Source organism: Zingiber officinale, chromosome 10B (genome assembly GCF_018446385.1).
Source record: "Zingiber officinale cultivar Zhangliang chromosome 10B, Zo_v1.1, whole genome shotgun sequence".
Taxonomy (NCBI): Eukaryota; Viridiplantae; Streptophyta; class Magnoliopsida; order Zingiberales; family Zingiberaceae; genus Zingiber; species Zingiber officinale.
In genome coordinates, this window is record NC_056005.1 from 81,124,038 (window position 1) to 81,196,126 (window position 72,089).

Consider the following 72,089-nt stretch of genomic DNA (forward strand, 5'->3'; position numbering starts at 1 on the left):
GTTACATCAGATGCAGGCCGCTCTAGAAGGTCCACTTATCAGCCAGGGCAGATTAGAAGCCCCTCCAGCTTTAGCGAATGCGAGGATCTACGCACTCACCAGAGAGGACGTAGCCAATGCCTCGACGGTTGTCACAGTCGATTAGCATTTTTCAAGGTATAGTGCTCTTTATTTGATCTTGGGGCAACCCATTCATATATAGCCGGATGTTCTCCGAAAAATTAGAGGTACCCTCAGAGATACTCGGTGGTCATTTTTGGCGCTACCTTCAGGAGAGATCATGGCGTCCACGCGGCTCGAGGCGGTCTGGTCATTATAGACAGGGAGCTCTTTTGCGATCCGATAGTGCTAGAAATGACCGACTATGACATTATCTTGAATGGACTTTCGGTCAAATCGGTGCCTCTATCGAGTCAGAAAGTCACGTTCAACAAGCGGAAGCACGATTGGTCGTCGGGAACCAAGGAGAAAGGCCAAGAGGTTTCTCTCAGCTATGAAGGCACGGAAGTTGATGGGATGCAGGATTCCTAGCACACGTAGTCGGCACCGGTCAGGACAGGGACCAACAGCTAGCAGAGGTCCGAGTCGTTTGTGACTACCCAGCTTCCCTGAAGAGCTACCGGGCTTAGCACCAGCAGGGAGATTGAATTTGAGATAGAGCTTATTCCGGCACAAATCCAATTTCCAAGGCACCGTACTGCATGGCTCCAGCAGAAGGAACTTCGGGAGCAACTCAGGAGCTTCTTGACAAAGGTTTCATACGCCCAGTCACTCACCATGGGGAGCGCTTGTGTTGTTCGTGAAGAAGAAGGATGGAAGCATGCGTCATAGACTACGGATCATGAACCAAGTCACAATCAAAAACAGTATCCTCTTCCCGGAATAGATGACCTATTCGATCAACTGAAGGGGCATCGGTGTTCTCTAAGGTAGATCTCAGATCAGGTTATCATCGGGTAAAGGTTAAAGAAGGGGATATACCAAGACAGCATTCGGAACCAGATACGAGTTCGTGGTCATGCCTTTTGGCGTGACCAATGCTCCAGCTACATTCATGGATCTCATGAACAGAGTATTCGGAGTATTTAGATAAGTTTGTTATTGTGTTTATCGATGACATTCTTATCTACTCAGAACTCAGGAAGAACATCAGAGCACCTGAAACTAGTATTGCGAGACACTTCAGGAGAACCAACTTTACGCCAAGTTCACGAAATGTGAATTTTGGCTAGATCAGTGTCTTTCCGGGTCACATCATCTCAAAGGATGGTGTTATGGTGGATCCCAAAGAAGATAAGCGATAAATGCAGAACGCCAAAGCCGGTGAAATCGGGAGCTTTACGGGATTAGCGAGGATATTCAGGAAGTTTGTAGAGATTTCTCGGTAGCCTCCCCAGCGGCTCTTACCGGAAAGAACAGGAAATTCCGGTGGACGGAGGTGTGAGAACGACTTGAGCTAAAAAGGAGATTGACCAGTGCTCCTATTTTGGCTCTACCAGACGACACCAGCAGCTTTGACATCTATAGTGATGCCTCTAAGTTGGGACTAGGAGCAGTACTGATGCAAAACGGCAAGGTGATTGCCTATGCCTCCAGACAACTCAAGGATTATGAGAAGAATTACCCTACTCATGACCTTGAGCTTGCAGCAGTAGTGTTCGCTCTCAAAATTTGGAGACATTACTTATATGGAGCTCAGTGCAGAGTGTATACAGATCATCAGAGTCTGAAGTACTTCTTCACTCAGAAGGATCTGAATATGCGACAGCGCAGATGGCTTGAGCTGGTCAAGGACTACGATATAGACATCCTCTACCACCCAGGGAAAGCCAATAAGGTAGCAGATGCACTTAGCAGGAAATCTAGTGCTACCTTATTAGCTCTTACAGCCATGTCACCGCCCCTACAGAAGGAGATCGTGGATTTCGGTCTCGAACTCATCGTGGGACAGCTCTCTACTATGACCCTAGAGTCTACCTTGCTTGGTGATATTCATCGGCTCGGGATCGGGACCACGAGATTCGGAGAATCAAGCAAGGGCTAGCGTAATCAGTAGAGAATTGAGTGTCCGAATGGCGGGTGTTGTATTTTGGCGACAGACGTGTTCCGGATCGGGAGGAGCTACGGAGGCAGATTTTAGGTGAGGCTCACAGGACTCCCTACGATGCATCCGAGCTCCACCAAAATGTATCAAGACATGAAGAAACACTTTTGGTGGTCCGGATGAAGCGAGACATCGCCAGATATGTTAGCATCCTCTCCTGTCGGAGGGTCAAGGCGGAACATCACCTGGAGGAGTTCTGCAGCCATTCAGATTCCAGAATGGAAGTGGGAGGATATCTCGATGGACTTCATAGTGGGGCTACCTGAACCACAAATGGTTTTGATGCCATCGGGTAATAGTTGACAGTTGACTAAATCGGCCCACTTCCTAGCTATCAAGATATCCTACTCCATGGAGAAGCTAGCTCGGTTGTATCTCCGGAGATCGTGAGACTACATGGAGTCCCACGAACCATCATTTGAGAGCAGAGATTTACATCACACTTGGAAGTGTGTTCGATTAACTATGGGCACCCGTTAAAATTCAACACGACTTTCCATCCTCGACGGATGGTCGACGGAGCGAGTAAATCGGTACTCGAAGATATGCTCCGAGCTTGTGCCCTAGATTTCAAGGAAGTTGGTGCAAATATCCGAGTCTAGCAGAATTTGCATACAACAACAGCTATCGTGCCACTATCGGCATGGCACCTTATGAGGCACTCTATGGGCGGAGGTGCGGATCACCAATCTGCTGGTATGAGAGTGGTGAGCAGAAGGAACTAGAACTTGAGCAGATCTAGTAGCGGCTACCACAGCCCATCGCGGAGGATAGAGGCAAGACAGGCGTCGGAAGAGCTATCCGATACAGCGCAGACCCTAGAGTTCTCGATTGGGGATACAGGTTTTCCTCGAGTAGCTCCCATGAAGGAGTCATGCGTTTGGGAAGAAGGGCAAGCTAGCTCCCAGATATGTGGGACCATACCTTATCACGAAGAGAGTGGGCAAGGTAGCATATGAGCTAGAGCTACCTCGGGAGATGTCAGCGGTCCACAACGTATTCCATGTCTCCATGCTGAAGAAGCATATTCCAGACGCCACCCAGGTGATTGAGCCCCAGTTGGTACAGGTCCGTGATGATCTCAGCTATGACAGTCGGCCTATTCAGATAATAGACCGAGCAGTAAAGAAATTACGGAACAAGGAAGTACCATTAGTTAAAGTCAGCTGGCAAAATCACACAGCAGCAGAGGCGACTTGGGAGACAGAGGCCAGCATGAGACAGAAGTACCCAGAAGTTCGGGGACGAACTTTTTATAAGGTATGGGGGATTGTAAAGCCCGAAAAAAATTCCCAAATTTATTTTAGAAATATTCTAGGATTTTTCTGGAATTTTTAGATATTTTTCCGGAATTTTCCGAGTAGCGGAAGTAGCAAAAAGAAATATAAGCGTAAAACGGCCTAGGCGGGGATTGAACCCGAGACCTATGATTTAGAGGGACAATGTCATAACCAGTTGACCCAGCAGGGCTGTGCTGAAAGAGGAGGGGAACGATTATATTTAAGTTGGGTTTAGCCGAATTAACCACTTAATATAAATAGAAGGTTTAAGTGGGTTTGGTTTATTTTGCTTGGTTCGGCAACCTTCTCCCTCTCCAAACCCTCAACGCCGACGCCACCCTCTCCTCTCCCTCACGCACGGCACACCAAGCCCCAAGGTCCCTAGGGCCATCTTCCGGCGACGACTCCTACACGAAAGAGGCTCTCCTCCGCGAGAGGAACGCGAAGACGTGATCGGATCATCGAGAGGATCATCTCCACCGGAACTCTAGCGAATAGAATCGTAAGAAATTACGATTAGAAGGTAAGAAACCCCTCACCTGCGGTATAATAGCTCCGTTCGTTTATATGCATTAGTTATTAGCTATATGTGTAGTTTCCGGCACCTAGGATGTGTTTTAACCCTTCTCGAAGATTAGGAATTTAGTTAGCACCTTTAGATGGGCCGGACACGTTTATTCTCCTTCAGTTGGAGATCATAGACGCGGTTGGGTGCCTAGAGGTGTCTTTCCTAATGCAGAGAGGGGTTGAAGCACACCAAGTGTTCGAAAAAGGGGTTAGTTTAGCTAATTACCCTTCAGTTATGTTTATTAGCCCAGTTAAATGCATTAGTAGCATTTAAATTAGTAACTTTGCTCACTACAACTATATGGGACTATGGTCCAATGGGTGGGCTCCCACAATCGCCTCTAGGTTCAGATAACCTAGCTCTAGGTTCGGATAACCTAGAATCGACATGTTATATCGGTTAGCTAAAGATATTAGTATTTTATTTTCAGTGTACTGGATTATATATCCATTGGGTTGGACTCCCACGGTCGTCCCTAGGTTCAGACAACCTAGTAAACCCCGCTAAATTCGGGACTTGCAACCCGGGTCTAGTAGGGATGCGTGTCGGGCCCTACAGCATGTTTATTATTTTCACTTATTATGTACTAGTTTTCAAACTCAAAATCAGTTATGTTAGTTGAGTTGATTTCAGCTTCAGTTTAGTTTAGTTTAGCTCAGTATTATGTTTCAGTTCAGTTCTCTATGTTAGCTTTATGATTAGTTGTATGCTATGCCATGACTTGTTCAGTATGCCATGTTTCTATGATTGTATGCCATGCCATGCTAGCCTGTTCAAAATATTTTCGAATAGCATGTTTTCAAATCATAACTGCATCGTATGCATGATTTTGTGAGGTAGATGGTTTCTTACTAAGCGTTAGCTTACAGGTACTACTTTTCTTATACTGTAGATACAGGTAAAAGAAAAGTGGATTAGCAGTGGAGGCTGGAGGTCAATGCAGATGAGGATGTGTGTGTGTGGAACTGGAATGAAAGATCTCAGGGATCTAACAAGTTTTAATTATGCATTAGAACTCGTTAGCATTTACGTTCAGCACTTTCAGCTTATTAGTTTTGATACTTTCATTTTCATGCAATTTAGATTTGGAACGCATTGAACTATGAAAGAATGTTTTAAAATGTCAGTAATCATGTTAGAATGTTATTACATGTTGTTAGAATAGTTTATTATGCAGTAGGTAGTCGTTAGATTGTATTTTGGCACGCCAAAGTGCTGAAGTCTGATTTTAAGGCGAATCGGACTCGATCGATCTCGGACCGATCGAGCTCGATCGTGCCGGATCGATCGCCGACCGATCGAGACGGATCTGATATCTCTGATCCTCCGGATCGGTCACCGACCGATCCGGTATATCTGATAACCGGAGAATTCCGGTTCTGGATCGGTGCCGACCGATCGAACATACTGGATCGGTCGACCGACCGATCCAGCCTCTGCTGGATCGTTCCGTAGATCGATCCGCAGCGACCGATCCAGACATACCTGGATCGATCTGCCGACCGATCCAGTTGAGAACGACAGTCCGATCGATCCGTGGATCGATCAGCAGCTAGCTGGGAAGTAAATTATGAGTCCCTAGCTAAGTTGGGATGTTTAGTTTCCCCTCTTTAGCACATGTACACCAGCAAAGGAGGTCTTTAGACCTTTCTTATCAGCTGTCTTAGTTATAGTAGAGTAAAATTTTAATTAGCCCAGCTTTCCGCACAGTATAGTTTAGCACAGTACAACTGTAGCGATTCACCTTATAGCCTAGTAGTAGAAGGCGGGTCGTTACAAAAACTAATGAGATCTAACCTGACTTGGTTGTGTTAGTGTAATTTACACTAACGATCTAACTTAGGTTTTAATGAATGACAAGTAAGTTAAGTTAGGTTCAACTGTGATATAACCACATGATTAAGTATACAGTACGAAGTCCAGATAGGTCCTAGCAGAAAATCTAGCTAGGTCAACGGGCTGACCGGATAGCTGGTATGAAGTCCAGATAGGTTGACGGACTGACCGGATATCTGGCGAGAATTCCAACTAGGTCATTGGGCCGACCGAATAGCTAGCATGAAATCTAGACAGGTTGACGGGTTGACCGGATGTCTGGTAAGTTGGTAAGTTAAGTTAAGTCACTGGAGGAGAGTGACCTTGTGAGGACACGCCCTATTAAGGGGACAGTAGGTGTCGGTTCAGGTTATGTAACAACCTAAATTTCCTCATTTTGAGCCCCAAAAATAATTCAAAAATATTTAGAAATGCTATAGAAATATTCTAGAGATTTTTAGAAATTTTTAGAGTTTAAGTGCAGAATTTTCCATCTTGTTCTTTAGTGGTGCAGTTTGGTTCTTCATTAAGTGTAGATTTAGTTTAGTTCTTTTGCAAAGGTTATTAAGCATGGACAACCGGCCTTCTCTTTTAGCTTTGCAGTTTTATTTCCTTTGCAAATCAGTGAGCTTGAATGGTCTATTTTAATGTATGCAAATCTTAGATTTCCTTGTTATTGGACAGCATGTATAATTAGATGCAATTCCTTATGTTCACAGCAAGTCTTATCGAATTGAACTTGTTTTATGCAACTTTAGAATCTATATGTACATATAGTATTCTACTTAATCCTTTTAGGGATTCATGAGAAGTTATAAGTAAAGTAAAGACCAAGGTCTGAAGAAGGAAAAGATAAATATTTTAAAGTATAAGAAGTATAAGTTTTATAGAGTTTCAAGTTCTAACCAGTTAGACTCTTTTGTTATCAATTGTTTAACATGCTATTAGATTCTTTGTTAGTGATCCTTTAACCTGCAGTTATAGTTTTAAGTTTAGCATGTTAGTTTCAGATTTCATGAAAACATTTCAGACTCTTTTATTCCAAGTATATAGTTAGATTTTTCTTTAAGTTTTTAGTTTCCCTTTGTTTTGCTATTAGGCAATGAACATGGAATGACTTGGATTAAGTATTGGTTTATTAGGCTAATTGGAGATTGATCCGGCAGTGATTTTAGTTTATTTTATGATGAAGTAGATAGTGTAATCTCTTTAGTGCAGAAGCGTGGATGAAGAGTGAAGATGAGCATATGTAATATGTTGTTTTGGTGAGTATATGTATTAAACTAAAGATGATTTAAATTGAGGTAATGAATTTAACAGGTGAGAAGTATGTGAGTAATTTAGATATGTAAGTAGTAAGTTAAGAGTAGAAGTTTAGTTTAGATATTAGAAGATAAATTAAAGGGATTTATATGTTGATCAATATAGATTTTATACTGAGGATTTCTTTCTGACCATAAGTTTAATGGCATAATTGATGTTCAGAATTAAAGTATTTAGATGTGGCAATATCAAGGATTCCATTTGGTCTCAGCCGGTTACTAGAATATGAAATTCTAGGTTTATAATTGCCATGTGAGAATTTTAGTGCAGATTTTTATTAAGCATTAGTGTGCAGATTTTTAGTTAACATTGAAATGCAGATTTCTGTTGCATTGCAGTACAGAATTTTGTTAAGCATTGTAGTGTAGGTTTGTTTTAAGTATTTAGTTTCTTTAGTAGTGCAGATTTGCTAATAGATAGTTTATGGATAGCATTATAGAACAAGGCTTTAGATTTTCCTTAAATATGCATGATTGTGTGTTACCTAGTTGATTTCACTTATAGATGCATATGGAAAAAATACCCTAACAGTATTTTGGGTTTAAGAAAAGTATAAGAAAGATAAAGAAAAGAAAGAAAAAGACCAATGTCTTAAATTGATCCTAAATTCCAGAAGTTTAGGATTAAAAGCACACTAAGTGTTTGAATAAATGGCAAGGCATTTTGTTATAAGAGAATTAAAGAATAACAAGTATAAGGAAGTTATAGTTAAAAAGAAAATAAGTATTTTACTTTTTAATGGCATGTACCGGACACAAGATCCATTGGGTGGGCTCCTAGATCGCCCCTAGGCACAAGATCGCCTAGAAGTACCTTAGTAGTGTCGGGATTAGCTACCTCGACTCATATTAAGGATGCGCGCAAATTGGTACAATGCCGGGCCCAAGAGAAGTTGATTATTATTTTGAAGTAATAAAGTATAAGTTTTAAAATAAATGAAACAAGCTTCATTTATGCTTAGAGTCAGAAAGTTTAGTTCTTTTGAATTTTAGCATGCAGTATTAGTTTTGTTTGTTTCCTGATTTGATATTTAGCATGATTAGCTTTATCTACCAGCATGTGGCTTTATCCTTGTATAGCATGATTAGCTATTAGAATTACATGAGTAGATTTCTTAGCTTTTCTTTGCTATTGGTTTGACATGAGCAGATATATTTATGCTTTACTTTCTTTTAGAGCATATAGTTTCTAGTTCATTTTATATACATGCATATTCGTGTTTTTGTGAGTTAGATAGCGCTTACTAAGCAAATTTTGCTTATAGACTGCACTTCCTCTTACTGCAGATACAGGAAAGGAAAAGATATAGAAAGGAAGGCGACAAGGAGGTGGTCGAAGGATGTGTGATGCCAAGACTATGGAAGCCTTGGGACTAAGAAAGAAGTTTTCTTTTAGTTTCTTTTGTCTTTTGCTATGTTAGAAGTATTTGAGATAGTACATGATATTTTGATGTGATTAGGACATAGTAGATGAATTGTGATATGGTGTGATGAGTTGTGGTATTGTTTTCTTTATTTTGGATTTATTATACTGCGTGGTTGATTGATATGTGTTCTGGCCGCTTGTGGCTGAGTATATATTGCATGTATTGTTGAATATGGTCATCGGTACAGGGGAGATTCTGCCGAAATTTTTCGGTAGGGTTTCTTTGTGATTTTTAATCATACCGGTTAAGTAGAGTTAGTAGTTAAGTAACGGTCATCCTTAGAGAGTAGTAGTAGTAAGAAGGGTGGTCGTTACAGGTTAGGTCCATTTTGGATCCCTAATCTGAGACCTTAACTAGTTCCTGGTCTTGGGAGGATAGGAACTAATTAATACTGCTCATTATTATTGTGCTAACATTTGTCTTGTAGGTTATCATATTTTATTATTTGGACTAACATTGTTTTGCAGGACAAAGGAGAAAATGTACCTTCGGATGAATAGTATCCGAAGACGCCTTGAAACAGTGAAGGCTCCTTTGTACTGTTTATAGAAGGCGCCTTCCATGGCTATGGAAGGCGCCTTCCCAGGGTAAAATTTGACTTGTTCGGCGATAAGCTCCAACAAAGTTCGAGATAGATTTTGACTCATTAGAGGCACCTTCTACACCTATGGAAGGCACCTTCCACAACCCATATAAGGCAGGCTCGACCAAGCAACCAAGAACAACATTCATATAAGCTAATACGCGTCCATTTGAAGTTTTGACTGCTCTGGGCTCCTACTACAACTCTGATGAGAAGCTACTGCACTATACGACTATTCCGAGAACTTCTGATCACGGCCAGTAGATCGACATTGATACACGAACAAGTCACTTCGATCCTAAGTGTCGGTAACATTTTTTTGTACTTAAATTCTGCAAACGAGAAGTGCAGTCTGTTACACTTCATCGATCTTCTTTGTACTCGATTCCCTCTTCCGGAGGTACCAGAAAAGGTTTTTAGTGGATTACCCATCGATAGATCCGTGGGTCCTAGGTCTTGGAGTAAGAGTCGCCGAAGGCTCCGAATCAAGTAAAACCTCTTGTGTTTTCTTGTGTTCTCATTCCGCTTTAATTTTCTCCTGCGTACTTAATTTTTGAAAAGTTTTTAAGACACGTGATTCACCCCCCTCTCTCACGTACTTAATTTTATTGTTTGTTTAAATAAGAAATTAACTAACTCTGAAAATTGCATAAATGAACTAACAAAAGAAAATTACAAACTTAATAAACAATTAAAATCAAGTTCGGCAATTGAGCCAATTTAAGCTGAAATCCTAATTCAAGTTGCAAAACTTGAGGAGGATAATCTCAGACTGAAAAATAAAATAATTGAACTAAAATAATTACTACAAAAATTCACAACTAGATCCAAGTATCTCGACATGATACTTGGATCACAAAGAGTTGTGTACAACAAGTTCGGAGTCGGATATAAGTTCAGTTCAACCAATAAATCATTTATATCATTAGTTAATTAAAATAAGACTCAAACTTAAACTTGAGTTCCAAAAGCATGTCTAACCACGTAAGTAGGAATCAACCAATATTATGTACCTAAAAATGAAATCCATTATATAAAATCAAATTCAACTAAAACCCTAAAGTCAAACTAAAACAAATCTTCAAAACTAAATTCTAAACTTAAAAACAAAATAAAATCAAACAAATCAAACTACCATCAAGTCTACTATAATTATAAAAGTAATCGACACAAACCCAAAACTTAAAAATCTAACTCAACAATTCAGGGGAAGGCTCCAAATTAGTTGGCACTTCCAAAATAATAACTTACACGACTGGGTAATTAAGACTAGCCAAAATAGGGACAACAGTTTAACTTGACAAATGTACTGGTGAAGTTTTGGATGATAGTAAGTCAAGAAAACTCTGTCTATGCATGTCTAGGAAGATATGACTTTGACCTGATATATTTGACTTAGTGAAACTAACTAAAGCTACCCCTTACAAATCCTAACTAGTTAGACCAAGGTTTTTACTAAGTTCAGTGGATAGGACTATTTGGAAAACCTTGAAGGCATGATTACTCTAATAATCTTTAGATGATTCACTATAACCCAAAAGTTTATACAAAGAATACATGTTTGTTGAACCCAAAGCTAAACTTGAATCTAATATAAAGTTAAAGCAAACCTTGAAATTAAACTTAACTCATCTCACAAAATTATAGGATTTCCTGATTGAAAACGTAGATTGGGTGAGATGACTAAGGACTTTAAAATTATATTTAAAATTAAAAATTAAACTAAAAATTTAAAAACTAAAAATTAAACTTAAAATTAAAAATTAAACTTAAAAAAAACTAAAATTAAAATTTTAAACTTAAAGTTAAACTTAACTTATTCATCCTAATCGAATTCCAAATCAAGTTTAATCTAAATTGGTCTTTAACTCCTACCTGTTGTAGAAAACCAAGTGAATATTGGATAGTGGTTGTTCCAAAAACATGTCTAGGGATCACATCAAATTCACTCAATTAACATGCAGAAGCTTAGGAACAGTTACCTTTGGAAACAACGACAAACTCAAGGTAATTGGGATATGTAATATTGAACTCAAAACTGATTTTACTATTAAGAAAGGATTACTTGTTAAAAATCTCAAATACAATCTTCTTAGCATTAGTCAATTATGTGATTCTGGATATAAGGTTAGGTTCCTATCCTCTGAATGCTTATTCAACACATAGATAACCCTACCATAAAACTAAAAGGGTTTAGGAAGAACAATATCTATGCAATCAACCCAACTTCTTCCTCACTTGAGTGCCACTTGACACAAAAAGAAGAAACCTAGTTATGACATATATAGAAGAATGTCACACACGAACTTTAGAAATCTAAGTAAATTAAATGGATTAGTTAGAGGCTTACCAAAGTTACCCAACTTAGACTCAACAATTTGTAATGTATGTCAATAAGGAAAATAAACAAAGTCAACTCACAAATCAACTAATCAACTTCAAACAAATTCTATACTAGAACTATTGCACTTGGACCTATTTGACTTCTATAGAATCAAATCAATAAATGGAAGCCTTTACTGCCTAGTAATAATAAATGATTACTCAAGATTCACCTAGGTAAAATTCTTAAAAAAACAAAGATGAAATATTTGAAATCTTTAGTAATTTTTACAAACAAATTGAAAATGAAAAAGATAGAAAAATTAAAAGAATCAGAAGTGATAACGGAGGTGAATTTAGAAATCGCAACTTTAATCAATTTTTCCTTGAAAATGAGTATCATCACAAATTTTCATGCCCTAAAATACCCCAACAAAATGGAATAATAGAAAGAAAGAACATAACTCTACTTGAAACCTCTAGGATAATGCTAAATGAGTATAAACTACCAAAATATTTTTGGGCAGAAGCTGTTAGCACAACCTGCTATGTACAAAATAGAACCACAATAAATAAAACTTATAATAAAACCTCATTTGAACTCTATTATAATAAACAACCTAATATTAATTACTTCAAAGAATTTGGATGCTAGCCTACATATTAAACACAAGAGAACACTTAGGAAAGTTTACCTCAAAAGTAGAAAATGAAATATTTGTAGGTTACTCATTAAACAGTAGAGGTTACAGAGTATATAACAAAGTCACACTAAGAATTGAAGAAACCTCAAATGTAAAATTTGAAGAGACCAACCAAAACTTAGAACAAACCTAGATTCAAACAATTGATTTTGTTTGAGGTCAAGGGGAAGCCAGTGAAGACCTAAGTCACGAATATGAAGAAGAAGAACAACCTCAAGTAAATGAACCTACTAAAACATTAAGAGCTAACCCAAACCATCCAATTGACCAAATAATTGGTGACCCAGACCTAAAAGTTCAGACTAGATTATGCTTTAGAAATTTAAGTCAAATATCTTTGATCTCAAAAATTGAACCCAAAATGATAAAAGAATCCTTACTTGACCCAGACTGGATCATAGCCATGCAGGAAAAACTAGCCTAGTTTGAAAGAAACGGCGTTTGGGACTTAGTACCACCACCTAACAATAAAAAGGTAATAGAACAAAATGGGTATTCAGAAATAAACTAAGTGAAAATGGAAAAATTATTAGAAACAAGGCTAAACTAGTGGCTAAAGGGTTTAGTCAAGTAGAAGGACTTGACTATAATGAAACATATGCCCCAGTAGCTAGACTTGAGTCTATTAGAATGCTACTTAGCTATACAACCCATAAAGGATTTAAGCTTTATCAAATGGATGTTAAATCTACCTTTTTAAATGGGCTAATAAAAGAAGAAGTTTATATAAGTCAACCACCTGAGTTTGAAAGTCTAGATCATCCTGACCGTGTCTTTAAACTTATGAAAGACTTATATGGTCTTAAACAAGCACCTAGGGCCTGGTATGAAATGTTGACCTCCTACCTAATTTCCAAAAGATTCAATCAAGGACAAATTGATCTAACTTTATTTGTAAAATCAATCAACCAAGATATCTTTATAGTCCAAGTATATGTTGACGACATAATCTTTGGTTCGACTAATTCAGAATTTTTACAAGAATTTACAACCTTAATGGAACAAGAATTTGAAATTAGCTTAGTAGGTAAATTAACTTACTTTTTAGGTTTACAAATTAAACAAACTAATGAAGAAAATTATGTTTACCAACAAAAGTATATCAAGGAATTACTTAAAAAATTTAGAATGGAAAACACCAAGGAAATAAAAACACCAATGACAACTAACACAACCTTAGATAATGACTCAAATGGAAAGCCCGTAGACCTAAAATACCATAGAAGTATGATAGGTAGTCTTCTATACTTAACCACAAGTCGACCTGATATTTAATTTACGGTTAGTATATGTGCTAGATACCAAACATGTGCTAAAGAATCCCACTTAACTAATGTAAAAAGAATTTTCAGATATCTGAAAGGTGTTAGAGTGTATACTAAAAGCCTAGCTTTTGGTATAAACATTTATCTAGAAATAAGAATCACATTGGTCAAATGTCTACATTTATGATAAATGTAGTTGCTCAATTAATTTATATTGTAGATAACATGGTGTGTGGTGTCACATACAGAAGATCATGTTATCAGTTCCTTATAAATTATAAACAGTAGCTCACGACCAAGATGGAAAGGAACAAACCATTGGAAGGTCGTAGTGTAATTAGGTATTAGTTTATCTTAACTATATAATTACACTAGTACACTTAGAGTGTATTGAGTAGGACCATTTGAGGTTGTTCCTTTTATACTGACTTAATAAAGGAACAAAGATCTCAGTTATTATGGAAGCGTGTGCTCTTAATCCTAATATAATAACAAGCACATATATTTGATATTTATTTCTTTAATTTATCAATGGGTGAGATTTAGTTCGATAAATCAATAAGCCCGATAAGTTGAGAAATGATATCACTTATAGTGTGTGTTGTTGATTATAGAAGGAAACTGTGTCCTAGTGATCTAGGTTGAGAATGTCCCCAAGAGGAGCTCATAAGGATTGTCATGTTAAACCCTGCAGGTGGACTTAGTCCGACATGACGATGAAGTTGAGTGGTACTACTCTTGGAGCTAGATATTAATTAAGCGAGTTGTCAGTAACTTACTTAATTAGTGGACATTTGTTATCTTAAACACAGGGAGACTAACACGCTCATGATAAGAAGGAGCCCAAAATGTAATTTGGGATTGGTGCGGTAGTTCAATAATAGTTCTCTAGTGGAATGAATTATTATTGATAAAATTAAGTTGTGTGTTCGGGGCGAGCACGGGATGCTTAATTTTATCGCGAGACCAAAACTAATTCCTCCTCTCGGTCCCTATCGTAGCCTCTTAATTATAGAGTACTATACCCACCTATACCCACCTTCTTACCCATCCTATAGGGGTCGGCCAAGCTACCTTGGAGACCAAGCTAGGGCCGGCCATGGGTATGTTCATGGGTGAATTCATGTGGCCGGCCCTATTAAATAAAAAGGAATTTTAAATTTTTAAATTTTTCTTATGTGGATAATATAATTTAAAAGAGAGTTTAAAAATTTAAATCCTTCCTTTTATAAGATTCTACAAAAGATTAAGAGAAGAGTTAAAATCTCTTTCCTTATTTGTAGATTAAAAGGTTGATTTTAATTTTGGTAAAAACTTTCCTTTTAATTATATTCATGATTTAAAAGAAAGTTTAAAAATTAAAAATTCTCTTTTATTAGTTTCTACAAAAGATTAAGAAAAGATTTAATATCTTTCCTTATTTGTAGATTGAAAGGAGATTTTAATTTTTAGAGATAACTTTTCTTTTTGGAAATTATCCACATGTTTAAAAGAAAGATTTTAATTTATAAAATTTCTTTTTATTAACCAATCATGAAGGGATTAAAATTATTGGAGAAATTTTTATAAATTTCTAGAAACAAATTAGGAAGTTTTAATTTTTGTTAAAACTCTCCTTGTTTTGGGGAGAAGAGTGGCCGGCCATTATAATTTGAAAAGAGAAAATTATTTTGATTAAATAAATTTTCCTTTTCAATGGCAAAAGAATTAAGGAAGTTTTTATTAAATTTTCCTTATTTGCCAAGACCAAGGATTATAAAAGAGGGGGTAGAGGAGGTTTCAAAGTGAACGACTCTATTATTTTTCTCCCTCTTTTCTTCCTTGGGTGTGGCCGGCCCTTTCTTTCCTCTCCTTCTCCTTTGTGTGGCCGAAACCTTCTCATGGTGGAGATAGCTTTGGTGGCTGGATCTAAGAAGGAGAAGAAGGAGAGAAAAGAAGCCTCTTTTCTAGCATCCCTTGGAGCATGGTGGTGGTGGCCGAACCTCTTCATCCTAGGAGAAGTTTTGATGGCCGAAACTTGTAAGGAAGAAGAAGGTGCTTGGTGGTTCTCATCTCGGAAGATCGTTGCCCACACAACGTCCGAGGTTAGAAGAGGAATACGGTAGAAGATCAAGAGGTCTTTCTAAAAGGTATAACTAGTAATTTTTCTTTCCGCATCATACTAGTTATTTTTGGAAATAATACTAAATACAAGAGGCATACGATTCTAGTGTTTCGAATTTGTTTTCGATATAGTGTTTCTTTGTTTTTTTTTCCTTGTGATTTGATTGTTCTTTTCGGTTGACCTAAAGTTATTTTAGGAAATTAAATATTAGCTTTCCATAAAAGGTTTTGTCTAGTCGGTGGTGGTTGCTCTCATATCCAAGAAGGCCATGTGCCTCACCACGTCAGTACTGGGAACCAATTATGAAAATTAATATTTAATGGAATTAATAACTTAAGGTGATTTGGGTCGAACGTGTTAAGTTCCGCAGGAGACCCAAGTCAAAACCTAAAAGAACGAATAGATTAAGTTTTGGATCAAACGTGTTAAGTTCTGCAGGCGGTCCAAAATTTAATTTAAAAGAACACATGGTAGCTAGGAAAAGGTTCAGACCTTTGTACAAAAATTTTTATACAGTGGAACCTCTAGGTTTTCCGAGTAGCAACCAACAAAAGGAACATCAAATGTAGGGATTTGGTATCCTAGAATACTCAACTTTAAACTCATAGATTACTCTGACTCAGACTATGCTGGCTGTAAACTAGATCGTAAGAGTACCAATGGTAGATGCCAATTATTTGGACCATCACTTATCAGCTGGTTTAGTAGAAAGTAACATTGTGTTGCCTTATCTATTACTGAGGTAGAATATATAACAATAGGAGAATGCATTGCACAATTGTTATGATGATGCACACTCTAAAAGATTTTAATGTAAACTTTACAAATACAAAAGTACTAATTGATAATGTTAGCTTAATTAATTTAACAAAAAATCCTATGCATCATTCAAGAACCAAACACATCGAAGTTAGCCACCACTTTATCAGGGATCATGTCAGTAAAGGTGATATTGAACTCAAGTACATTGAGTCCAAGGCAAATTTAGCTGACATATTCACCAAACCCCTCCCTGAAAGTGAATTTAGTAACTTACGTCGACAATTAGGAATGTGTTTCATAGACTAGGACCAATATTTTCAAAATTATTTTCAAATAATTTGTAAATTCTAGGATAAAATTTCTTTTCTTACGTTTTTTTTTTCAAAATTCCCTTATTTTTAGAATTTTTAAAATCAATTTTTACCCTAGTCTAGATCAACTCCATAGAAAGCATGTTCCTCTAGATTTAGGACTTGAGCATCTCACCAACGCATTAGGGTTACCTTGTTTGTGTATTACCAAACTCAGAAAAGGGTGAGATGCATAGGCAGATTGCCTGGACTTAAGTTACTTATATCAGTGCATCAACATAAGTCTGAGCGTTAAATACCAAATTTATAGTGATCAGGTTAAGTAATGCAAGTTAGTCAAACACTAACTGGATAAAAAGACTTAACCTCACTAACCAAGTGAACAATGTTATTTTCTAATAGTTAGTTAGTAATTAACGGTTAGACAGTTGAGGACAATTTATAGTTGATTAAACTAATTTTAAATAATGTCATATTTAGGGGGAGGACATTTAAAAATGACTTTCAAATCTTTGCTTTGAATAGATATTTTTCAAAGTTCTATTTTGAAAATCATTCTTGACACATTTTGAAATATCCAATGTTTTACAAAATTATGATGGTTTTAAAAACTGACTATTTTAATTTTTGTAAATGACTTTTAAACAAACTTGAAAAGTATTCCTTGAAATTTTTTGAAAAAGTTTCATTCTTACAAAACCTATTTTTCCTGAAAACATTTTCATGATTAAAGCATTTTCAAAATATTTTCTAAAACTTTCCCGTCCAAAGTATTTTGAAAAGCTAGTACACATTGAAAATTATTTCTTAACAGCTATTTGTGTAAAAGTTTAAAATTCTTTAAAACTCCTCTAAAAACTTTGAAATTTTTATTATTACTAAAATGTCACTACTTTTTCAATCAGGTTGAACAAGTTTTAACAAGTTTTTTTTGTATTGTCTTATTTACTCTTGTTTTTTGATGAATGCCAAAGGGGGAGGGTTAGGGGGATTAAGTTAACAAACAAAAGAAATAGTAAACAAAAGGAAAATCAAAACAACTTAAACCCCACAACAAAATCTAATTTACTTATATTTTTTTACTTTGCATATCTTTTTCCTAACTTAACCCAGGTTGTCATTGCATTAAAAAGGAGGAAATTGTTGGTGCAATTTGCACTAACGATCTAACTTAAGTTTTGATGAATGACAAGTAAGTTAAGTTAGGTTTTGTTGTGATCTAACTACATGATTAAGTATGCAGTAGAAAGTCTAGATAGGTCTTGGCAGGAAATCCAGCTAGGTCAACGGGCCGACAGGATAACTGGTACGAAGTTTAGATAGGTCGACGGGCTGATCGGATATCTGGCGAGAAGTCCAGCTAGGTCAACGGGCCGACCGGATAGCTGGCATGAAGTCCAGATAGGTCGATTGGCTAACCGGATGTCTAGCAAGTTGGTAAGTTAAGGTAAGTCACTAGAGGAAAGTGGCCTTGTGAAGACACATCCCTGTTAAGGGGACAGTAGGCGTCGGTCTAGGTTAGGTCCATTTCGGATTCCTAATATGAGATCTTGACTAGTTCCTGATCTTGGGAGGACAAGAACTAATTAATACTGCTCATTATTATTGTGCTAACATTTGTCTTGCAAGTTATCATTTTTGGTTATTTGGACTAACATTGTTTTGCAGGACAAAGGAGAAAATTTGTCTTCGGATGAACAGTGTCTGAAGGCGCCTTTAAGCAGTGAAGGAGCCTTTTGTACTGTTCATAGAAGGCACCTTCTATGGCTATAGAAGGCACCTTCTATGGCTATGGAAGGCACATTTCCCAGGGTAAATTTTGACCTATTCGGCGATAAGCTCCAGTGAAGTTCGGGATAGATTTCGAATACTAGAAGGGAAAGGTTTTAGGTTTAGTAAAATAAAGATAGAGTATATGAAATTTAAGTTATGGACACAATGAGACAATTGTTAAAATTGGAGATGAAGAGTTGTCCAGAACTGAGAGATTTAGATATTTAGGATCATTTTTGTAAAATAATGGAGGGATTGAGAGAGATGTCTAACATAGAATACAAACAGGATGGTTGAAATGAAAAAAAAAAATATCGGGTGTTTTATATGATCATAAAGTATCTTTAAATTTTAAAGGAAAAATCTATAAAATCGCAGTTAGACCTGCTATTTTATATGAAGCTGAATGTTGATCTATGACTCGAACACATGAGCAAAAGATGAGAGTCGCAGAGATGAAAATGTTAAGGTGGATGTGTGGACATACGAGGATAGAGAGAATAAGAAATGAGAGTATTAGAGAGAAAGTCAGAGTTGTATCTATTAAGGAAAAACTCTGAGAGACACGTTTAAGATGATACAAGCATATACGTAGACGACCAATAAATGCTCTAGTTAGGCGATGTGAAACTATGACGAACATGCATATCAAATGAGGAAGAGGAAGATAAAAAAAAATTTTGTTAGCAACAATAAAATAAGATAAAATTTATTTAAGTATAGATGATAATATAGTAGGAGATAAAGCTCAATAGCGTAAAAAGATTCATATAGTCAATCCTACCTAGTGGGATAAGGCTTGGTTATTGTTGTTGTTGTTGGATGTAAATTAAATGTGTATATCTAATAACTTGATTTGTTAATATTAATGGATTATGAGCTTTTATGATGGATGATCTCATGTAGGGTGAGCTTGATGTATAAGAAGAGAAGGTTGATTCAATTGGACATGTTTTAATTTAGCACTTTCTCTTCATCCTTAAACTCTTCCCTATTAAGACTGAGATTCAACTGTTGCCCAATCACTATAGAAGGTCATTTGGCTATGCTTGTAAGAATTCATCCGATGACAAGGAACAATGACTCCTGTGATGAATTGAGGTTAGTCCATTATTTTCCATTGCATTTAGTTCTCCAATGTAGCTTTGTCGACGATGATAATTAGATCCATGCATCATTTGGTCTTGTTTATCACTATTACTGTTAACGTCTCCGCTATGCACTTTCCATCTGTGTACCTGCATTTATCTCCCTCCATATCCGTGGGACCGGCTCTAGGGGGGCCGCTGATGTGACGGTTCCACATTTTTTTGTTTATCACTATTACTTTTAGTTAGTTGATAATCATACTTTTGTTATAACAACATCCATATTAGATATTTTATTTAAAAATTTTATCTTAAATTTTAGATATGATAATTAAAAAATCTTTGTATCAATTATCCTGTCCATTCCCTAAATTATATATTTATAAACAGTACTTCTCTAAATTTAGAAAATAAATTTTATTCTCTAAACATAAAAAAGGAGAGAGAATAAATAGAGAAATTGATATATTGTGTATTGAAAAATGAATATCTAACTTTAATAAAATATTTTTTTTATTTTAAATTATACATTTTGGATAGAGAAATTACCGTGGATGCTCCAAGATAGATTCGTTTAAGAAACTCCAAGTTTTCATATTATTCATTCAACATTAAAAAAACCAATATAGATATAGGATCTTAAATCGTAGCAACACAAACAAAATCCGGAATATGGGCACAATAATTTATTTATTTTCATAATTTTAACTACAAATGAGTTAATATAATTATAATTTTTAGTTAACTCACACTAATATTACTTAGAAAGATGAATTGGACTGAGTACAACAGATGAGCTAAATAAATAAAAATTATAAAAATAATCAATACGTAATAAATCCTATAGTAAATTTTTTTAACAATAAATAATAAAAATATTTTCTCAAGATAATCCTGATCCGTCTTGTAGGGTCTGAACTACTAACTGTGGGACATAAACATAAACAATAAAATAATTTATTTGTACTAAATTTAAAAAAAAAAACAACTCATATGTTCTATTCTAAAGGCTCAATATGATCGATCTTATAATAAGATCTAAGGTATAGATAGATAAATTATAAGGAATAGAAATCAAATACTTAATGAAATATTTTACGCCCATTAAAAATTAACCTAAGACCTATTGAAATAAATACTTATGCGTCAACTCGTGGGGCATTAAATATATCACTCATATACATTGATAAACATGCTTAAATTTAATTAACATTCATATCTTTAAAAAATTTCTAAAATCTTATAATTTAGAGTATGATGATCGATTAAATACTAAGCAAGGTGAGTAATTTCATTGCAAGATTTATAAGAAATAATTTTCTCATAACTCAAATATTCTTTGTCATTTTTAAAATAATATTAAAATAATCTTAAAGAAGTGTTAATTTATTTATAAAGTGAAAAATATAATTTAATTAAAATAATTACAACCGGTCTAATAACTCAACCTTAAGACTTGCCTATGAATTAGGGAATTGATTATGCCAATAGACAACAGCAACAACAGCAAAGCAATGGCCCTCCCTACCAGCTCAATTAACTACTTAAATGACCTTCTATTTAATATAATTAGGGTTTGGAACATGATAAGCATTGAGGTGACTCAGGTTTGGTGACATTGAAAGGGTCCTAATTATTGTAATTGGTCACTTTCAAGTTAGTTAAATTAGTCAATATGGTACATACAATCAATAAATCTCTTCTCATTATCCCCATGGGCTAGCATAGTTAGTTTATAGAAGTGTATTACTGTCAATAAATCTGAGATTGATTTACAGCGAATGCAGAATGTCCTGTTAGTTATCTCAACTCCTCACATGCGTTGATATTACCGGATGAAGTTTCCTATAATTTATTTCCCTTTTAACAGTGGGAAACCATTCTAAAATTCGTTGAGGTAAAGATTTCACGTTGGTTGCCAATAAATCTCTTCTCATTGATTAATAAAATTCATTTTTTTCTAGGGAAAAAAGTAGATAGGGATAAAGTTCTTGTTGATGATTATGAATGATTTGAATTTATCACTCAATCTCTAAAGTTACTTAGACTTATCTTTCAACATTGATGAAAAATATAATACTAATAATAATCTCATTCAACATCATCAACAACAACCCTACAAGTCCTAACATATTATCTAGGTTCAAGGCTATATATCCAATGATCCAAAAACTTCCTACTTAGGATTTTATCCATAACCTAGGCCAGTTGGGGCACACTCAAGTGAGCATTTGTTGTGCAATACTGTTTATTTTGCCTATATTTTCAAGTAGCACAAAATATGTAAAACTTACCAACTTTTTTTTTTTTTTATGAACGGTAATATATAAAGCAACAAAATGTACAATGACATCCAAGAATAACTACTCATGTCTTACGAAGTGTCAAATAATCTAAATAGACGTCAAAGGATCTATAGACATGTACTTAGTATTTTCATGAAAACCATCTTTACATCAAACACTACAAAAAAAAAAAAAAAATTTTAGGGACGAAAATTTGCAACAAATTATTTTCATCACAATTTTACAACAAATTTAGCAATAAAAATTGAAATCGTCGCTAATTAGCAATGAAAAAATAATTGTGGGAAAATAGCAACAAACAAATTTTCGTCGCAAATTTTGTTGCAAATCTAGGTCGAAATATGAAGTTCTTTGGAAATTTTACAAGGTTTATGATAAAAAATATTTTTGTCGCAAACATATAGTAAATTTTGTTTATCCCAATTTTTGGATGAATTCAATTTTGTCGCAAATCTGGGATGAATTTCCGTTCATCCCAGATTTGCAACGAATATTCAAAATTCGTCCCAAAATTCTGATTTTCTAAAAGAGCAAAATAAATGTATCTAAAATATAGAAGATGAACCTAAAGATGTCGGAATGATACTAAATAAGTTCTTATGAGTTTATATCATCTCCTGATCACATTGATGGCATAAAATATTTTTTTCACCAAATATATTGAGCTTCATAAATTTTTTAAAATGAAATGACTTACATCTTTTAAACCCCTAAATTTCATTTTAAAAATTTATGAACCTCAAAATATTGAGTGGAAAAAAAGTTTAAGGTCATCAATGTGGTCAAGAGATCGATACGAACGTATATGAACTCGTTCCATGTCATTTCGAGGTTTTTAGGTCATGCATTGACATTTTTATCACATTTTTTTATTTTTTAAAAAATAAAAATTTGGGATGAACCTTAAACTTCGTCCCAGATTTGGGACGAACTTCAAAGTTCATCCCAAAATTTAATTTTCTTAAAAATCAAAATAAATTCTTTCGAAAAATAAAAACTAGCCCTAGAGAGTTCGAAATAACATGGAATAAATTTTTATATGCTCGTATCGATCTCATGACCACATTAGTGAATTAAAAAACCTAATATAGTTTTCCATAATTAAAATGAATAGATCAAATTTATAAAACCTATGACTTAGTAAAAAAAGAGTTAGAGTTTGAAAATGTTAAAGTCATTTTGATATTCAAAAATTATGAATCTAATTTTAATTGGAGGAAAAATGTTTGAGGCCACTAATGTGGTGATGAGATCGATATGTGCACATAGAAATTTATTCCATGTCATTCCAAGCTCTTTGGGGCTAGTTTTTATATTTTGAAAGAATTTATTTTGAATTTATAAGGAAATTAAATTTAGGGATGAATTTCAAAGTTTGTCCCAGATTAGGGATGAATTTCAGAGTTCGTCCCAAATTTCTATTTTTAAAAAAAAAATGATAAAAATGCGGATGTATGACCTAAAGACCTCGGAATGAAATGAAACGAGATCCTATGCGTTTGTATCGATCTCCTGATCACAATGATGACTTCAAACATTTTTTCACCCGATATTTTGAGGTTCATAACTTTTTTTTATCAACAATTAAAAATTTCACTTACCAAAATTTATAAACCTCAAAATATTAGGTGAAAAAAATATTTGAGGCCATCATTATGATCAAGATATCAATACGAACACATAGGATCTCATTTCATGTCATTCAGTGGTCTTTAGGTTATGCATCCATATTTTTATCAAATTTTTTCTATTTTTTTTAAAATTGAAATTTGGGACAAACTTTGAAATTCATCCCAGATTTGGAACGAACTTTAAAGTTCGTCCCAAAAGTTAATTTCCTTAAAAAAAAAAAATAAATTCTTTCAAAAAATAAAAACTAGTCCTAGAGAGCTTGGAATGACATATGGAACAAATTTTTATGTGCTCGTTGTAATGACCCAATTTTTTCCTATTTCGAGTTCTAAAAGTTCTTAAAAATATTTAGAAATGCTATAGAAATATTCTAGAAATTTTTAGACTATTTTTATGGAATTTTCTGAGGTCGTTTGGTATTTTTACTAAACGAGAGAAGTTTGGACAAAAATAATGTCTAAGCCGAGATTCGAACCATGGATCTCGGGTTAAGCCAAACCTTAAGCAAACCGGGTTGACCAAGTGTTCCGCCGGTATTTCATGAAAGAGTAAGGCGCGGAATTATCTTAAGCAATAACTGAACCTATTTAAAATAACCCTAGGTTATAAAAGGATAAGTTAAGAGGGATTAGGTTATTTCTTTTCTCCCGAAATCTTTTTTCCTTCTCTTTTTCGCGTGCGACGGCGTCGGCGTTGCTTGGGCGAAGACGAAGCCGAACTTAGGGCTTCACTCCGACGGCCGGTCGAGGGGGGTTTTCCGAGAGTCCTTTCCATCCTCACGATCCTCTCGACGAGAAGAGCTCGTAGGCACGAGGAAGAGGTCGGGAAGCTCAAGCTCCTCCGAACCCTAGAACCTCCTTTCTCGGTTGTAAGTCCAAGAACACGAGGTAAGTTGCTACTCACCTGCAGTAAGAGTAGTTTCGGGGTTTTATTTTCACTCCTTACCATCCACAGCATGCTCCTTTGTTTCGAATTTTACTGTGCAGAATGGTTGCTAGGGATTTAGCCGTGTAGTTAATGAGCATGAACAACTCCTTAGTCAAGTATGCAGTGTTAGTTTACTTGTCATTCAATTAGCATGAGTAGCTGTGTATTTAAACATGTAAAGATTAGACCTTTTTGAGTTGTGACGAGCCTGCACAATTCTACATTTGACACTCCAGTTCAGAATTCCTTGCCTGCTTAACCAACATGAACAGATTCTTTCTTAAGTATTGCAGATTTAGATATTTCCCTACTATGCATCCTAGGTTGTTTTGATTTCCATGCTAGTTCGACAGGTATAACCAGTCGACCCTTTGGCTGTGCAACATCGATTCCTTTGTTTTGTTGTCATTTACCCTTAGCTGAGCATGTTTTGTTTTCATTTACCTTAGCTGAGCATGTCTGGTTTTCATTTTTCCTTAGCTGATCATGAGCAGTTCTCTTTGATTTATGTTTATTGTAGCATGCTTAGAGAGTTCAGATTTGTTTTCCTTTGATTTATGTTTATTGTAGCATGCTTAAAGAAGTCAGATTTGCTTTCCTTTGATTTATTATGTTGATACATGCTTAAGGAATCCTGTTGCTCTATAAAAACTCTAGGATCTGCTTGTAGGTGGAAAAGATAAGAGTTCTATTAAACCTTTTTTTTTAGGATTATGAGTAGCTATAAGTAAGAAAAGACTAAGGACTTGATAGGATCGCTAAACTTTAAGAATTGGGATCAGCAGCACGTCAAGTGCTCAAGGAAATGCCAAGGCATTTTATTATAAGAATATTAAAAGATAATAAGTATTTTATTTTAGAAAGGCTAGTACCCGACTTTCAAGGTTGTCGTTAAACAAATCCAGGTGACCAATTCCAAGGTCTTGGCCCTGGTAAGACCAAGGTCTTTACACTCGTAGGACTGGTGACTAGCTACCACAGTCTCTATTAGGGAGCGCGCATTGGTACTTCGCTTGGGCCCAAGAAAGAAGTTGTTTATTATTTTTAAGTTTTTAACCAAGAGAAACTTTATTATTATTTTGAAGTAATAAAGAATAAGTTTTGGAATAAATGAAACAAGTTTCACTTATGATTAGAGTCAGCGAGTTTAGCTTCTTTTAATTCGAAGCATGCAGTATGAGTTTTATTTGTTTCTTGATTAGTTTATTGAGCATGATTAGTTTTACCTTTCAGCATGCAACTTTATTCTTGTATATCATGAGTATGCAGATTATTTTCAGAGTTTTGCTATTAGTTAAGCATGAGTAGTTTTTCTCTTTAGCATTTCAGTTTTAGCATTCTTCATATTATATGCTCTTTCGAGTTTTGTGAGTTAGATAGCGCTTACTAAGCATTGGCTTATAGTTTGCATTCCTCCTACTGCAGATAAAGGAAAAAACTAAAGTATAAGGAAGAAGGCGACAAGATGGTGGAGATGGTGTGTGATATTGAACTATGGAAGCCTCGGGACTTGGCTAAGAAGTTGTTTAGAGTCCTTCTTTAATGTTATTAGAGAAGTTGAGATTGTTAAAGAGTTGTTTCCTTTTTCTTATGTTGCTAATTGAGTCTATTCCGCATTGTTAGTTTGGTTGTTTCCCACTGTTGGAGATTTATTCATTTGCTATTGCTAGAATAGTTTTTTTTTAAAGTTGTTGTGTCTTATTACTGCGTGGTTGTGAAGTATATATACCAGCCGTATGTGGCTGATGGTTTATTTTGCATGTATCTCTATTTATGATCACCGGTACAGGGGAGATGCTGCCGAAATTTTTCGGTAGAGACTTCTCGTGATTTCGATCATACCGGTTAAGTAGAGTTAGTAGTTAAATAACGGTCACCCTTAGAGAGTAGTATAGTAGTGAGAAGGGTGGTCGTTACACTCGTATCGATCTCATGACCACATTAGTGAACTCAAAAACCTAATATAGTTTTCCATAATTAAAATTAACAGATCAAATTTATAAAACTTATGACTTAGTAAAAAAAGAGTTAGAGTTTGAAAATGTTAAAGTCATTTTGATATTAAAAAATTACAGATCTAATTTTATGTCACGCCCCGGAGGAGTCCCTGTCCGAGAAAATTTCGGCAGCATCTCCCCTGTACGGCGGACAATCTGAAACTTTTCTACATCCTCATATACCTCAGCCACATGCGGCTGGAATAATAACATGTAAATAAACCATCACCACGCAGTTTATATAAATATAAGCAAACCAAAGCAGTAATACCATGACTCAAAATCAACCATACTCAACTACACTCATAAAGCTCAAATCCGATGAACTCACCTCTTCTACCGTCCAGGTAGGCATGTAGTAGAATAAATTCAAATCATACCAAAAATCCATCAAACGTTAAGAATCCATACAATATCCATAAGTAAAACAATACAAGACTACAAACAAAGTCTGATAGAGAAACTAAGATAAAATAACAACTCAAGACCAGCAAAGGACTAGCACTACGTGCAGATGGGGACTAGCGAGTGAAACTGCTCTGGACAGCCTCAACCTGAAAATATAACAACAATGGAGGCGGGGTGAGTCCAACACTCAGCAGGTACAACTGATATTCAAAATAAAGTAAATAACAGACAACACTAATCATGCGTACAGTCTCCTGAATACGAGAAGGATAAATGCAACTGGAACAAAAACAGGAGAAAACTGTACTAACCAGGATCAAGGTATAAAGGTAACTGGGTCATCAGACTGAGAGCGTCATAATCCTGTATGCATGTCAATCATATGCATCCAAATAAATGCAGCAAACACAAACAATAAATGCATCATGCATATGATGCCAATGACATTGTCACCCCTGACACCAGTCAACCATCTCACACATAATGGTGAGTCCGAGTGGGTAGGGCTGTGACAACCGTGCACTCTAACATCACTGCCCATGATGAGTGACCGAGTGGACGGGATGCTGTCGAAGTACACACATACTCCTACCCCGAAATAATAAATGGGGGAGCGCAATGCTCTCATCTCCCGGTATATGATGACGGGGAGGACTCTCTGCCGGCTACTACGCTGAGTCACACTACCCATGAGCGGACCAACGGAGCCAAACAAAGTCCAACTGCCTGCTACACTAAACCAACGGAGCCAAACAGAGCGGAACTGTCTGCCGGCTACCACGCTGAGTCACCAAACCAACGGAACCAAACAGCAGAACTGTCACACACCTATCTGATATACCACTAACCCATGAGTGGTGGTGTGTACAGATACATGTAACTGGCGATGCGCTCTCAATAATGGAGCAGACGATCGCACAACATGCAATCATGCAAGATGATGCATGACACTAAACATGGCAATATCATGAATAGCATAGCAAGATCCATACATAAATAAAAGGTGTACCACAAGTCAATGTATCATATGGAAGGTACACAAACAGATAGGGTATCAAATAAACCCTAGGTCCTGAACATAATGTATCATATGGTTGGGTCACTACCTAAAGCATGTATGGTCAGGTAAATGGTAACATGCAGTGCATAACGAGTAAACAAGCAAACATGTAATAAGTCATGTAGTGACCAACCGAAAACAGATGGAAAACACAATCATGCTATATGTTAAACACATTATTATGCATATCAAATAACATAAGTCAAAGTACCCGCCTCCGATAAGAAAAATCCAATCGTCCAAGTCCGACGTCGAGATACTCGTCTCGCGTCAAAGTCCTGTAATACCAATAGATATACGATTATTTAGCTAAATTCCTATAAATATCTAAATAAATTCTTTAACCCTAAATTAGGGCAAAACCCTAATTTCAAAAACACATAAACCTAATCGACATTCACATGATCATCCAACTACAAAACATATCAAATTCCTGTGTACGCTAATAAAATTGAAACAAGTCCTCTATTTATCACCTCAACACTAAACCTCTCCGGTTAAATCACAGCCAGACAGGTCAGTCGCCAACAACTGCTAGAAACCCAAGTAAAACCCTGCAATTCATTGTCCAGATCATAAAATGGGGTTCAAGAAATTAATTTCCAACAGATACCCCAATTCCCAGAATAACCTAAGCACCTTACCTTACTTTTCAGCAGGGATGTTGCTGCCGGAGAAAGGTAGTCACTGGATGGTGGCCACCGGACCCAAGAAAAGGCCTTAGAACAACTCCTTGCAGGTTTTTCCCTTACTGGTCGGACATCAAACATGAGATCAAAATGGAGATCACAATGCAACAACAACCTAATCATCTTACCTTGCTGTCACACTGCCGAACCACTCCTGCTCTGAGGAGGAGGCAAGGTTCGGAGGTAGGGCACAGGACGCGTGACCACAGTGAGGGAGACGATGTGGAGGCAGTAGAGAGATGGAAGAAAGACTTGCCGCTGGATGCTAGTGAACGGGCGCTAGGGCAGAGAGGGACGGCGGTCGGCTGTGCTCAGATGTCGCCGAAGAGATGGGTGTCGCGGCTGAGGCTAGGGCTCGACTCTCCAGTGAAAGGGACGGTCGGCGCTAGGGTCGAAGACGGTGGAGTCGGCAGAAGGAAGGCCGGCGGTGTCTCGTCGGACCAGAGGAAGGGAGGGGAAAATCCGGAGTCGGCGTCGGCGGTGACGCTAGGCACAGAGGCGATCGGCGCTAGGCGGGAGGGCTCGGCTTCACAGATAAGAGGAGAAGATGAAGAGGAGGGCTCGGCGGAGGGGTTGTATGCTCGAGGAGGAGTAACCGCCGCCGGCGGTTAGGGCAAGGAGGAGAAAGGAAGGACGGCGTCGGAATGGCTCGGGTGCGAGGAGGGAGGCTAGGGCACGCGGGGAGAACTCGGGTGCGAGTTTTCAACGAGGAAAAGAAGAAATAAAAACTAAAGAAAAGGAAATAGAAAAAGAATTAAGAATATAAGCATTTCCTCGCTTAAATGGGTAGCCTAAACAGGCTTTTCCGGGCCCCATTTTTGTCCCCGTTAACTCGTCCATACGAGCTTCGAAAAATTCCCGAAAAATTTCTAAAAATTCCAGAAAATTCCCTTATTAATATTCGTCTATTTTCAGTATTTTACATTTTATTGGGAGGAAAAAAATATTTGAGGCCACTATATTATTGTCATTAGATCAATACATGCACATAAAAATTTATTCCATGTCATTCCGAGCTCTCTAGAGCTAATTTTTATTTTTTGAAAGAGTTTATATTAATTTTTTAAGGAAATTGAATTTTGGGGCAAACTTCAAAGTTCGTCCCAGATTAGGAACGGACTTCAAAGTTCATCCCAAATGTATATTTTTTTAATTAGAAAAAATATGGATGCATGATCTAAAGACCTCGGAATGACTTGAAATGAGATCATATATGTTAGTATTGATCTCCTGATCACAATAATGGCATCAAACATTTTTTTCACCCGATATTTTGAGGTTCATAACTTTTTTTATCAATAATTAAAATTTTCACTTCCCAAAATTTATAAACCTCAAAATATTAGGTGAAAAAATGTTTGAGGTCATCATTGTGATCAGGAGATCGATACGAACACATAGGATCTCGTTTTATGTCATTCTGAGGTCTTTAAGTCATGCATCCATATTTTTATCATATTTTTTCTAATTTAAAAAAAAATAGAATTTTGGGATGAACTTTGAAATTTATCCCTAATCTGGGATGAACTTTGAAATTTATCCCAGATTTGGGATGAACTTTAAAGTTCATCCCAAAATTTAATTTCCTTAAAAAATCAAAATAAATTCTTTCAAAAAATAAAAACTAGCCCTAGAGAGCTCGGAATGACATGGAACAAATTTTTATATTCTCGTATCGATCTCATGACCACATTAGTGAACTCAAAAACCTAATATAATTTTCCATAATTACAATGAATAGATCAAATTTATAAAACCTATGACTTAGTAAAAAAAGAGTTAGAGTTTGAAAATGTTAAAGTCATTTTGATATTCAAAAATTACGGATCTAATTTTATTGGGAGGAAAAAATATTTGAGGCCACTAATATGGTCATGAGATCGATACGTGCATATAGAAATTTGTTCCATGTTATTCTGAGCTCTCTAGGGCTAGTTTTTATTTTTTAAAAGAATTTATTTTAAGTTTTTAAGGAAATTTAATTTTGGGACAAACTTTGAAGTTCGTCCCAAATCTGGGACAAACTTCAAAGTTCATCCTAGATTAGGGACGAACTTCAAAGTTCGTCCTAAATTTCTATTTTTTTTTAAATTAGTAAAATATGGATGCATGATCTAAAGACCTTAGAATAACATGAAACGAGATCCTATGCATTCGTATCGATCTCTTGATCACAATGATGACTTTAAACATTTTTTCACCCGATATTTTGAGGTTCATAACTTTTTTTTATCAACAATTAAACATTTCACTTCCCAAAATTTATAAACCTCAAAATATTGGGTGAAAAAAATATTTGAGACCATCATTGTGATCAGGAGATCGATACGAACGCATAGGATCTCGTTTTATGTCATTCTGAGGTCTTTAGGTCATGCATCTATATTTTTATCATATTTTTTCTAATTTAAAAAAAATAGAATTTTGGGATGAACTTTGAAATTTGTCCTTAATCTGGGATGAACTTTGAAATTTATCCCAGATTTGGGATGAACTTTAAAGTTCATCCCAAAATTTAATTTTCTTAAAAAATCAAAATAAATTCTTTCAAAAAATAAAAAATAGCCCTAGAGAGCTCGGAATGACATGGAACAAATTTTTATGTACTCGTATCGATCTCATGACCACATTAGTGAACTAAAAAAAGCCTAATATAGTTTTCCATAATTAAAATGAATAGATCAAATTTATAAAACCTATGACTTAGTAAAAAAAGAGTTAGAGTTTGAAAATGTTAAAGTCATTTTGATATTCAAAAATTACAGATCTAATTTTATAGGGAGAAAAAAATATTTGAGGCCACAATATGGTCATGAGATTGATACGTGCACATAGAAATTTGTTTCATGTCATTACGAGCTCTCTAAAGCTAGTTTTTATTTTTAGAAAGAATTTATTTTAATTTTTTAAGGAAATTGAATTTTGGGACAAACTTTGAAGTTCATCCCAAATCTGGGGCAAACTTCAAAGTTTGTCCCAAATTTCTATTTTTTTAAATTAGAAAAAATATGATAAAAATACTAATGCATGATTTAATGACCTCAGAATGACATGAAACGAGATTATATGCGTTCGTATCGATCTCCAAATCATAATTATGGCATCAAACATGTTTTTCAACCAATATTTTGAGGTTCACTTTCCAAAATTTATAAACCTCAAAATATTGGGTGAAGCACTTGGAGAAGATGTTTTGACCTAGGTTGACCTTACGATCTTCTCATTGGCTTGAGAGGATCATAGAAAAATAGGGCCATAACCATGTCAAGTTTTATTTATGCATATATGTGTTGTATGCCATGATATGCTATAATTGTATGCGATACATGTGTAGTTTAATCATAATTAGGTCTTTTTAAATATGCCTACCAAAGTTCGGTACTCACTACTACCTCGATCATTTGTAGTTAGGTTTACAAAGTAAAGTGACTCATTTTATCTTGGTAGAGTGTGACAGAATGATAGTGATATCCGACTATTGGACTTTGGATGTGACTCAACTAAGTTACCTCAATTGGATTGAGAACATAGAGACATATTCCATATGATGTAATTCAATTATACTAGTGTTGGGCGATTAGCCAAAGCTAACTCAAGATGTGTTATAATGTAAATTTCATAAGATGGACAAATGAACAAATAGTCTTGTCCACACAATGATCCAAGAGTTACATACGATGTAATTGGTAAATGTTGTCTACCTATGTTATACTAAGTCTTGTGTGATTAGCCAAAGCTAACTCAAGATGCGATATAATATGAATCTTGTCCCACATGAATATCTTTGCTCCTAGGTTTAGAGCTAGTAGTGCTTGCTCTTACCAAGCTTTAGAATTCAGTGGGAGAATCATTTAATTAAAGTCCTAATTAAATGATCTAAATATGATACTGATTTCTACATTTTATTATTGTAGATTACCATGTTGTCTAGTATGTTGAATACACTCTCTCTGCGATCTATCCTTGATAAGGACAAGCTCAATGGAGCTAACTTCCTGGGCTGGTATAGAAACCTTAGAATAATTCTTAAGTAAGAAAGAAAACTGTACGTCCTAGAGCAGTCCATTCCTAAAGCACCCTCCACTACTACCACTAGAGCTAATAAGGATGCTTATAAGAAGTATCAAGATGATGCATTAGATGTATCATGTCTTATGCTCACTACCATAACCCCTGAGCTTCAAAAGCAACATGAGAACATGGATGCTTATGATATGGTTGAACATCTTAGACAACTATATCAAAGACAAGAAAGGCATGAGATATTTGAGATCTTCAAGACTCTATTTCAATGCAGAATGCAAGAAGAAAGTCTCGTAGGGCCTTATATGCTCAAAATGATTGAGTATGTGAAGAATCTACAAAAGTTGGGATTCCCACAAGGTCAATTGACCATTAACCTTATTCTGCAGTCATTGTCCGAGAGCTACAGTCAATTTGTTATGAACTATAACATGAATAAAATTGAAAAATCACTGCCTGAGATGTTGAGTATGTTGAGAATTGTTGAACTCAACCTTAAGAAGGCAAAGCCTAGTACCATTTTGATAGTGCCAAAGAGCAAAGGCAAGTGGAAGCCTAAAGGTAAGGGTAAGACCCAAGCCAAAGATAAAGGCAAGACTCATGCACTGAAACCTAAAGGCGGGGTAACTAAGGAAGGAACCTACTTCCATTGTAGTGAGACCGGACATTGGAATAGGAACTGCAAATTATACCTAGAGGAAGTGAAAAGGAAGAGAAGTGAAACTTCTGTCTCAGGTATATATGTTATAGAAGTCTATCTATCTATTTCTTCTTCTTGGGTATTAGATACTGAGTGTGCATCTCACATTTGTACTAATGTGCAGAGGCTAAGAAATAGTAGATCATTGACAAAGGGCAAAGTGGACCTACGAGTAGGTAATGACGCAAGAGTTGCTGATATAGTTGTAGGAACATATTCCTTATCTTTGTCCACTGGACTTGTTTTAGAACTTGAAGAGTGTTGTTATGTGTCTGTCTTAACTAAGAACATCATCTCTGTTTCTTGTTTGGACAAGAAAGGATTCTCATTTGTAATAAAGGACAAATGTTGATCCGTTTATTTCAATAAAATGTTCTATTGTAGTGCACATCTTATGAATGAACTCTATGTTCTAGACTTTGACAACTCAATCTATAACATAAATACCAAACGATTCAAGTCTAATGATTTGAACCAAACATATCTTTGACATTGTCGCTTGGGTCACATAAATGAGAGTCACATATCCCAACTCCATAAGGATGGACTTTTAGACTCATTTGATTTTGAATTATATGAGGCATGTGAATCTTGTCTTCAAGGCTAGATGGCAAATACTTCATTTAGTGGACATAGCGAAAGAGCTAATGACTTGTTAGAACTTATACATACAGATGTATGTGGCCCTTTCAGAATAGCAACTAGAGGAGACTACCATTACTTCATTACTTTTACTAATGATTTCAGTAGGTATGACTATGTGTATCTCATGAGACACAAATTTGAATCCTTTGAAAAGTTCAAAGAATTCAAGAATGAAGTACAAAATCAACTTGGTAAGAGTATTAAGATGCTCCGATCAGATCAAGGTGGGGAATACCTTAGCCAAGAATTTCATGATCATCTCGTTGAGTGTGGGATTATATCTCAACTCACTCCACCTGGAACACCACAATGGAATGGTGTATCAGAAAGGAGAAATCATACTTTATTAAATATGGTACGATCGATAATGAGTCAAACAAAACTTCCTACTTCCTTCTAAGGATATGCCCTAGAGACAACCTCTTTTACACTTAACCGTGTTCCATCTAAGGTCATCATAAAGACACCATATACAATATGGACTGGGAAGAGTCCCAAAATATCTTTCATGAATATTTGAGGTTGTGAGGCTTACGTTTGATGACAAGTCTTAGATAAACTAGGACCCAAATCAGACAAGTGCTATTTTATAGGATATCCTAAGAAAACAAAGGGATATTACTTTTATAATCCCATACAAGGCAAAGTGTTTGTTGCCAGAACTAGTGTCTTTCTAAAAAGGGAATTTGTTTCTAGAAAAACTAGTGGGAGTAAAGTTGATCTTGAAGAAATTTAAGATACACAAACTAGCACCAATGCCTTGATGGAAACTGAATAGATACCATAAGATGTTATGGATCATGATTTTGTTACACCACAAGAAGTTATGGAGAAACAACCTGTTCAAGTAGCACAAGCTCTACGCAGATCTGATATGACCGGTCGTCAACCTGAGAGATATTCTTTTCTCTTGTCTGACAACAGTGATGTAGTGCTAGTTGGTCTCAATGAGCCTACATCTTATTAGAAAGTTGTACAGGGCCCATATTTTGAGAAATGGCTAGAGACCATGAGATCCAAAATGGAATCCATGTACACTAACCAAGTATGAACTTTGGTTGATCCACCTGAAGGAATCAAACTCATTGGGTGTAAGTAAGTCTTCAAGGTGAAGACTGACATGGATGGACATATGCATACCTATACAGGTAGATTGGTAGGTAAAGGATTCAAGCAAATTCATGGTATACACTATGATAAAACCTGTTCACCAGTTGCGATGATCAAGCCCATTTGGATCATGCTTGCTATTGCTATTTACTATGATTATGAGATTTGACAGATGGATGTCAAAATTATATTTCTTAATGGAAATCTCCTCAAGGATGTGTACATGACACAACCTGAGGGTTTCTAGATCCAAAAAATGTTGGAAAGGTTTGTAAGTTGCAAAGATCTATTTATGAATTGAAGCAAGCTTCTAGAAGCTGGAATCTTCGATTTGATGATGCAATCAAGATGTTTGTTTTCATTAAGAATGAAGATAAACCTTATGTCTACAAGAAGGTTAATGGAAGCACAGTCATCTTTCTCATATTGTATGTAGATGACATACTTCTCATTGGAAATGATATCTCTACTCTTCAGTCAGTGAAAACTTGGCTTGGGAATTATTTTTCAATGAAAGACTTAGGTGAAGCAACCTACATTTTAGGCATCAAGATATATAGAGATAGATATGAGAGATTGCTTGGTCTAAGTCAGAGTACATACATTGATATAGTGCTTAATCGTTTCGCCATGCAGAATTCCAAGAAGGGATTCCTACCAATGCCACATGGTGTAAGTCTTTTGAAGACTCAATGTCCCTCTTCTAAGGAAGAAAGGGACCACATGGATCAGATTTCTTATGCATTTACTATAAGGTCTATCATGTACGTCAGGCTTTGTACTTGCCCAGATGTCTTGTATGCATTCATGATGAGCAGATACCAGTCAAATCCAAGTGAAGGTCACTAGACAACAGTCAAGAATATTCTTAAGTACTCCAGAAGGACTCAAGATTATTTCTTGATTTTTAGAGGTGATGAAGAGCTTGCTGTAAAGGGTTACACTGATGCTAGCTTCCAAACTGATAGGGATGATTCTAGATTGCAGTTAGGGTATGTATTTTGTTTAAATGGTGGTGCTAGGTATTACATACTATAGCAGTTCCATCTCATTCGAGAGATTGTCGATAGATGAGATGTGAGGATATAAAGAGTACCAACCGATGTTAACATTGCAGATCCCTTGACTAAGGCTTTGGCACAGAGGAAGCATGATGATCATACTAGGTCACTAGGTATTAGATATTTCAGTGATTAACACTAGTGCTAGTGGAAGATTGTTAGTATTAGCCCTAGTACCAATTATAAGATGAATGTAAAGGGCTCCTTTTATGTCATATTTCATTATTAATAGAGGTAAAGTTGGTTATTATATTTACTTCAATTCAGTGTCAAATGAATAAATATAATAATGTCCTAAAGTAGGAGGTTCTAATCTATAACATATCAATTGATTGAATTGATAGTGAGATATTGTAGATATATATAGAACACTACTCTTAACTATTCCTAATCAAGCATTAATATGCAAGGACAATATTAATGCGTTAAGACTAATATGTAGGTCAACGGATGACTTAATCTCAAAAGTCATGGATATGAGATATTAAGTTGACACATGAGTACATATTAGAGAATATATACTGAATGACCCGTCATGAGAATGTTTCATGGATCGTTATATAAGTGTTGTAAATATTTTCATGTGAGTATTAGTATGAATAGTCCTTAGATTTGAAGTCACTACGGTTCCCTACATAAAGAGTTGTATACTTTGGTATCGACAAACGTCACCCGTAACAGGGTGAACCATAAAGTCGATCACTGGTATGCAATAAGTTATGCGGAGGGAAGTGAGTGATGTAGATGAGATCTATCCGTTCCATATAATAGAAGTGATATCTGTGGGCCCCTTAACTAGTAGGACACAAGAATGCATGGTCATGCTTAAATGAGTCAATATGCGATATTGAGCTTATTTGATTGAGTGTGTCTACTTAGAGATCAAGAAACACAAAGATTGATAAGAGGATGACATGATATATGCCTCATTGATCAATCTAGATATCAAGGATAGAAGGATTGAGTAATAAAAGATAATAGTCATGGAAAGGTTAAGTCGAATCTCGACACTCTCGTCACTTGGGTAGCAATGATATCTTGCTAGATGACACTCATTGCTTATGTATCTAAATGTTTATTTGAATACATTGTCAACATTACGAGAACCTATTGTGTCACACATAAAGAACAAGTCAATAGAGATAGATTCATATGATGGATCATTGGATTAAATCTAATTCAAATTAGACTCATTGAGTTAGACTCAATTGGATCTAACTATTAGATTGAGTCAAATTTGAATTAGACTTATTGAGTCAATTGGATCGATGATTAATGAGTTGGACTTATTAAGTGATTTCATGAATTTGAATTCATGAAGAAAGAGGAGTATACAACTTGAATTACTCATACATTGGATGAAGAGTGAATAATTTGAATTGCTCATGCATTGGATTCATTGGATGAAGGCAAATATTAATGACAATTAAGGCAATTGACATTAAGGCATAAGGCAATTTCATGAATCTATAAAAGGGGGTTTTTGGATTCATTTTCATGATGAGTTTTTGGTGTTCTTGCTCTTCCTCCTCCTCCCTTCACTTGGCCGAAACTTCCAAGAAGGGTTGCTAGCACAACCTTTGGTTGTTTCATTCTCCACTTTGTGAGTTTGTGAGACAAACGAGACTTGTTCGTGTGGATACCATAGAGGCGCGACCACTTGATCGCGCTAAGATCTGCATCTAAAGAAATGTTTCTGTTAGGATTGCGAAGGGCACACAACAAAGGTATAACTCTCTCTCATGTAAATCTTAGTATATGGTTTCCTTTCGCATGAATCTTTTGGAGGAATTAGATGTTTTCCGCTGCACTTTCGTGTGTTTAGCGCTCTAATTTCTTACAGTTCTAATACAACTTATTGGTATTGCTTGATGGACTCTAGAAAAGTCACTAGTACAGGTTTATGCTCTCTTTATATGAAGGAGTGAATAATGGATAGATGAAATAAATCTATGGGCATGGGAAGAGAATAGAAAGAGAAATAAATCTCTTCCTCTATATACTTGTTTACCTTGATTGAGGAAGGTGAGTATATGTGGTGTAATTTTTATAATTGAAAAAAGGTGCATGCGTCATTTTTAAGATATGATATAATTTTGTGAATTAAAAAGGGTACATGCGTTATTTTTTTATATATGGTATAATTTTATGAATGAAAAGGGGCATGCGCATCATTTTTTTCCATTCATTGCTTTTCGTTCAAATTTGAGGTGCTCGATTTTGACTCTAAAATCATCCACTGATGGATTATATTGCTCTTCTCGCTTAAAATTTTAATGAAATAAATGACAAAAACTTTTCGCTATAAAAATTTTTCTTTAGTTTTACTTTCCACTCTACCATGTAAACATAGTTAGTATTGTTGTTGCAGTTAACATAGTATTGTTGGTGTAGTTATACCCTTAAGCATATGATTTCGATATTTGTGCAAAGTTTAAGTTAGAATAATATTGTAATTTCTTATATGTGTGTCAAAAGGATAAGGGCATGTTAGGTTAACATCATTGCAAGTGCAAATGAAAATAGGATTATATATTTAATAAATGAAGGATCCGATAGTTGACAAGTGAAAAATCAAGTTGGTAAAGGACTGTGTGGATAGAGGACTAGATACTTGGTAAATAGAAGGTTAAATAAGTTGAAGACTAAATACTTGATAAATAGAAGTTTAATTAGGTTAAGAATTAAGTTTAAGTACGTGAAGAATTAGATATTTCGTTACGTTAAAAGGAGAACCAGATGATAATAAAATCCCAAAAGCCAGATCTCTTGGGGAAGATCTGGAAGCTAAGACTTTCTGGCACGGTAAAGTCACAGAGGTGAAATGACTAGACTTAGGAAATGACTCAACCAAAGTGATCAGAATCAAAGGTACATTTAATAGAATGAGTCTTTCAGATGACTAGAACTTGAGTCAACTATGTAGTCAATTTAGGCTCAAACAAAATGTTTTTACTTGAGGATCAATTGAATGATCAGTCTACTAAAGAATATTGAGCCAATTGCTAGTTTAGGTTAGTTGACTGGTCAACGATGAAAAATTGTGAAAAAAAGAGCTATTGATTTAATGTCAATAGATTGTAATAACTGTATGGCATATGAAACAAGAAAATGAATTGCAGTATCAATTAGCAAGAAAATGAATGATAAATATTTACTTCTGTTTGATGTAATCAAATTCGGATTAAGGTTGACTAAGTTAATTAAATTTTGGTTGATTCGAAATTTAATTTTAATATTTAATAATATGTAAGAGAGAAATTAAGTGGGTCGAAGAGAACCAAATATTTGATTTGGAAAGTCTTAACTGGAGATTAAGTAATAGAAAGTCCTAACTGAAGGTTAGACAATGGAAAAATCCTAACTGAAATTTAGGTAAAGGAAGTCTTAACTAGAAGTTAGGCAAGGGAAAGTTTTAACTGAAGTTAGGTAGGTGAAAAGTTTACCGAGTAATTTGTCCTAACTGAAGGTTAGACAAAGAAAAGTTCTAACTGGAGGTTAGGTAGGTAAGAAGTCTACAAAGTGACTAGTCTTAACTAGAGTTTGGGAAAAGAAGTCTAATGGAAAAGTTAGTAAGGGAAAGTTCCAAGTAAGTCAAGGAGAACCGAACACTTGATGATAACAAAAAGTTAGCAAAGAAAAGTTCAAACGAGTTAAAAGTTGACTAGACACTTGGCACGAGATGGAAAATCTAAGTGAGTGAAGGGGGACTAGACACTCGATGAGGAAAATCTAAGTGGGTCAAAGAGAATCGAACACTTGATGAGAAAGCCCTATCAGGTAGGGGCGTGCAACTAATTTAATTAGAAAAATTGATTCAGTCAATTCAAAATTTTAATTTTAATTTTTAAAATATCGATTAATTTAGTTACTTCGGTTCGATTTTGATTTTCGAGTTAAAAAATTCGGATAACAGAATTATAAAAAAATAAAATTTAATATTGTTTGTAATTTATTACGCTTTATATATAATTTATAATATTTGTTTAATATTTTATATTTAATATTGTTTGTAATTTTTGTTATTTTAAGGCCGAATTATGATAAAAAAAATCAAATTCAATTCTTAATTTTGTATATATTTTTTTATTATTTTTTAAACAACTTTAGTTAATTCGGTGTTAACCGAAATAATTTATTTTTAATTCGATTTTGTTAATTCAATTTTAGCAAAACTTCGGTTCGGTTCGATTAGCCAAAATTAAATTGATTAAATCGATTTTTAGTTAATTCAGTTCGGTTATTGACTGAGTTAATCGAATGCTCACCTCTACTGGTAGGTCAAGATTGATCGGATGCTGGGCAACGATAAGTCTCAATAGGTCATAGATGACTGAATGTTGAGCAAAGAAAGTCCTAGTAGATTTTGAGGTCAACCAAATACCAGTTAACACGCGGATTCAGCTTTGAAAAGATGAAATTAGGGTTAGCAATCAATTTGTGGACTTGGCAAACCCTAAACCTGAACTCTCGAGTTTTGCACCTCAAATTAATTGGCTTAATTGATTGAACAACACCAATCATCAATCAATTGGGAAGTTGTTTCGTGAAAATAGAACAACTGGAATCGACTGGAGCAATTGATTAGACACTATTTTCTCCACGAACAAAAGGGTTTTGAATCGATTGAGAGTCTTTTCATGAGATAACAGGAAGTCTTGGAATCGGTTAGGGCAATCGATTGAAGGTTTTTGTGAGAGCACAGAAGGTGTTGGAATCGATTGAAACAATCGATTGGGTTAAGACAATTGATTAGGCTAATCGATTGGGAGTGATTTTTGCAAAAATAAAAAGCTTCTGAATCAATTAGGTTAATCAATTAGAAGTTGTCAACTGATTGACATAACTCACCAATCGATTAAACGAGCGAAAAAGAGCTGTTATACAGGTTTTGAATGGTCCATCTGACTTGGCAATTGATTGGGGGTAAGGCCAATCGGTTGGGAGACATTTTTTAGCCTGAGAGAAACCCTAGAAAAGAGGATTTCATGATGTTTTAATGTAGCTGTTTCTTGTGAGTTTTTGGAGCAAAGTGTTGTTGTATTTCCATCTACCAAGAGACAATCCAAAACAAGAAAAGAGCCAGCAACGCAAGGTTCCTCATTGTATTTCCTCTAAAGTTGTGCTTAATTGTATTATGTATTTGCATTCTTATTTTCTTATTGTATCTTTGTGCTCAAGGTTATATGAAGCTTCTTTACCTTCGAAAAGTTTCCAAGGAGGCATTTATAGTGGATCTGTGAGTGTGAGAAGTGGATTCTTGGATTCATCATCTCGAGGAGGTGAATACCAAGTAAAATCGAAAGTGTTAGTGATTGAAAGTTTAGATTCGAGTTTTTCCCTGCAATTAAAGTTCAAAGAAGCAAAGCAAGCTATTTACTCCCCTTCTATTTCATACATGTCATAACAACTCCCCTCCCCGATCTCTAGCCTCTCAACAATCTAACGTACTCCTAGTTCTTTGTACACTCTTTGGTTAACCATGATGGATAAACTAACAAAATTTCAAATAGTGTATGTTCAATGTTGTGGGCCTTGTGTTAAATTTGCCCCTGGGACAATGATGCAAAGATAGGTGTTTTCTTAGTTTTCTAGGCATCAAAGGATTGATTCCCAATTTCCGCGAATTAATAAATAAATTTCCTTTAATGGGTGGTTGACCTAAGAATGTTGAACCAATGGACCATCCATTGTGAGTACTTTCCGATTTACTCTAGTAGTTGGTGGAAAACTTTTGTGGGACTAGACTAGTCATCGTAGGATTAGTTGAGGTAAATTAGATACTTAGTGCCAATTAAAAAAATATTATGACCCTTGTGTTCTCTACCAAAGTCACACACATTAATCGTTGCCTGGTTAAGCTCGCCATCTCTCTAGCTTTAATTACCTTGGTAAGTGGATATTTGCTTTTGGGGTTAAATGAATGAAATGTTAGTAAGTTTAGTGCTAAGTTTGGTAAGAATTTATTTATGTTTATTCAATATATATAAAGTCAATTAAATGAATAAGTTTAAATAACATATTAAACTAAATAAATAATCATAAATACATAAATTAATATTTAATTCATTAATGTTCATGAACAAATACCAAGAATTGCTATAATATCTACAAATAAAATTTATGAATCATATTTATTAATAAAATTCTTACCAAACTTATAAATAAACAAAGAATCTCATAAAGTGAATAAATAAATAAATTTACTAACTAACCAACTAAACTTTAAAATGCAAAAAATTTAAACAAATAAATAAGTTCGAATTAAGAACTCAATAATATCTTAACGAAGTCCATTCTAGTTAAGCTTAAATCAAATTCAAACTTAAAGAAAAATAATAAACCCAATCTTAAACAATCATTCAATAAGCTCTACATAACTTGACTTAATTTTCTCATCGAATAAGTTGGCTCAACTCGTTTACATATGTATTTGTGTTCGAGACTATTTTGACGCATTGATAAACGATGAGGCCTTACAATTAAAGTGTTCATAACAATGTTTTATGAAAATAAAATTCATTAGATCCAATTAATGTAAATTACACAGTATTGACCTTCAATATATAGTGGCAAAAGTGAATCCCCAAGTCAAATTGTGATCGACTAGGAGTTTATAAAACATTTAATTAAGAGGAATTACAACTCATTAGCTTTTTATAATACAATTAAGTGTTTGCTGTGGCACAGTTGGCCATGTTCAAAGGTGGCATGCTCCAAGAGCATGAAGACCCACCAAAAACCCTAGAAAAAGAGTCAAACACCCACCTTCTCCACCACCCTTTTGCTAATCAACACATTAAACTAAACTCTTAATCTCTCTTAAGGGTTAATTATCTAGTTAACTTCTATTCGGTGAAATACACAATGTGATGGTAAATGACGGATGTTTTTCCTATGTAACAAGGGTTTGATTTTATCTGCAATACTCGAACTACCCGTGATACTAAGGTAGCACGTTAAGAGTCATCTATACTTTTTAAATTTACTTATAAAAAATTTTCACAAATCAGACCGATCACCTTAAGAATAATATGATGGCAAGAGTTACATGGATTGTTAAAAAAAATACACAAAGGAAAAGGTAAAGAAAATGCGAAAAAACAAACAACTGTCCAATAAATAATATTTTTCTATGATTTTGGAAAATACATCTTTTAGTCATATTATATATATATTTCATAATCTGTTTAACTGTCAAACACCAAGATTGTATATAAGGAAAGGAGCAGGCGACAGGAAGGACAGCCATTAAGAAGAGAAGAGAAGAGAAGAGGAGGTCATGGCTGCTTCTTCATCATCATCGCCATCGTCAGAGCTTCTTCTTCTTCTTCCTTTTTAGTTCAGAATCTTGATTCTTCCTCTCTTCTCCTCCCAAATCCCAATCTGAATCTCATGGCGGAAGAAGCGGCGGCGGCGGCGGAAGCTAAGCGACGAATCAAAATCGAATCTTGCTTCTGATATCTTCTTCTTCTTCATGCATCACCGGAGTCAACGTTGGAAGAGTATTCAGGATCACGCATGGCTTCGTCTTCCTCGTCGGCGTCGAGCCCTCAGCAGTACCGGTCACGGTTCGGCGACACCACGTGGACCAAGGTTTTCGTCGGCGGCCTCGCCTGGGAGACTCCCACCGAGGAGCTTCGCCGCCACTTCGAGCCTTTCGGCGACATCCTCGAGGCCGTCATCATCTCCGACAAGGCCACCGGCCGTTCCAAAGGCTACGGCTTCGTACTCTCTCTCTCTCTCTCTCTCTTTCCACCTCCTCCGTTGCTAATCTCGATCCACTCCGACTAATCTCCCACAAAATGAAATTTTGAACGCTTGGTCAAAAAGCAGGTGACGTTTCGCGACCCGGAAGCGGCGCAGCGGGCGGTGGCGGACCAGAACCCGGTGATCGACGGCCGGCGAGCCAACTGCAACATTGCCTCCATGGGCAGGCCGAGAACCTCTCCGAGACAGCAAGGTACGGTCTTTTTCTCTCCATCAGATCAAACTTGCGTTTCTTTCAACAAAAGCTCGGCCAAAATCTCTGCTTTCGTCGGCAATCGCATCGAAATCATATCTCAAATCGGCCAGCAAGAACAGAGCACCCAAAAAAGTACTCAAATGCCAGCTCAAACGCGCAGGGATGACGACGATCCAAAGAAGGCATTAAAAAAGGGAAAAAAAAATCATCTTGTCACTTTCATTATGAGTCGCAATGCGAATTCCATTCTTATCTTCTATCCAAAAAAGTCAAAATCCGCGAGTGGATCGTTTCTTAAGATCAGCAAAATCTTTTCATTTTTTTTTTTTTTTAAATTTGTTTATTTTCCAAAAATGTTCTTCCAGTTTGAGATCGGCGATGCCCTTTTGTTTCAGGGAGGATCCAGCAAGAAGGGAGCATGCCACAGGGCGTGGGGCCGACCCATGGCAGAGTGCCAGCTCACGTGGCCCCACAAGTTATCTACCCGACTCCCTACGGGTGAGTCTCAGCTCTGTAGCCCATTGGCCGAGAGGAGTGGGGGCCACTGCCCGCCGCACTATTTTCCAATCGAATCCAACTCGACCCGATCCACGATCCACAATCCTCCTCTCCTCTGCAAAATCTAAGTTGGCTGCTTCTCTCAGGTGTCATTAATGTCTGTCAACCATTCAGTGGGTCCCATTCTGCAAAACCTTGCTATTGTAGCCAGCAGCTCTCACTTCAGCACCCAAAGATTTGTTTATTTCAATTTGGCCCTCCATTTTTCCACTTATTTATTTATTTTTTTTAAAAAAATATTTTCTTCTTGTTGATTTCTGATTTAAATTCTGAGGAATTGTTGTGTGATTGCAGGTACATGGCGTCGTACCCTTCTGAGTATGGATACCAACAAGTTAGTGCTCTCCCTCTTTTATTACACATGTTTTTACTTACTGCATTTTTTTTTTTGAGATATATATGAAAACTTTAATGTATTTAGGTTTATCGGTTTTAATGGTGGTCCTAGCTTATAGTAAAGTTGTTAAATTCATGGATTAGGATTGTGAAAACTTCTTACATTTTAAGATAAAATTATGTATAATAAATCCAATATAATTTAGGAGCTTCGTGCATCAAATTATTTTTTAATGTGGTTTTAATCTAGCCATTTTGATTGCTTTTTTTTGGGCATAGAGTTCAAGGATGAAACTATGGATGTGTTCTTAGAGAAACATCCTTTTCTATTCATATCCTAGTTAAAAGAGTATTTTTCTTTTCTTTTTTATTTTTAAATAAGTTACTTTATCAAATAATATTATCTCACATGGGCTAGTACAGTTGGTATTTGGATGGTGATTCAATTTTTATGGAGTTCATTTTTTGCAAGGAAAAAATATTCCATTCACCTAGGAGTCTACTATATATTTTAATTTATCTATCAATATTTTACCATGCAATCGATGATATTAGAGCCGTATGAGATGAGCATCTCTTTGTTGCCACATTTATCAAATAATATTATCTTAGAACTGCTTTATATAAAGTAACTTCAAAATTAGATTAAAGTTAGAAGATGACTTCCTTGGTCAGTTTTGACCAAAGCTATTAAAACAACTCCAAAGACTTTCACTATTGTAGCTCCAATAAGCCTGGGAACAATTTTAAAGTTAAAACAACTTTAAAATGAAGTAGCTTTGGTCAAAATAGCTCTTTTGACCAAATCAACTCTAAAATAGTACAATTTTAGTCAAAATTGATTTCAAAGTTGAGAATGCACCAAGGTATTTTAGGTAGAAATTTATAAATAAACATTGTTTTAATTTTTTTTAAAGTGATTTAGGCTAAACCATTTCTAAGTACAAAAGTACATCCATCAGGAATGGAAGAAGAAATAAAATTTGGGAGGTTGAAATTTTAATGAGCTATATTTTTTTTATTTGGGTATCAAAATGAGTAATCTTTTATTTTTTTTTAATCGAAACTCATTCAGAAACCTATATTTACTATAAGATGGAACTCGTAACCGACCAAGTTTCATATTCAAAAATATTATTTAAGATTTTTTCAGAGGCTTTAACTTCTTTTTACTATTTTAGTATTTTTTATTTTTTTAATATTTAGGAGTTTGATCTTTTATGAGTCATGATTTCTCTCTGTTTAAGTTGGTGTTAGATATTATCATTAGTTCATTTGATGATTTCTTGTACCTTATTTTTTTCCATAATTCTTCTCTAATTTCAGTCACAAATAATTGTTATTCTCCTGGGCATTATAAAATCTAAACTTTGTGGGTGTTAAGTAGGAAATTTGGCAAAAATTCAACTAGGCTGACATGATTAATGCATTCATGACTGACTAGCAATGTGCCTACAGGCTGCAATGTACACCTCTCAAATGGCAGCAGCACCCTACTACTACCCGCAGCTCTACGGACCAACCTCACCAACAAACGTTGGCTCTTCGCCCTATCAACCCCATTACCCTAATCTGGGTTTAGGGTTCCCCATGCAGTCTCAGAGGGCAGCAGCTTTCCCTCCCCTGCAGGCACCACCAGGCCCAAGGCCACCTTTAATGCAGCACCCTGCCCCTCACATGGAAGGCTTGCCCATGCCTTCCTCTTCCCACAATTACTTCTTCCAACTCCATGCCCCACAACATGCAATGCCACCCCTGAACTCAACACTGGGTAATCAATTAATCATCTTCTCAGAGTTTGTTTATCTCTTTCTTTTTCTTACAAGATTAATCTGTTGCTGGACTCTTGCAGATTCACAAGCTCAACATGAACCCTCCTCCACAAGTGGAGCAGACACTGATAACCAAGATGTTTAAAGCATGCATGACTTCTCCTTCCTGCTCATCATCCAACTTTGATTGATTTCACAAAGAATAAGCTGTGACAAAGCTCAAACATTCAGCTTGTTTATTCATTATTTGGAAATATTTCAAGGGTGACTGAGTTCACTGATCAAAGCTAGCTACTTTGTTGGGGAGCCCTCCTCCTTTGTGATGAGCACTAATTGACTTCAAACTCTTTTGATTCTGATTTATTTTTTTTCTTCTCATTCTCATTATTTTTTTTTTTGTAAGACATCATTTTCTGTGCATCTTTAATTGATCTCAATCTTAATTATCAATATTGCTTTCTGTTTTCTGATAGATTTATTGGAAGAATGAATGACAAATTGGATGAAAAAAAACAGAGACTCGAATGTGTTTGGGAATTTGGTCACACATTCAGAGTTTTGAAGCATGAAGGTTGATTTTATATTAAATCACAGTCTTTGATGTTGTGAATATGTATGGGTTAGAAGCTCTCTCACATGCACGTTCGGAGGAGGTACAGATCTAAGGATCAAATTGCAATCTAATTGAGTCGTGTGTGAGCGCAACGTCGAATATTGAACCGATTAAGATAAAAATTACACAAGAGGATCAACCAATATTTTGTCACTCCAATTTAGTTTCCTGACTACTAAAGTGTGAACCAATATTTTGTCACTCCAATTTAGTTTCTTGCCTGCTAAAGTATGTACGTACACATTAATTATTAAGTCTGAAATGAATGGACATTAATGTGGATTCATAATTGCTTAGATGATAACGTCTAACAATTGATGGTCATGTTACATTATATATTTATTTGTTTATAGTTTTAGGACAATTTGGACTTTTTCCTTTTTTTTTATAGAGTTTAGAGTTTCTTAACTTAACTATATAAGATCTTATAATCTGTATCAATTTTAAGATATAATAATATGGTTAGTTTTTTCCTTCTCTTAATTTCTATATGGTATCAGAGCGGTTCTATTTCTCTGATCTAATTTTTTCTACTGCCCCCTATTATTGCTTTCTGTTGTCGCTGCCGTCTCCTACTGCTGCTATTGATTTCAGCGTCAACATCTATTTTCTGTCATGCTGCTGTTGATATCGACGCCGACATCTATTTTTTGTCGATTTCAGCGTTAACGTCCTGTTCTACCAGTTTCGGCGCCGACATTATTTTCTACCAATTTCGACGCTGACGCTCTTTTCTATCGATTTTGGTGTTGAAGCCCTATGTTGTCGATTTTGGCACTGACACCCTTTTCTACTGATTTTGACACTGACACCCTGTGCTACTGATTTCTACATTTGACATTCTTTTCTTCCTTAGATTCTTTGTGTGACAACGGGTCATCCTGACATCAGTTTTTGGGGATCATACAAATGTGTATCCTTACAGTTTGATTATTCTAAGAATTATTCATTCTGTCATCATGTCTGGTAATGCAGATGCTTCATGGAAATCTGACTCATATATGTTTAAGCAGTTTCAACAGTTCCTTGCTTCACAACCCTCTGCCATGTCAGCTTTCTCTCATATAGGTTTGTCGTCGTCCGGTATTTCAGGTATATTTTCATCCTTGTGGATTTTGGACTTTGGTATCTCCCATCATATGTCATCCAATTTATCATCTTTTCTTTCTTTTTCTCCCAATTCATCTATATCTATTGTGACTGTTGATGGTACACCTATGTCATTAGTAGCTGTTGGTTCAATTGTTACTTCTTCTTTATCTCTTACTAATATTTATTATATTCTGAGTCTTACTTTAAATCTTGTTTCTATTAGTCAATTATGTTTTACAGAGTTTTTTTATTTATTTTTTACAAGACTATTCAATCCCCCCTTCTAGTCGGCCCAACGGTCCTACAGCTTTGTCCTTCGTCCACATGCAGAACATAATAAGTTAGCCTCTCGGTCTACTCTTTGTGTCTTTCTGGGTTATGGTGTTAGTTAAAAAGGATATTGTTGCTTTGATCCCATTAGTCAAAAATTGTATGTCTCTCTTCATATTGTGTTTCTTGAGCATATTCCATTCTTTTATATTCTGGCTAGTTCACATAATATGATAAAGTCAGATGTGCTTTGCATTAATCCTTTCAATACCGATACTAAAGAAGATTCACCCACAAATCCTACTGGTAGTTCAACTGAATCTAGTACTTTGGTTCCCGAGATATCTGCTCCACATGTTCCTCCTTCTACCACTACTCAATTATCTCCTGAGATTGCGGATGATCCTTCTCTCTATCGTCGTCAATCAACTCGTGTTCGTAAGTATACTAAACTATCATATTTTGCTTACTCTTGTTATTCTCATTCTTTTGCTTCATTTATTGCATCTATTTATTGTCTTTCTGAGCCTGAATCCTATAGAGAAGTTGCTTGTAACCCACTTTGGCAAAGTACTATGGATGAGGAACTAACTGCTTTGCATCAGAGTCATACATGGGATTTGGTTCCATTGCCACTAGGAAAATATACTATTGGCTCTCGTTGGGTATATAAGATCATAACTAAATCTGATGGATCTATCGAATGATATAAAGCTCATCTTATTGCTAAAGGTTATTCTCAGGAGTATGACATTGATTATGAAGAAACATTTGCTCCTGTTACAAAAATGACTACTGATCGTACTCTAATTGTTGTTGCTTCTAGTTGTCGATGGAGAATATCTTAGATGGATGTCAAGAATGTATTTGTAAATGGTGATCTTCATAAAGAAGTTTATATGACACCTCCTCTTGGTATTTCACGCAAACCTGGTGAAGTTTGCAGGCTTCGTAAGGTGCTTTATGGTCTCAAACAAGTACCTCATGCTTGGTTTCATTATTTTGTTATGAAAGACTTGGGTATACTATGCTACTTTCTGGGCATTGAGGTTGCTTACTCCTCGAAAGGTTATCTTTTATCTCAGTTGATCCTGTTCGAAAGCTGAATCAACGGACGCTGGGCACGTGGCGCTCTCCGAGTCGCTGATGTAGATCTCCGACGGGTCGTACGAACTTCCGACAAACCTGCACAGAAGTCGGGCCGGGAAGGGGTTCGCGGCGGCAACCCTCCGACGCTCAAGTCAGGCAAGCTAACAGTGAAGAAGTGGCTCCAAAAATTGTAGAACGCGTACCTCCGGCGAAGTATAAGGCTCCTTATATAGAGCGGTGAAAGAGCTCACGCACACCTACCAAGGCAAATACGTGTCCTTAGCCCATACCTCAGTATGTGTTTGTCAGAAAGCTTACCTGACACCATACTGCTACAGTCCAGGCACGTCTTCGATGGGACAGCAGAATACCTTGCCGCCAGATTTGGAGTATGGCCTAGTCATAGGACTTGACAGCTGTCATAAGATGTTCCTTGTCCTTCTCTCCCTACTCCATGCCGGGGCGTCCGGCCGGCCGACACTCATCTCCCGTCCGGCCGGCCGGCACTCATCTCCCGTCCGGCCAGCCGGCACTCATCTCACATCCGGTCGGCCAGCACTCACATCACGTCCGGCCCTCCATATGCATCGGTATGCTGGGGAGATCCTCGGTAAGGTGCTATGTGGGGACTGCTAGCAGTATGTTACCTTATGTCTACCGCCGAGCATGACTTCCGCTCGGCCCTTCGTTACTGTTCAATCGAGCGTCGGAACCCCGACCCCTGTCGGGGCGCCTTTTGCCATCGGTTATTCACCGGTCGACCGGCCGGGAGGTCGGCCCATCCTTCTCCGGTCGGCCACCTGGCCCTTTGACTTCCACGTGGCGTTGACCCCTCAAAATGGGGGTCCCCTGTTCTAACCGCCGGATCACTTGCCTCCCCCTCAAGTCTAGTCAAAGGAGGCGAAGTCCGACTGACTGGACTGCCGATTAGACTGAGTAACAGCCGCTGCATTAGTCCGCTCGGCCAGGCTTAGGTATGCACATCCGTTCGGCGGTGTCTTGCCCGTGCCTTGTATTCCCTTGGAATCCATGCCGAATCCTCTCCCCTACTGCCAATCACGTGCGCTGCGCGCGGTAAGGGGCGCTCATTAAATGCGACCCGTGTCCTGCTAACACGTGGCGATCTCACTTCTGTCAGCGTATGGTGATGGCGTTACGTCCGATGGGACAGCCGCCGTTTAAAATGAGCGGTTGGATGATCGCCTCGTTCTTCACGACCTGAATCGGACGGCTGAGGCCGTTCGAGGCTAACGCTATAAATCTCGCGACCTCTTCTCTCCGCCGCATTCTTGCTTCGTCGACCTTCGACTTCCCGCTGTTCTTTCTGCTCCGGCGACCTCGTGTCTCAGCTCCCCGACGACCCCGAGGCCCCTTTCGATCATCCCTTTTGCTCGTAAGCCTTCCTTTTCCTCGTTCCCTCCCTCTTCTTTTTTCTGTCAGCTGTCCCCTTCAGTTTGCCACCTTTTCTTTCTTGTTCGAACCCTTCTTTTTGTCTCAAACTCTTTACTGTGTTTCGACCATGACTAGCACTTCCCAGCCGACCGCCGGCGCTCCTGGTCTTTGGTACACGACCATGGAGAGCCGGTTTGACGAGGAGGACGCGCTGCGCCTCGCTCGGACTTATGAAATCCTTGCTGACCACTACATAGTATTAGCCACCCCCGCCGACCGGCCTCATGAACCGCCGCTCGACACTGTCCTCTTTTTTCGAGATCAATTTTTAGCCGGGCTACGCTTTCCTCCACATAAGTTTTTCTTACAAGTGTGCAATTATTTTCGCATCCCGCTCAGCCAACTAGTTCCGAACTCCATTAGGTTGCTGAGCGGGGTGGTAGTCCTCTTTAAACTAAACAACATCCCATTAGACCCCAAAGTGTTCCACTACTTCTACTACCCTAAGCAAGCCGAGTGGGGTACTTTTGTTTTCCAATATAGGATAGGTTTCGTCCTTTTTGATAATATGCCGAGCTCCAACAAACACTGGAAGGAGCATTTTTTCTTTATGCGCTTTCCCGAGCCACCGGCCTTCCGAATCAAGTGGCAGACGGCGATGCCAGCGCAACCGGAGCTCGGCAAGTTTAGGGGTGATCCGACCTACCTTCATGCAGCCGACCGGCTGGTCGGCCAGCGCTACCACATCGACAAGCTGCTCCTTCCAGGAGTGATGTATATATTCGGCTTGTCTTCTATTCCCGTCGATCTGCCTTGCAGCATGAGTAAGCTCTCCTATCATCCTCTTTCTTTTGTTCTAACTGATTTATTCTTTGTTTCTGTAGCCGAAGTTATGTGGTGCACAAAGGCTACCGAGCAGCTGAAACTACGAGCCGCTGAGATCGAGGCGGCCAAGAATAGGGAGATCGCCGAGCGGAGCTTGGACTCAGCAGGTCCGGCCAGCGGAGAGGGTGAGGGGACTGCCCTCGAAGCCTTAGACGCTTCTGCCTCTCTCGGCGAGGCTGCGGGCGATATAGAGCCTTCTACTCAAGTCGGGGTAGAGGGCCGTTCGGCTGACGAAGCCCCCTGGCAACTCGGAAGCGCAGACGGCCAGAACCAGCCTCTCAACCAACTCCATCTGATGAACCGCAATCCGAGCGGGGCGATGAAGCTCCAGTGCTGTCCGGGACGGTCTCTATAGAGAGTACCCCCACGCCGCGCGACTCTCCAAGGGCTACATCTGAGGTGCCACCCACCAGTCCTCCGTGAACCATGCGTCGCCTTAGGCGATTGGGCGACTTTCCTTCCTCAAGTGGTGAGTCGTCCGGTAAAGCAGCTGCGCCCCAGGGTGATCCGAGCGGCCCGAGATTGATAAAAACTGTCCTGCGCCTTCCGTCGGAGGAATATATGGCGGCTGCTGATCGGCCAGTGGTCCCCGAGCAGCAGATCACCCTCACGGGTCCTCTTGCCAAAGCCTGGGAGGATGCTCAGCTCTGAATTGCAATGATGACTCCCGGTCAGCTAGGCGACAACAATCTACAACAGGCGACCAGGGTATGTTCTTTGCCATGTTAGTTATTTGGATTTAGTTTCTAACTTGCTCCTATCCGTTTGCAGAATTGGGTGGAGCAGATTGCAATCAACAATCGCCTGGCCGAACTGGAGGACGAGTTGAAAAAGCTCAAAGCCGCGGGAGATAGCAGACAGTCAACGACCGCTCTGGAGAAGGCCAAAAAACTGCTGGAAGCCGAGCGGGGTAAGTCCTCCGGCTTGTCGAGCGAAGTGGCTCGACTCGAGGCTTTGGTTAAGCAGCGGGACAAGGAGATAAAGATCGCGACCACCCGAAAGCGCCAAGCAATCGACGACATGGATATGATGAAGGTAGAGAACCGGGGGCTAGAGCAGCGAGTGAAGGAATTAGACGCCTTGCTCAAGACTGAACGGGAGGGCCGCTCGGCCGACCAGGTTAAAGCGGAAGGGGCTTTGCAAGATCTCCAGGCGGCCCTTGACGCTTCCGGAGCCACTCTTAAAGAATATCAAGATGGGGAGCCTGGTCGGTTGGCGGAAGCGCGCAAAGCATTCGTCCGCTCGGACGAATTTGGTGAAAAGTTCAGCGACAAGCTGTCCTTAACTTTCGAAGAGGCGATCAAAGTGACAGTTGAATATCTGAAGAGCAAGGGCCACATACCAACCGAGCTGGCGATTCCTCCCGAAGATCTGGCGGTCATGATGGGCTCCATCCCCGATTCTCTCTTTGATTTTGGTGATAGTGAATGAAGGGTTTGTAAAATTTCTTTCAAGTTTCCGCTGTTTATTGTATGCCCGCCGTCCGGGGCGAAGACTGTTGTTATCACCTTTGTCTATTCACCGTTTGGTGTAAATGAATTCTCTTTGTTATTTGTTTGTTCGACCAGCATCCAATCCTTAACTTTTTGCGCCGATCCTAATTTTCTCGCGCTAAGTGCGTTTTATAAAGGAGTCGCTCGGACCCACGCTTTCTTTATTCTAGCCTTATTGGCAGGCCCGATCAGAGGTCGACCTTTTCAACTGAGCAGGACCTTGCAGAAAGTTATCCGTCCGGAGGATTTATAGACTCCGGTTGCTCGCCTTTTAACTTCGAATTTTATCGTCAGCGCCTGACGACCTTCCGCTCGGAGGGTTTATAGACGCCGGCTCGTCTCTCGATTTTTAACGTCGGAGCTCGACGGTCTTCCGCTCGGAGAGTTTATAGACGCCGGCTCGTCTCTCGATTTTTAACGTCGGAGCTCGACGGTCTTCCGCTCGGAGAGTTTATAGACGCCGGCCCGCCCCCGGATTTTAACGTCGGAGCTCGACGGCCTTCCGCTCGGAGGGTTTATAGACGCCGGCTCGTCTCTCGATTTTTAACGTCGGAGCTCGACGGTCTTCCGCTCGGAGAGTTTATAGACGCCGGCTCGTCTCTCGATTTTTAACGTCGGAGCTCGACGGTCTTCCGCTCGGAGAGTTTATAGACGCCGGCTCGTCTCTCGATTTTTAACGTCGGAGCTCGACGGCCTTCCGCTCGGAGGGTTTATAGACGCCGGCTCGTCTCTCGATTTTTAACGTTGGAGCTCGACGGTCTTCTGCTCGGAGAGTTTATAGACGCCGGCTCGTCTCTCGATTTTTAACGTCGGAGCTCGACGGCCTTCCGCTAAGAGGGTTTATAGACGCCGGCTCGTCTCTCGATTTTTAACGTCGGAGCTCGACGGTCTTCTGCTCGGAGAGTTTATAGAGACTGGCTCGTCTCTCGATTTTTAACGTCGGAGCTCGACGGCCTTCCGCTCGGAGGGTTTATAGACGCCGGCTCGTCTCTCGATTTTTAACGTCGGAGCTCGACGACCTTTCGCTCGGAGGGTTTATAAACGCTGGCTCGTCTCTCGATTTTTAACGTCGGAGCTCGACGGTCTTCCGCTCGGCGGGTTTATAGACGCCGACTCGTCTCTCGATTTTTAACGTCGGAGCTCGACGGTCTTCCGTTCGGCGGGTCTATAGACGCCGGCTCGTCTCTCGAATTTTAACGTTGGAGCTCGACGGTCTTCCGCTCGGCGGGTTTATAGACGCCGGCTCGTCTCTCGATTTTTAACGTCGGAGCTCGACGGTCTTCCGCTCGGCGGGTTTATAGACGCCGGCTCGTCTCTCGATTTTTAACGTCGGAGCTCGACGGTCTTCCGCTCGGCGGGTTTATAGACGCCGACTCGTCTCTCGATTTTTAACGTCGGAGCTCGACGGTCTTCCGCTCGGCAGGTTTATAATCGCCAGCTCGACTCTCGATTTTTAACGTCGGAGCTCGACGGTCTTCCGCTCGGTGGGTTTATAGACGTCGGCTCGTCTCTCGATTTTTAACGTAGGAGCTCGACGGTCTTCCGCTCGGCGGGTTTATAGACGCCGGCTCGTGTCTCGATTTTTAACGTCGGAGCTCGACGGTCTTCCACTCGGCGGGTTTATAGTCGCCAGCTCGACTCTCGATTTTTAACGTCGGAGCTCGACAACCTTTAAGGCTAATTTTAACACTGATGACATACGCCCTACCGAGCGGCGAGGGTTCTTCGTCTTCGATGACTTGGCTCGTATAATTTTTACGCCCGGCCGATCGGCCCGGGGTCTTCGACATTGAGTCGGTGCCTCGGATCTTATACATCATGGAGATAGGCCGCTCGGCAGATAATGCCAATTGCGTTTAACATTTTGCTTCCTACATTTCAAATATACAGCCAAACGGAAAATATACAGCACACATTATATTGGTGCACCTTTCACCCTGCCCCGGAAAGGCTGGAGATAATTTGCGCTTCATGGTTGATCCAAGTCCCAATCCATCTTCATCCGCTCGGCGGTGCTCCCCCTTGAATGCCGGTTGGATCATTGTCTCGGGGGAGGCGTCCGCTCGGAGATCATTACCTCCGCTCGGCCACCTGATGCTGACGTTGTTTGTTGCTTCAGCCGCTCGGCTTGCGCATTCTCTCTCTGTTGCTCCACGAGCTTAGCTGCTCTTGCCTTGATTAGAGCGTCGAGCTCCTTCGTGGAGAGCATCACCGTGTGCGGTCGTCCAGCCTCGTCCATTGCTTCCGATCGGATGCAGGAGCGTTCCCACAGACGGCGCCAAATTGATCATGTCCGAAAGTTGAATCAACGGACGCTGGGCACGTGGCGCTCTCCGAGTCGCTGATGTAGATCTCCGACGGGTCGTACGAACTTCCGACGAACCTGCACAGAAGTCGGGCCGGGAAGGGGTTCGCGGCGGCGACCCTCCGACGCTCAAGTCAGGCAAGCTAACAGTGAAGAAGTGGCTCCAAAAATTGTAGAACGCGTACCTCCGGCGAAGTATAAGGCTCCTTATATAGAGCGGTGAAAGAGCTCACGCACACCTACCGAGGCAAATACGTGTCCTCAGCCCATACCTCGGTATGTGTTTATCAGAAAGCTTACCTGACACCATACTGCTACAGTCCAGGCACGTCTTCGATGGGACAGCAGAATACCTTGCCGTCAGATTTGGAGTATGGCCTAGTCATAGGACTTGACAGCTGTCATAAGATGTTCCTTGTCCTTCTCTCCCTACTCCATGCCGGGGCGTCCGGCCGACCGGCACTCATCTCCCGTCCGGCCAGCCGGCGCTCATCTCACATCCGGCCAGCCGTCACTCATCTCACGTCCGGCCGGCCGACACTCACATCACGTCCGGCCCTCCATATGCATCGGTATGTTGGGGAGATCCTCGGTAAGGTGCTATGTGGGGACTGCTAGCAGTATGCTACCTTATGTCTACGGCCGAGCATGACTTCCGCTCGGCCCTTCGTTACTGTTCAATCGAGCGCCGGAACCCCGACCCCTGTCGGGGCGCCTTTTGCCATCGGTTATTCACCGGTCGACCGGCCGGGAGGTGGGCCCATCCTTCTCCGGTCGGTCGACTGGTCCGCCCTTCTCCGGTCGGCCACCTGGCCCTTTGACTTCCACGTGGCGTTGACCCCTCAAAATGGGGGTCCCCTGTTCTAACCGCCGGATCATCAGTCAAAGTATATATCTAATCTGTTTGAGCGTGCTCGTCTTATTGATAATAGAGTTGTTGATACTTCTATTGAGAATAATGCTTGATATTCTCCATCTGATGACTCACCTTTGCCGGATCTTAGTTTATACAGAACTATTGTTGGAAGCTTGGTTTATCTCACCGTGACTCATTCAGATATTATGTATGTTGTTCATGTGGTTAGTCAATTTATCGCTGCGTCAACTATAGTTCATTTGGCTGTTGTTCTTTGTATTCTCAGGTATCTTTGGGGCACTCAATTTCGAAGTCTTTTATTTCCTTCTACTTCATCTCTTGAACTGTGTGCATACTCTGATGCGGATTGGGCTGGTGATCCTACAGATCACAAATCTACCACTGGCTTCTGTATTTTTTTTTGGTGATTTCCTAATTTCTTGGAAGAGTAAAAAGCACGATGTTATTTCTAGATCTTCCACAGAAGCTAAGTATCGTGCCATGACCTCAACTACTTGTGAGATAGTTTGGTTGCATTGGTTGCTTGCGGATATGAGTGTATCTCTTCATCAACCTACTCTGTTATATTGTGATAATCAGAGTGCTATTCAAATTACACGCAATTCAGTTTTTCATAAGCGGGCTAAATATATTGAAATTGATTGTCATATTACTCATCACCATCTTTAGATTGGCACCACCATATTGCCTTTTGTTCCTTCAAAGCTACAGATCGCTGATATGTTTACCAAGACACATTCTGCTTCATGTTTTCGTTTCTTATCTGACAAACTCTCAATGCTTCTAGCTGTAGCATCGTAAGTTTAAGGGGGATGTTAGATTATATATTTATTTGTCTATAGATTTTAGGGTAATTTGGATTTTTTTTCCTTTTTTTATAAAGTTTAGAGTTTCTTAACTTAACTATATAAGACCTTATACTCTGTATCAATTTTAAGATATAATAATATGGTTAGTTTTTTCCTTTTTTTAATTTCTACAGGTCAGATGTTCACATTTAAGTCCATGTAAACAAAGAGAGTGAATGACCTTTACTCAGTAATTAAAGAACTCATCCAAATCCTCCCCACGTTGTCCATCTCTCTGTCAAGCAAGCTTACTTGACAACTCTTTGTTTTCTCGATGATAACATTTAGATACACGTTTAGTTCGTTTAAGTTGTTGTATCTTTAATGAGTTAGAGTTTTCTTGTCTTTTATGAGTTAGAGTGTGTCTATTTAAGTATTTGTTTAGTTGATATTAGATATCATCTTTGTTATTGAATAAAACTTCTTCTTTGTTTTTTTTTGATAAAACCTAGCTCATTTAATGATTTCTTGTGCCTTATTTTTCCATAATTCCTCTCTAATTTCAGTCACAAATAATTGTTAGAGTTTGTTTGAAATGATTAAGTCTAAAATGAATGGATGTTAATATGGATCCATAATTGCTTGGGTGATAACTACTGATCATCGATGGCCAGATGTTGGCATTTAGGTCCGTGCGGGTAAAGATAATGAATTCTTAGAGTAATCGGTGTGACCCTAGGTTTTGATGTTTGGGTAAAGGTTTAAGTTAGGTTTATTATTATATTTGATATGCGCTTATGACTATGTAGGACTATGTAGGTACAACAAGGATGTTAGGGTCGATTTGTAGCTAGAGGGGGGATGAATAGCTCGTCGCGCTTCGTTGTCTTGCTTTGATGATGATGATATGCAGTGGAAATACACACAAAGTACCCTCACACGTTAACGATAAGATTTACTTGGTATCCACCTCAAGAAGAGGTGACTAATACAAGGATCTGGTCCTCACTCACTCATCCACTAATAAAACACTCCTTTTCGATAACTACCGAAGGCGGAGAAGTCTTGTACAACCCCTCAATACAAGAAAAAAGAAAAACAAGTTTATACAATACAAATCTTACAAGATTTACAAAACCCCTAGATTGCTTCTCCTTGTGTGGAACACCTCTTGACCTTGGAAGTGCAGCAACACTTTACTCCAAGAAGCTTCAAGATCTGGCGTGAACCTGTGAGAAATCGTCGCAAGAAGTGGAGAGGAAGAGATATGGAGGAAGACACTCATCAACGTCTTTATCCTACGCAACAGTCATCTCCTAATCGATCGGCTGATCGATTGGAGAGGTGAATCGATCGGTTGATTGATTCAACCTTCTTCTGTGCTTTTGCGTCTGCACGAGAATACTTGCCCTAATCGATTAACCAATTTATTGGGGAGCACAATCGATCGGTCGATCGATTGGGGAGCATTCTATGCTCGTGATTTCACTTCCCAATCGATCGGTCGATCGATTGGGCCAGCCTTCTTCGTAGCACATCTTCAATCGATCGACTGACCGATTGAACCACAGTTCAATTGATCGGTTGATCGATTGACTCCCCTTTGACTTGCTTAACTTAAGTCTAGGTTCCCCAATTCCAACATCTGGTCAACCGTGACCTATTGGAACTCCTTATGCCTAGCATCTAGTCAACCTTGACCTGTCGGGACTTCTTCTCCAAGTGTCCGGTCAACCCTTTGACCCACTTGAACTTTTTCTCCTCGTGCCAAGTGTTCGGTCAACCTTGACCCACTTGGACTTACCGTCTCGTGCCAAATGTCCGCCCCTCCATGACCCACTTGGACTTCCACCAGATGTCCGGTTAACCTTGACTCATCTGGATTTTCTCGTGCCAAGTATCTAATCAATCCTTTGACCTACTTAGGCTTCCCAACACCAGGTGTTCAGTCAACCTTGACCCACTTGGATTTCAACGTGTCTGACTTCACTCACCAGGTCTTTGCTTCTACCTAGTTTTACTTAGTAGGGCTTTCCTTCTGCCTAGCTTCACTCACTAGGGTTTTCCATCTGCATGGCTACCCTCACCAGGACTTTCCATGTGCTTGGCTTCATTCACTATGACTTTTACCTAGCTTCACTCACTAGGGTTTTCACCTGACTTCACTCACCAGGATTTCCTAACTGCCTAGCTTCACTCACTAGGTCTTTCACCTGGCTTCACTCACCAGGATTTTCCTACTGTCTAGCTTCACTCACTAGGTCTTTCACCTGTCTTTACTCACTAGGATTTCTTAACTATCTAGCTTCACTCACCAGGACTTTCAACTGTCTGATTTCACTTACCAGAACTTCCCCTTGTGTAACCTCTAATTAAGACTTTCCCAGTCAAGTATCCGATCAACCTTAACCTAATTGACTCTTCTTTACATCTAACTGGCCAGTCCTTGACCAGAGGGGAATTGTATCAACAATCTCCCCAATCGGACGATTGCATCTGCAATCTCCATGTATTGTCAAACAACAAAAGTCAAATATCAAGACTCAAGCTTGAGCCAACTCAAGCGTAGTCAACTTGGTCAACCTGACCCAGGGGATATTACACCAACAATCTCCCTCTTTTTGATATTTGACAATACTTTTAAGTTAGACTAATCTCATACCTTCAACTTATTCTTCATGCCAATGCCCTTTGGACATGAAGGCATAATTTAGACTCTACATTCTCTCCCAAAATTTCCTTGAGGGACAAAGGCCTGACTTAAACTCTACATTTCTCCCCCTATTGGCACACATAAAAAACTCTCCCCCTGAAGAGTTACTCAACGTTGTTCACAACTTCACATGTTGTTCATAACACCATAGTGAAGGTCTCATACCTTTCATTGTCTTCAATGTTCACCCTTGAGCATTAACCAACTTCACACTCTCAATGAAGGTCACATACCCTTCATTATATTCAATGCTCCTCCTAGAGCATTCTTCTTTCCAACAATGAAAATATCCAATCTTCCATTGTTCTCCAATGCTCAACCTTGAGCATTTATCCAAACGAAGGATTTACCACCTTCAATGGTTTTGGAAAAATATTTCCATGTTTTTAAAGAGTAGCTTCCCCTAAAAACATGCTTCAAACTTCTGTCATTGCACCAACAATGAATTGGAATCCCTAAACTTTTAGAAAATCCAAAAATTTAAAGTTTTGAGGTTTAAAAGATTCAATATTGAAACTAACGTCATCCTAAACTTCAACTTAGTATTCCTTAACCATTTTTCCTTGTTTTCATCATGAAAACTACTCTTAAATGTATATTCCAAGGGTGTAAGGAGTGGTTAAAGGGGCTAAAAATTACTTAAAGTGCTGAAATTAGACTTTCCCATCCAAAATAAGCTTTTCAATCGATTGGATTGGGACTCAATCGATTGCCACTGGATCAATCGATCCACTGATCAATTCAGAGAGGTTCTATTCGCAGAACCTGCCTCTGAATCGATTGGTCGATCGATCCAAGCGTGAATGGATCGATCGACTGATTGATTCTGTGAGCTACTGCTCACGGGAAACACATCCCAATCGATTGGTTGATTAATTGGGGCCTCCAATCGATCGACTGATCGATTGGGGCTCTGATTTCTCGAAATTCAATTTCAATGAAATTCAGAAACTCTCTAAAAATTTTATAAAACTTTAAAAATCATGAAAATTATTGTAGACATTATTTAGGGTATATACTATCATAGAAAAATAGTTTTATAAGAAAATACATCATATTTTAAAAGGTTGACACAAACTTGGAAACTTGCAAAAACTTCAATATTTCTTTCAAGTTTGTGTTTAGCTTTTCAATGATGATTACTATCAAAAGATAGTCTTCACCAAGGTTTTCCAAAGTATATTTAAAATGTTTTTCAAAATCAATTTCCAACCATATTCTTTAGGCTTAATGCACATGACTTTTACATTAGCCTTCCCAATGATTGGAGTACACATAACTATGTGTTTTGATGAAATCAAAACTCAACTAGATGCACTAAATCAACATCTTGAGTCTCGTTCATCACCCTAACATCTCACTTATATTTAATGTGTACTAAAACATATACAAGTCACCTTATAGTCTTTGTGAGATGTAGATTTTAGTTTTACCCTAAGTTAGGGATCATACATATCTATCTAGGCATTTTGAATTATAAACATCCACCTAAGATGTCACTGTAAATGCCATTATCCTTAATTATAAGGAAATAAAAATAATGCATGATGATTTATGACATACATCACAATAAATGATTTTTAAAAGAAAATATACTATAGCTACATGATGTATGTATGACATGACATGATATTTTTGTATTTTTCATAATAAACATGAATGTAAAATATGATGTCATAGCATATGATGAGCAAACAATGCATGACAATATTTAGCATAAATGATATACCTAGATTATCTATCTAAGTTTCCTTAAATAAATGCTAAACCTAAAATTTATCCTAGATTGCCCAATTATCTTTAAGAAAATGCCAAAACCCAACTTGGCACTTCTTTTGTTCTTTCCTTTTTGTGCCAATGAAAATCAAATCCATTTCCTCAAATTATGGCATACTTTACTCTTCCAAAGAGAAAACCTATGATTCATTTCATTTTCAAAGGTTTATAAAAACCTTGAAAATGCTCTCCAAGTGCCAACTACATCAAGGTTGGGTCAACCACCCTTCCAATTTGAGTTGACACTCTCTAACCCTCTAGGGTGTAGAGAATATGCTCCTCGGAACTCAAAACCTATTGGTGCTCCTTGGATGCTCTAGGTACTCACTAGGGATAACTTCCTTAGATACCTTCCTAATGACCTTTCTAGGCTTCTTAGAAGTCTTGGTCACTTTCTCTAGGTCAACTCTAAGGATAACTTCCCTTGTGACCTTCTTGGTGACTTTCTTTGACTTCTTAGAAGTCTTAGTCACATTGATCTTGGCAAAAATACTTCTAGGGATAGCTTCCCTTGTATTTTTGACTTTATTACTAGACCTAGGGTTGGTTCCATAGCTATATGGAACCCTATGATAAGAGGCTACATCCTTCTTGGTTTTAGGTTTATATCCCAAACCTCTATGACCTTTGGATAACCCTTGTTGTTCTAAACCTAGGTTATTGTTCCTGGACCCTTGTTTTTCAAGTGTGATTTTTCTAAGGGTCCTCTCTAATTTATCAAGTCTTGACCTCAATACTTGATTTTCCTTCCATTACACCTCAACCTTAGATTTTTCACTAAAGATTTGATTTTTCTTTTTTTTTTAGGCAAATATCTAGAATCCTTAGAGTTATTGCCTAAATTGTTGTTTATTTTTCTAGCCTTAGATTGAGTGATTTTAGCATGATAAGCTACATAATTTTTCTTAATTCTATCATGCTTCATATTTTCATGATAAAAGCATTAAAATGATATAAACTATTCCTAGCATACTTTTTATCATTACTTAAAGTGATAGGCTCAATAAATGATACCTTGGGTTTGCTCTTGAGAGCTCCCCTTGACTTGAGCTTTCTCCCTTGACTTTGAACGATTTCTTTCCCTTTAGACATTAGCTTCGATAATGTCCTTTTTGATGACACAAGAAACACACAATGTGTTCCTTGCTCTTCTTTGTCATGGGGTCGGTCTCCTTGGGCTTCTCTTTGCCCTTAGGTGCCACTTGGCCTTTCTTCTTGGCCAATTTTGGACACTTACTCTTGTAGTGCCCTTTTTTCCTACACTCAAAGCATATAATGTGACTTTTATTTTTTAAAATTGAAATAGTTATACCTTCTTTGCTTATAGGGGTGGCACCATCTCCTTCTTCTTCACTTGATCTGGAGGTAGAGGCTTCTTCTTCCTCCGGAGTCAATGATCTACACTCCCCCTCAATCCTAGAGGTGGAAGCTTCATCATCATCATCCTCATTTATATGAAATAAGGAGTATGCTCCTCCTTGTCTTTTTCTTTGCATTTTGTAGAGGATGAAGCTTCTTGTTCTTCTTCTTCCGATATTGAGCATCTCTCAACCTCGGACTCCTCTCCTTCTTGATCCAATGAGTTGCCCTCTTTGGATTTCTCTTGATTTGGTACAGTGGAGGGAACCTAATGAATTTTAGCCAATTTGCTCCATAGCTCCTTGGCGTCTTCAAATTCTCCAACTTGCTCCAAGATGTTACTTGGCAATAGATTGACCAATAGCTTGGTCACTTTATTGTTGGCCTCACATCTTTGGATTTGCTCTTGTCTCCACTTGCTCTTCTTAAGAATTTTACCTTTCGAATTTGTTAGAGCTTGGAAGCCTTCCATTAGAGTAAATAATGTGCGTAGATCTTATGATCATTTATGCATGCTTTGACGCACATCTACTTGCATTTCATTAGCATAATCTATGTTTATTGTACCCTATTTCATTATAATGTCATACTTCTATTATATTTTGTTCGGAGATCTACTTTTTGCTTGTTTTGATTGATATGACGTGATTTAGAGTAAAAAAGGAGCTTAAATGAAGTATAGAGCTTTCAGAGTGTCACGACCATGCGAAAACTAAGTTCTTCCAATTTCTGGCCGTGTGGAGACCACACGGCAGTGCGAAGGTCGTGTGGGGGGTGTGTTGAGGCCGTGTGAATGTCACACGGCCGTGTGGAATTTTTAGTACTGTAGATTAAAAGTAAAATGACCATAACTTTGTACGCAGTTAGAGTTTTGGGTTGTTCTTTATACCAATTTGTAGATAACTTCAAGATCTACAACTTTGATGAAGACTTCAACTCAAGAATACCACGTTAAGATGTGATAAAATAATCTACACGACCTTGATATAATTCTGCACTACTAATGCAGAAGGAAGGCATGACCGTGTGGTGCAACCAGAGTATAAGGAAGGCACGACCGTATCAATTCACATGGCCGTGCGGTGTAACCAGTGCAGAAGGAAGGCACAACCGTGTCAATTTGCACGACCGTGCGATGTAACTAGAGCAGAAAAGAGACACGACCGTGCCAATTTGCACGGTCGTGCGGAGTGGCCAGAGGCAAAGGAAGGCACGACCGTGCAACGTGGCCAGAGTAGAAGGAAGACACGACCGTGCGATCTCGTACGACCGTGCCACTCAACCCGAAGGGAGGAAAGTGTTGTCCATACGGATCTCGCATGACCGTAACACGGGTCATGTGGCGGCCGTGCCCTAGCCTATAAAAGGGTCAAGAATCCTATTCTTGGGATCATCTTTAGTTCAGGGATTCATTTCTCTCCTTGGGAAAGGGTTCTCCCCTTTGGGGGAAACCCTATAGCTTCATCCACCGCCATCCCTTGACGTTCTGTCCATCTCCAGAGCAAGGATGCATCCCCAAGACATCGAAAACCTCGACAAGCATCTCTTCTTCCCCTTCTTCTCACATCAAGGGTTGTAAGTATGCTTTACTTCATGTTTTGGGGTTGTTCTTCTCTCACAATGGAGTAGATCTCCTTTTCTATGGATGTAGGGAGTAGTTTTGGATAGGGTTTGATGTAAGACTCATGTTTATGCCTTTACTTATTGGATGATTTTGCTTGCTTTGTTTCTATTTGATAGGCATGAGACTTGCTTAGATTATCTCGTCATACTGATCGATTGTGTAGGAATTGCTAATTTCGTAAAGAGAGGATCTTAGATCGTACAACCGAGGGGCCCTAGTAACAGGGGTAACCCGTTCACGGACATCTAGGATACTCCCTTGAAAGGAGAAGCAACTTCTCCATAAGGAAGTAAGAGACCAAATTAAACTCTTATCTCTATCCTTAATGACACCGATTGGATTTACATTCTTGTGATCTACCGAGGCACCCTAGTGACAGAGGCTAACCGTAACAGGATTTCACAGGGATCTTCTCCGCTTAGTGCTTAAGGATAGTAGCTTTAACTTCCGGCGAATGCATGTCGATTGACAATAAGGAAAAGATAGAATATGATACATCAAGTTCCACCACAACGAAATCGAAATCCTAGAATCCATTTCCCAAAGCTCAATTCCCTCCAAGATTGATTCTCTCATCCTTTTCTTTCTCTCTTCAATCACTCTCGTTAGTTTGCAAGCGTCAAAGCCAACTTTCGACCGTCTAGATAACTTACTTTGCGACATCTCTAGTGATTAATCAACAGTCTCTGTGGTTCGAAAATCTTTTATATTACTGACGACGAATCCGTGCACTTGCGGTTCGTAATAAGTTTTTGGCGTCGTTGCCGGGGGCTGCTCACATTAACATTAGTAGATTAGCAATTTAGTTAATCTAGACTTATGAATAGTTTTTATTTTTCCATTTTCATAATTCAAAAAAAAAAATACAATTTGTTTTCCATATACATAATAAAAAAAAACCCTGCATTTTCTTTCTTGTCTTTAAATTCTGCATTTATTATTATTATTATTATTATTTTCTTCTTGTAATTTAAATTATGCATTTTGTTTCTTATTTTTTAAGATATCTTGAGCACTAAAATGTCAAGTAGGTCTTTAAGAGAATTTTTCACACCCATGAGTGTAAGACCCAGATCTCCCATTGATGAAGGCTATGATCCAGATGAGCAACTTGAGTTCCTTTGTGGAGGATGTAGTAGCACGTCTCATCCGTCTGCCATATGCCACCTCTTTCAAAAGGAAGATGACCCTCCCACAGAACCTACTGATAATATCTGCACGGCTTGTGGCAGTTCATCCCATCCAGCCATTTTATGTCACTTCTTCCAAAATACTGCTAGCTCTTCCATGGAACTTCATCACTTATTCCAACCTCAACATCAAGATACATATGAACAAGTTCTTGATACTTATGGCTATGACTGGGGAGATCATCAAATTCAGAACCTTCAACCCCAGCTAATTCAAGAGCAGAGTGAGCAGTTATTATTCCAGCAGCAGATCTCTGGCATGTCTCAACATTACAATCAATTTTGGATGAATCATAAAAATTTGGACTACAAATACATACAAAATGTTGAGCATTCTTCCCATGTGTATCAAAGTTCGTCAGAGTTTCAAGATGATTTTTCATTGGACAAACCACATCTTTCATAACCAGATGAGTTGACTGACTGGGAAGACTTCCAAGACTCAAATTCTCCTGCTCTTAGTAAGATGAAGACCACAACACATGATTCTAAAGAGTTAATGGTGCAATAGGGGATCCTAGCTTTACAACTATTACTACAAATTTCTAATAAAGCTGTTGATTCCTCTATTGATGCTATTGATGTTAGTGGACTCTTCACTACTTATGATGATGATGTGGTGGATAAAAGTGTAGGAATATGTACTATGGAGGAAATGTCTCAAGGATCACCTCCTTTGATCACACAACCAATTGATGCTATGAAAGTTGTAAAAATGGAATTGGTTGATGATAAATGTGTAGGGACTTGTGCAATAGAAACAAAGCCCCAAGAATCACCACTTTTAGAGGCACCACCACTTGAACCAGAGCTAGAGCCAATATAAGATTCAGAAGTCACATCCACATGTTTAGAACTTTTAGGTATCTCTCAGCAATACAAGGTAAGTATTTCTAGTGATCTTTTGGAAAATTTTATAGAGGTACCTATAATTGATTTTGTTGGATGTGATTTGATTTGTGATACATACTCAGTTCATCCTAATAAGGTTCTAGTTCTATCTAATATAGCATGCTTGGGAGAGGTATGTTTTTCTTTTGGGTGTGCAAATTTTCATGCGGCCTATATTTGGAAGCTTAGACTGAACCATCTTCGACCACCTGAAAGAACTCCAAAGAAGACGAAGATGGAAAGAGTTATACTTTACTCTGTAGCTCCTTTGATGAAAGCTCTTTCCATAATAAGAGTCATTGGTAGGAGGGTGTTGAAATATCTTACCCCTCCAAGAGCGAGATTTTGATAAATTTAATGAGGTGGTCGAGCTAATGACCTTAAATAAGCGCTTCTTGGGAGGCAACCCAAGTTTAATTTTGCTTTCATTTTTTTAGTTTCTTTTTAGTTTCATTTTTTTTATAATAAAAATGTATCCTTTACTTAATTTTTGTTGTCAATTTTCTTTTATAGGACTCAAAGATTAGGAGGAGTGCAATTACATGATGGAGAAGTTAATGACATGGGCACGCATCATTTGGTAACTCCTCTTACTTTTAATCTCCTCCATATTATTTTTAGTTTTCATTGAGACAATGAAAAATTTAAGTCTGGGGGGATGCATTAGTTGCATTTGGTTTAGTTTAGTTTTTGCTTATTTCTTTTGCATAATAAATTTTTCCTAGTTGGATCATTCATCACATCATGATTGTTTGTTCCTTAATGCAAAATACTAGAACATTTCATCTAGATATTTATGTTGTGTGATTTGGTATGCTAGTATGCCTATTGATCTTTATTTTCCTATCCATAGTAGCATGAAGTGAGCATTGTTATTACTAGAAGAATTTGAATGCTGGTCTAGTTTTAGGATCTCTTCACATTATGCTTGACTTTGATGGTAGATATTTTTGAAAATAGTCATGATTCATAGAACCGGACTAGTACTCTTGCTTCTATGGTGATCTCTCAACTACATTTTGGTTATTAGATAAACTCAGATCATATAAGCTCATTTGGAAAAATCAATTCCAAAAAATAAAACAAAATGAAAGTTTGTTCAAGTTTGATACTTTGCAAACACAATAAAAAAAAAGAAGGAAAAAAAATAAGGGATAAAAAATAGTTATCATGAGTGGAAACTAGCAATTCACCCCTTTGAGACCGAGTTACGTTACTGGGGAAATGAATGCTATATTTCTCTTGATACTGAGTATTCCTTTGAGACCTTGTGTAGACGATGCATAGTATTTTTGAGTGGAACGAACCTTGCCTATCGTCGGAAGTATGAGGAACACGGTTAAATGAAAAATTGACTAGGCTTAGATATTGATACTTGAAAAGTTAGGCCACTTATTGCACTGAGCACGGAGAACTTCTACTTAGGCCACACTCGAATAATTTTTGTATCATGCTCATCAATAAAACTATATAATAGGTTTATATTGATTCATTAGGGATTATTACATGCCAATTAACCACATGAATCTAGATTGCGGATTTTGCTTGAGGACAAGCAAAGGTTTAAGTCTGGGGGTGTGATGTGCGTAGATATTATGATCATTTATACATGCTTTGACGCACATCTACTTGCATTTCATTAGCATAATCTATGTTTATTGTACCCTATTTCATTATAATGTCATACTTCCATTATATTTTGTTCGGAGATCTACTCTTTGCTTGTTTTGATTAATAGGACGTGGTTTGGAGCAAAAACTGAGCTTAAATGAAGTCTAGAGCTTCCAGAGTGTCACGTGAATGCAAAAACTAAGTTCTTCCAAGTTCTGGCCGTGCGGAGACCACACGGCCGTGCGAAGGCCGTGTGGGGGGCGTGTTGAGGCCGTGTGAATGTCACACGATCGTGTGAAGGCCGTGTGGAATTTTCAACACTGCAGACCAAAAATAAAATAACCATAACTTTGTGCTCGTTTAGAGTTTTGACTTATTCTTTATACCAATTTGTAGATAACTTTAAGATCTACAACTTTGATGAAGACTTCAACTCAAGAATACCACGTTAAGATGTGCTAAAATGATCTACATGACCTTGATATAATTGTGCATGTCCAGTGCAGAAGGAAGGCACGACCGTGCCAATTCGCATGGTCGTGCGGTGCAACCAGAGTATAAGGAAGGCACGGCTGTGTCAATTCACACGGCCGTGCGGTGTAACCAGTGCAGAAGGAAGGCACGACTGTGTTAATTCACATGGTCGTGCGATGTAACCAGAGCAGAAAAGAGACACAATCGTGCCAATTCACATGGTTGCGCGGAGTGTCCAAAGGAAAAGGAAGGCACGGTCATGCCAATTAACACAACCATGTAGCGTGGCCAGAGTAGAAGGAAGACACAGGCATGTGATCTCACACGATCGTGCCACTCAACCCGAAGGGAGGAAAGTGTTGGTCGTGTGGATCTCGCACGACCCACGGGCCGTGCGGCGGTTGTGCCCTAGCCTATAAAAGGATCAAGAACCCTATTCTTAGGATCATCTTTGGTTCGGGGCTTCATTCCTCTCCTTGGGAAAGGGTTCTCCCCTTTGGGGGAAATCATAGAGCTTCATCCACTGCCATCCCTTGACGTTCCGTCCATATCTAGAGCAAGGATGCATCCCCAAGACATCGAAAACCTTGGCAAGCATCTCTTCTTCCCCTTCTTCTCACATCAAGGGTTGTAAGTATGCTTTACTTTATGTTTTGGGGTTGTTCTTCCCTCACAATAGAGTAGATCTCCTTTTCTATGGATGTAGGGAGTAGTTTTGGATATGGTTTGATGTAAGACTCATGTTTATGCCTTTACTTATTGGATGATTTTGCTTGCTTTGTTTCTATTTGATATACATGAGACTTGCTGAGATTATCTCGTCATACTGATCGATTGTGTAGGAATTGCTAATTTTGTAAAGAGAGGATCTTAGATCGTACAACCGAGGGGCCCTAGTAACAGGGGTAACCCGTTCACGGACATCTAGGATACTCCCTTGAAAGGAGAAGCAACTTCTCCATAAGGAAGTAAGAGACCAAATTAAACTCTTATCTCTATCCTTAATGACACCGATTGGATTTACATTCTTGTGATCTACCGAGGCGCCCTAGTGACAGAGGCTAACCGTAACAGGATTTCACAGGGATCTTCTCCGCTTAGTGCTTAAGGATAGTAGCTTTAACTTCCGGCGAATGCATGTCGATTGACAATAAGGAAAAGATAGAATATGATACATCAGGTTCCACCACAATGAAACCGAAATCCTAGAATCCATTTCTCAAAGCTCAATTCCCTCCAAGATTGATTCTCTCATCCTTCTCTTTCTCTCTTCAATCACTCTTGTTAGTTTGCAAGCGCCAAAGCCAACTTTCGACCGTCTAGATAACTTACTTTGCGACATCTCTAGTGCTTAATCAATAGTCCCTGTGGTTCGACAATCTTTTATATTACTGACGATGAATCGTGCACTTGCGGTTCGTAATAGTAAACCATTACTCTATCTCCATCATGAGAAAATTTTCGTTTCTTGATTTCCAAGAATCAAAGCTCATTGATATGAATGGTGGAGACACCCTAGTATCGAATCCAAGTCCATCTTGGAATTCCATTTGAAGTTGAGCCTTTGATGAAGTCTTTGAATTATTAGAATTTGCTTCAACTTCTTCTCCCTCTAGCTTGTTGCCCCTTCCGACGATGATTCTGGTGAAGAGCAACCTTACTCTGATACCACTTGTTAGGGTCGATTTGTTGCTGGAGGGAGGGGGTGAATAGCTTGTCGCACTTCGTTATCTTGCTTTGATGATGATGATATGCAACGGAAATACACATAAAGCACCCTCACAACGTTAATGCTAGGATTTACTTGGTATCCACCTCAAGAAGAGGTGACTAATCCAAGGATCCGGTCCTCACTCACTCATCCACTAATAAAACACTCCTTTTCAATAACTACCGAAGGCGGAGAAGCCTTGTACAACCTTTCAATATAAGAAGAAAGAAAAACAAGCTTATACAATATAAATCTTACAAGATCTACAAAACCCTAGCTTACTTCTCCTTGTGTGGAACGCCTCTTGACCTTGGAAGTGCAGCAACACTTTACTCCAAGAAGCTTCAAGATCTAGCGTGAACCTGTGAGAAATCGTCGCAAGAAGTGGAGAGGAAGAGATGTGGAGGAAGCTGCTCGCCAACATCTTTATCCTGCGTAATAGTCGTCTCTTAATCGATCGGTTGATCGATTGGGGAGGCTGAATTGATCGGTTGATCAATTCAGCCTTCTTCTATGCTCTCGCAGCTGTGCGAGAACACTTGCCCCAATCAATGGACCGATCGATTGGGGAGCATTCTGTGCTCGTGATTTCACTTCCCAATCGATCAGTCGATCGATTGGGTCATCCTTCTTTGCAGCACACCTTGAATCGATCGGCTGATCCATTGAACCACAGTTCAATCGATCGGTTGATTGATTGACTTCCCTTTGACTTGCTTAACTCAAGTCTAGGTTTCCCAATTCCAACATCCGGTCAACCGTGACATGTTGGAACTCCTCATGCCTAGCCTCCAGTCAACCTTGACCTGTCGGGACTTCTTTGCCAAGTGTCCGGTCAACCCTTTGACCCACTTGAACTTTTTCTCCTCGTGCCAAGTGTCTGGTCAACCTTGACCCACTTGGACTTACCATCTCGTGCCAAGTGTCCGGTCCTCCATGACCCACTTGGACTTCCACCAGATGTCAAGTCAACCTTGACTCATCTGGATTTTCTTGTGTCAAGTATCTGGTCAATCCTTTGACCTACTTAGGCTTCCCAACACCAGGTGTCCGGTCAACCTTGACTCACCTGGATTTCCATGTGCCTAGCTTCACTTACCAGGTGTTTCCTTCTGCCTAACTTCACTCACTAGGGCTTTCCTTCTGCCTAGCTTCACTCACTAGGGCTTTCTATCGCCTAGCTACACTCACCAGGACTTACCATGTGCTCGGCTTCACTCACTAGGACTTTCACCTAGCTTCACTCACTAGGGTTTTCACCTGGCTTCACTCACTATGTCTTTCACCTAACTTCACTTACCAGGATTTCCCAACTGCC

General features: G+C 38.3%; 1 protein-coding gene across 1 annotated transcript; it reads left to right on the plus strand.

Moving 5' to 3' along the window:
• The first annotated feature begins 43,228 nt into the window (after window positions 1–43,228).
• Window positions 43,229–47,088, plus strand: LOC122029972 (RNA-binding protein 38-like). The gene is made up of 6 exons (XM_042589115.1): window positions 43,229–43,714; window positions 43,823–43,949; window positions 44,348–44,450; window positions 44,805–44,844; window positions 46,305–46,617; window positions 46,699–47,088. Exons 1-6 carry the CDS (start codon window positions 43,508–43,510, stop codon window positions 46,761–46,763), a joined length of 855 nt encoding a protein of 284 aa, XP_042445049.1. The 5' UTR covers window positions 43,229–43,507; the 3' UTR covers window positions 46,764–47,088.
• Window positions 47,089–72,089: the final 25,001 nt, after the last annotated feature.

What these genes read in the sequence shown, in the direction of transcription:
- LOC122029972 (XM_042589115.1), top strand. Translation starts at nt 43,508, where the DNA reads ATGGCTTCGTCTTCCTCGTCGGCGTCGAGCCCTCAGCAGTACCGGTCA. An exon ending in CTGAGTATGGATACCAACAA is followed by an intron (nt 44,845 to 46,304) that starts GTTAGTGCTCTC and finishes ATGTGCCTACAG; the next exon opens with GCTGCAATGTACACCTCTCA. An exon ending in ACCCCTGAACTCAACACTGG is followed by an intron (nt 46,618 to 46,698) that starts GTAATCAATTAA and finishes GGACTCTTGCAG; the next exon opens with ATTCACAAGCTCAACATGAA.